This window comes from Vombatus ursinus, unplaced genomic scaffold (assembly GCF_900497805.2).
Source record: "Vombatus ursinus unplaced genomic scaffold, bare-nosed wombat genome assembly UNPS02014158.1, whole genome shotgun sequence".
Taxonomy (NCBI): Eukaryota; Metazoa; Chordata; class Mammalia; order Diprotodontia; family Vombatidae; genus Vombatus; species Vombatus ursinus.
This window is the reverse complement of record NW_020953936.1, coordinates 2,945,835-3,002,670: the sequence shown is the minus strand read 5'-3', so window position 1 is coordinate 3,002,670 and position 56,836 is coordinate 2,945,835. Positions and strand designations below refer to the sequence as shown.

Genomic DNA, 56,836 nt, shown 5'->3' with positions numbered 1-56,836 from the left:
CCAAATCCAGAGACTGGTGATTCTTGTCTTACAGTTTTTATATTGGAACGTGTTTGGTCCTCATTCTTGAATGTTTTTATATTGGAACATGTTTAGTCCTCATTCCTGAATGTTTTTATATTGGGACGTGTTTAGTCCTCATTCTTGAATGTGTGGAATTTTAGGTTGGATGCAAGAGAAAACGAGTCAGATCTGGACCTTTCCCAAAACCTCATCTATTCATTACTAAGAACCATGAAAAATCGGAGCAAACAACTTCTGGTCAAGATAGAGACTATGTGGTTAGTGCACATACTGAAGGTGAAGATCATGTACAGAGTCCACCCGTGATTCTGTAGCTGCTTTTACAACGTGAGCTTAGGTGTCTTTCAGCTCACGCTGGTTTAGAGGCAAGACATGAGGTTTGAGTGCTAAAGGTAAACACTGACAGCTAGAAAAGACAACTAAAAAACCATGGTGTAAACCTATGGCCATTTACTGCAGTAGCTAACTAACGGCCCTCCACATATTCTGGGATCATCACTGTACAATAACTGACATTCATAATGATTCTGAATATAAGAAAGTGTGAATTTGGGAAATTTTCAAAAGTGATTTTAAAAAGGCATAAACTTTACCTGGAAAATTCATTTGTGTGTAATAATTCATTCCTGGAAAGATATACCAGATGATGGGTTAGTGTATATTATTTTACACATCATTTATTGTTCACAAATATTTGGTTGTCATCAACTATTAGGACGTTTCTGTACTTCCTTTATTATCTTCTCTAGAGGACAAAACCGAGTGGGGAAAAAAAGATCTGTTTTCCAGAATAAAGTCTACCAATGAACAACTAGTTTAATAGCCTTTTTTTACTTATCCTCCTAATAGTGTAACAATGTTATCCAGTAATATTTATACCTTTCCCAGGGATGTGGCGAGAACAAATGAAAGAAGTCCTTTAGCACCTTAGGTTAAAAGTTAAATATATTTAAACACGCACTAAAAGTGAATTTGCCACCCACTCCTCTACCCCTGAATGCAGTTATGTATACAAATGTTTATGCTCAGGACTCCCAACAAAGAGCAAAAGTTCTGTTCTCTTAATAGACCGTACAATATGTCATGACTTTAAGTAAGCTGAGGGAGGCTAGAAACTCTTTAAAAATGGAATACTGCTCAATATACCTTCAAGTTTTACAACCTATTATGAATAAAAATGACTAGATTTGACATGAAATTGAATTTTTATTACTATAAGATGTAACTAATATGAAAAAAATTAACTTGAAATAGAAATTATAGAAATAAAAAACGTTCATTGCTTCAGGTAAAGTACAACACTCCTTATGCTGTTTTCTTTTTCTACTTAATACATGCTGGTTACTGTGCAGTCTTTACAGAACATTATTAACAAAAATTTAGGATCTACAGAGTCTAAGCAGTTCTTAAAATTTTAATTTTTCATTTGGGGTTTATCTCCACTCTATTTTTCATTATATAACATCTACTTATTCCTTGAGTTATTTCTGTTAGGAAATTGTGTTCCAATTAAAGATTTAATTTGCTACATATGAAATTCACACTCAAGGAAATAGAAGAGTCTTTAGTAGATACCTGACACCCCACCCGTGCAGAAAGTTATGCCAACACTTTCCATAACAAATTTCCAAGGATACTAAATTTGACAGTCACTAACAGCCACTATCCATCCGCCCTAAGACAAAAACCGTCAGTTCTTAAAAAGAAGTAATTACCTTTACCAAGGAGTCAATGAATGAACTGTAAAAAGCCAAGGAACATGACTTAACAGCTTTCTCTTAGATGAATTTGTCTCCAAGAGAACACATTTTGTGATATGGTATTTAAAGTTTCCATGTAATAAATTGCATTTTGTGGCTTCGTTTATTTTGGCTGGTAGCACTGTTTGAGGGCCTTGGCCCAGAAAATTATTTCTCTCTAAATATATTACATAAAAAGGTTCTCTGCATGCACAAGAGTGGTTTTTATTATGTCTTGTGGCAACATTTTTCTACAGAAAAGCATCTCCCAATTGTATAATACAAATCAGTGAGAAAATGATTGAGTGGACAGAAATTTTGCTAACATATGAGGAATGTATCTACTGGCTAAAATGAGGCACATTTGTACATATGAATGATTGGTTATGAGGGCTTATTAAGAAATGTCACATATGTTGATTACTGAAATACTAAGATACAAAAAAAATACCCTTTTCTCCTTATGAATGAAATTCTTAGAATCCAATTGGCTCAACAGGTTTTGAAACTGGCTTCATTTGGTATAAGTATATCAATATTTTCATAATTACGAAGTTTACCGCCTAAGCTGGGATATGTCATCTCTGGTCCAAGAGCTAGGCCTGAGCTACTACTTAATTTATAATCTAACTCTTCACAAGTATTCTACAAATATAGATCTACGAAAGTAATATTTTAATACATGCAAGTACCAATGATAGTTACTTAGCAATAACAGTGGGTGGGAGGATGTCTGCATTGGCATGGCAACCTGTGAATAATTGTTATTTCTTGAGTATGGCCCTTGATTGTTGCTTGTAGGCCAATGATTTTCAGGCCCATGATAAGAAAAAAAAAAAGAAGGAAAAGGAAAGGGGGGAAAAAAGGATTTCCAGCCCTGGTTTAAATATGAAACGTATTCAGTATGTGCTCTTATGTTACATTTCATTCAATACAGTCACAATATCAATAATATTATAACTAGACAATTAGCTTAGAAATAGTGCTGGAGTTCTCAACTAACAAATATAACACTAATGAAACAAATTAAGAGTTCTCAAAGAACTCAGTATTCTTACACACAGTTTTTCCCAGTGGGAATAAGGGAAGAAAGCAGAGTAAGAGAGGGCATCTTTACTCACTGATTTGCCCCAGGTAGTATAACAATTTGTACTACACTATATAGATTGCAGCAAAGAAGATGACAGAAGTGTCTAAATGATGCTTCTCCCATCACTCAATAATGCATTCTGCTAAGCCAGCAGAACCTTCTTTTGCACCACAAGAAAAAGAAAAGTCCCTTTCTTCACTTCTCAGAACTGTCAATAAAAACAAGTATACACAGTAAGAAAACTAGCAATTTAACTTCACACAAAGGAAACAAATTACAGAGACATGACAACATTTTTCTACTATTTTACAATAAACAAAATCCCTCATGTTGCGAAAACTAGTATAGCAATTTTAATAAACTTCAAAGGTCATTATGATAAAATCTAATCTAATATGTATGAGAACATTTTCATTATCTAGTCCTTGTAGTGAAATAATGGCAATTTAAAAGGGCCAAATGAATGGACAAGATATAATTTCACTTGTAACAACCAATATGCCAACATCAAGCTTCTCGGTTTTATTCAGTACTAGGACCAGTATCCTTCTACCCCAACCAAAAATCCTGCCCAATGTCTACAAAGAGTCACACCCAAAGAAAAACCCTGACGAGCTACTGTGCAACATAACCAGAGGAACAATGGCACAGGATCAGCAGGAGCAGAGGAATGCTGAAGAGGAAAGACAATGCATAGAGTCTGACTTAGAGATGCAGTATCAAACATCCAGTGCTAGACTGAGTACTCCTATGTCATTGTCAGGATGTTCATGGACCCCTAGGAACGAGGATCTTGAACCACGCTTACAGGATCTATAAAGAAAGTACTTCACCTAAACTGAAGTAATTTAAAAGTCAAACACCAGAAGAGTTCCTTTTTTGATGTCAGTTGTGCCTAAAACTTTGGCTGATACAAAGAAACACGTCCACTAAGGCACCCTGAGGCAATCTGACAATGTGTGGGAGAGAACTTGGTTGTCAGAACCACATCATTGTGAGAATAGAGAGAACGAATCTCCTGCAAGGGACTAGCTTCTTGGGGTAAGCAGTCGACAAGTTCATTGCACTGGGTGTCAAATCCCAACAAGCGGATCCCATAGCCATGTGGGGAAGAAATCATTCGACCATCAGGGCTGAAACAAAGTTCTTTGATGTACCCCCTGCCTACATTAGCTTCCTCAATATAGTGAGTCAATCTCAGAGAACAACGAGGCGAGACGGGTCGTACCGGAGCCCCTTCTTGAAATTCATAGACACAGGTCCACTAAAGAAAAGGAGAAAGGAAATGAAAATTAGTCATTCTCAAATGTTTCCTATGTGACAAACTCACTTAACAAATCCAACATCACAATGTAGTGGAAAGAGCATGGGATTTGTAATCGGAGAATCTGGCTTCAAGTCCCAGTGGGACAAGATGATCTCTATGTCTCTTTCTACTCTTAAAACCTACGATCCTATAAAATAAATGAAAAAATTTTAACCAATGGAATTCATGAAATCACTGCAGAAAACTGACATGCATAATGGTAGTTTCCCACAGTGTATTTCAGATCCCCCACCTTGCCTTCATCTAAAGAGCAGTAGCTGATGTGACTGCACTCTCTGCTCTGAAGTTTTTTTCTAGCTTCTACTGATACATTTCATTTTGTGCAGCACTTTAAAGCCCTGAAAATGGTGGCTGCCCAAGTCTCTGAAATTTCAGAAAGTACCAAGAAAAGGACAGTACACTCAAGTCCTATTTCCCTATGACTTCTGAGGGAATTGGAATAACAAGTGGTAGTGGGAAGAGAGTGAACCACACTGATTCCATCTTGTGACTCAATTCTGGAACTAGCTCAGTTCCAGAGGTTCCCCAAGTGGATGAATTCTGCCCCATTGGAGGGTGCTGGAACAATCCGGGGGGCAGTAGTAGCCTCAGGTACCGCAGCAATGAATTAAAATAAGGGAGCATAGAGGCAGCTAGGTGGAGCACTGAATAGAACTCTGGCCTTGGAATCAGGAGGACCTGAGTTCAAATCCAGCCTCAGACATTTGACACTTACTAGCTGTGTGATCCTGGGCAAGTCACTTAACCCCAATTGCCTCACCCAAAAAAAAAAGGGAGCAGTTGAAGCATAAAGACCTATGTTAGGCTGATCAGAAATCCAGTCAAACCTGAAGACTGATGCATGGAGTTTTCTCACAATTATACATCCCAAGCAACTCATATGTCTTCTCTGAAAACTGGTCCTGTACTGGTCAGTCAGTTACTGTTTCCATGTTCCTTTGACTGAACAGAGACACTTGTGGGGAGTGGGACACCAATTTTTCTGATTTCAAGGAATTTTACCTGTTTGTTCTATCCCTCCCAACTTGGAAAATCCCTAATCTTTCCTCCAGTTAGAAATGAAAATACCTAATTTTGTATCCTGGTTAATTGTTTTCCTTTAATTAATTGGTCTTGTTTGATTGTTTTAATCTGTCTATCCCTGTATTTGGGATCCAGCCCAAAGCTGAGGAGATCTGGTCCTAATTTGTTCAGCAATTGGCATGCATTGCTTAATAAACTGATTTGCTCGGAAGCTTGAACCTTTGTTTCCTCAGTCATTTCATCTTCTACTTGGCACACTTAAAAATTTCCATAAACTAGAACTTAAAAAAATTAACGGAAATCAATGGAAAGATATAATATGCTTTGCTAAAGTTCACATTATAGCCAACTATATTGGAACATTTCTATCCATAAAGTCAAGGAAGCTACCAGATGACTTTTTACCTTAACTGAAAACTTTTCACAGTCTGAAATGGTCAAATGTTGGCACATCAAGGACAAAGATTCGTATTTTTAAAACTTTCTGACTGTAGCCCTTACCCAAATAGAATGTAAAGTGAATGGTGTTAGAATTTGGGGAGCCCAGAACAGTCAGAAGGGAAGAAAGGGAAACCAGTAGGATTACTGATGAAAAATTCCTTAAGAAAAGGGATTTTAGTGGCAGCTAGGTGGTACAGTAGATAGAGCACCGGCCCTGAAGTCAGGAGGGCCTGAGTTCAAATCCGGCCTCAGACCCAACATTTGACACGTACTAGCTGTGTGACCTTGGACAAGTCACTTAACCCCAATTGCCTTTAAAAAAAAAAAAGGGATTTTATTTTATGTTACACTATAGACTCCCCATATCATCTAACAATAGCTTACATATTCAATAGATCTCTGTTGAGCTAAAGCATTGTACCCAGCCTTATACATAATCTTTGACTTGTGTGAGGGTTACCACCCAATATTAGTTAAAAGGATAGACCTACTGAAAAGGAAGCACAGTACAGGAAAAACCTTTGGTTTCTTACCTCCTGGTCATCTGTATTACTAGAACACCGCAGAAGGGTGGCCCAACCTTTAGGATGTAGCTGCAAAGATGTAATGCAGTTACCACGGTCCCTCTCACCAGGAACTTCTGGTGTTAAAACTTCAAGACTATTACGAGGTGACACACCTAAGGCAACAAAAAAGTTTAAGAATGGTAAATACAAGAGTATACAGTAAATACAACTGATATTAGAACCAGTACTTTAGTAAAATTCAAAACAGATGTGTTTGCAGCTATTCAACTGCTCTTATAAAAGTTTATAGGTTCTGTTCTCAGTAGTCACAACTTAAAAGATATGACAGCTAAATATGAAAAGTTAATGAGCAATAATTCCTTCTACTTGCTGATCATTTTTCTTTCTTTTTTAAAATTAATTTTTCGTTTTCAGCATTCACTTCCATAAGCTTTTGAGTTTTAAATTTTCTCCCCCTCCCTCTCCACCTTTCTCCCCAAGATAACATGCAATCTGATATAGGTTCTACATATACATTCCTATTAAATATATTTTCACATTAGTCATGTTATAAAGAATTAGAACCAATAGTAGGAACCACAAGAAATAAGAAACAAAACAAAACAGAAGAGAAAAAAAGGGCAAACAGTATGTATATAGTTCTTTCTCTGGATGTGGATAGCATTTTCCATCATGAGACTTTTTGAGATGTCTTAGATCCTTGCATTGCTGAGAAGGGCTAAGTCTATCAAAGTTAGCCATCGCGTAACATGGCTGTTATTGTGTACAACATTGTCCTGGTTCTGCTCACTTCACTCAGCATCAGTCCATACAAGTCTTTCCAGGTTTTTCTGAGGTCCACCTGCTCATCATTTCTTATAGCACAAGTCTTCCATTACATTCATATATCACAACTTGTTCAGCGATTCCCCAATTGATGGGCATCCCCTCAATTTCCAATTCTTGGCCACTACAGAAAGAGCTGCTATAAATATTTTTGTACATGTGGGTCCTTTCCCCATTTTTATGATCTCTTTGGGATACAGCCCTAGAAGTGCTATTACTAGGTTAAAGGGTATGTACATTTATATAGCCCTTTGGGCATAGTTCCAAATCCAAAATGGTTGGATCAGTTCACAACTCTACCAACAATGCATTAATATTCCAATTTTCTCACATCTTCTCCAACATTTATCATTTAGCTGTTTTGTCATGTTGGCCAGCTGACAGGTGTGATATGGTATCTCAGAGTTTTTTTGATTTGCATTTCTCTAATCAATAGTGATTTAGAGTATTTTTTCATATGACTAAAAGCCATCTGAAAACTTCCTATTCATATCCTTTGACCATTTATCAATTGGGGAATGACTTGTATTCTTATCAATTTGACTCAGTTCTTTTATTTTATTACATTTTAAAAATGAGGCCCGGATGCATTGGCTTTGTCTGTGCAAAAACTTTTCAATTTAATGTAATCAAAATTATCTGTTTTGCATTTCATAATGTTCTCTATCTCTTGTTTGGTCATAAATTCTTCTGTTCTCCATAAATCTGACAGGTAAACTATTCCTTGTTCTCCCAGTTTGCTTATAGTATCAGCCTTTATATCCAAATTTTGTACCCATTTTGACTTTATTTTGGTAGAGGGTATAAGGTATTGTTCTATGCCTAGTTTCTGCCACACTCTTTTCCAGTTTTCCCAGCAGTTTTTGTCAAATAATGAGTTCTTATGCCAGAACCTGGGGTCTTTGAATTTATCAAACAGTAGATTAACTATAGTCATTGACTACTGTGTCTTGTGTACCTAACCTATTCCACTGATCCACCACTCTATTTCTTAGTCACTACCAAGTAATTTTGATGATTGCTGCTTTATAATACAATTTAAGATCTGGTATGGCTAGGCCACCTTCCCTAGCATTTCTCTTCATTAGTTCCCTTGATATTCTGGACCTTTTATTTTTCCAGATGAATCTTGTTATTATTTTTTCTAGCTCTATAAAATAATTTTTTGGTAGTTTGATTGGTATAGCACTGAATAAGTAAACTAATTTAGGTAGAACTGTCATTTTTATTATATTAGTTCAGCTTACCCATGAGCAACTGATGTTTTCCAGTTATTTAGATCTGACTTTATTTGTGTGAAAAGTGTTTTATAAATGTGTTCATATAGTTTCTGGTTTTGTTTTGGCAGGTGGACTCCTAAATATTTTATGTCTTTAAATGGAATTTCTCTTTCTATCTCTTGCTGTTGGGCTTTGTTGGTAATATATAGAAATGCTGATGATTTATGTGGTTTTATTTTATATCCTGAAACTTCGCTAAAAGTTGTTTATTATTATTATAATTTTTTTTTTTAGGCAATTGGGGTTAAGTGACTTGCCCAGGGTCACACAGCTAGTAAGTGTCAAGTGTTTGGTCTGAGGCAAGATTTGCATTCAGGTCCTCCTGACTTCAGGGCAGGTGCTCTATCTACTAAGTTGTTTATTATTCCAAGTAGTTTTTGCTGACCATTTTCTAGAGATTTATATATATGTATGTCACTCATCCAGCTGGAAATCCATCTGAGACTACAATTAGCATTCCTTTACAATGTGCTCTTTAATATTCTCGATTTTTTTCCACAAAAATTTCATTATTATTTTTTATTCCTTAAAGAACCTCCTTGAAATTCTGATTGGTATTGAATGAAATAAATTAATTAATTTAGCAGTATTGCCACTTTTACTACATTAATCCAATACATCTATCAACATACACTGTCATTCTAGTTGTTTTGGTCCTACTTTACTTTGGTCATTAAAGTTCTATAGTTCTTTTCTCAAATAGATCCTGTGTATTCTTAGGTAAGTTAATCCTTATTACTAGTAAATAAGAGTATAAAAATAATTCTTCATATTTATTGATCTAATTTACTGTCTTCAATAAGTTTCTGGTTGAAGTGATTGGAACTTCTAGATATATAAATATGAATGATGATATTCTGTGTTCATTTCCAATGTCAATCACTCTTATCTTTTTCCTGTTTTATGGCAATTGTGAGACTCATTCCAATACTACATTAAATAAAAGTGCTGAAAGCATCCTTGTTTTGCACCTGTTTTGGGTGGGAATTATTCTAATGTTTCTTCATGACCTATTTTATTGGCTGTGGCTTAAGGCAAATATTTTGATTGTGTTGAATAAAAATTGATTTACATCCATTCCTTTTGTTGTTTTTAATCTTGAATGAATTGCATTTTGTCAAATTAAAATGCTAATAGGATAATGGAGAAAGATGTATACTTTCACTGCCAGTGGCACTGTGAACTTGTAAAAATCTTTCTGGAGAGGAATGTGGCAATAGGAAATAAAGGCTACAAAAATTATCATACCTTTGGACCCAATAATTCCATTCTCAGGAATACAGCCTGTTAAGTGTTGATGAAAATTGTAAAACTTGTCTGTTGAAAAATTTTTCATAGTATTATTATGTGTAAATGTAATTTGAAATCAACCTAAGTATCCCACAACAGAGAATGGTTAAATAAATTGTATCATATTAGTGTAATGAAATGCTGTAAAACAATTAGCTGAAGAAATAAGATGAATGCAAACAAATCTGGAAAAACTTTTTTGAGAACAATATAGCTTTTTAAAAAAACAGAACCAGAAGACCACAAATATGTTTTTAGTAAAGGAAAAGAATAGACAAAGAATTCTAATGAGAACTTAGAGGGAGGAAAATAACTATAGTTCTTTTATTGAAATTTAACAGTTTTTCCTAATATAATATTTCATTTTTAAGTAAATGCACATAAAGGGCTTATTAATGATAAATGCCAAATTAATAAGTGACATTTACATAGCAGTTTAAAGTCTGCAAAGCACTATATATGTATATATATGTATATGTATATGTATATGTATATGTATATGTATATGTATATGTATATGTATGTATGTATTCTCTGAACCTCACAACAACCATAAGAGGTCCAAAGTGTTAGGGATGTTCAGAAGAAGATACTACTGTAGGCTGGGAAGTTTTATATGAGTGGTAGAACTTAAAGCTAAACAGGACCTAAACTACAGGGAAGTGATTTCAGATGGGAGAAATGGCATAGCAAAGGTACTATGTGATCAAGCAGTTGGAAAGAAAGGATAGGATTCTATTTCATTTTACTCTTATAATCTCTTAAGACAACTTAGAAGACAACTAAATATGAGCTAGATTTTACAGATAAGGAAACAGTCATGAAGAGGTCAGATGATATGTCCAGTTAGTTAACCATCTAGTTACAAACTAACCAGTTAAGAATTAGTAGCAAAACCAGGACTAAATTGAGTCTCTTGGCTTCTAGGTCAACATTCTTTTCCAGACTAGATGACACAATCTCCTCCTCATCAAACAACAATAAAAACTCCAACACATGACTATGCCTAAAGAATTCAACAATATTAATGTAAACATTTTCTTAAAATTTACTGAGGAAGCTAATAATTTTTATGGATTAAAACTAAAGAGAAAACTCCCAGCTTATTTAATGGAATCAGTTTTTCCAAGGCATTAAAATGATACTGTTTTACTTACCTTCTCGTTGAGAGGAGCGTGACACGTTTTTCTCAGATAATGAACTAGAATCACTATGATGACAAGGTGAACCAGAAGGTCTAGGAGCAGATGAACTTGGAGAAGTAGCCACATCTTGAAAATGCAAAAAAACACCAACACGAATGTAACAAACCGATGTTGCCTGTTAAATTTTTTATACTTCTAAACCATTCTTTAAAAATGTCATCCAAAGTACATTGTAATAAATGTATGTCACATTGCAACTAAGATTAAATACAGCAAACATACCCCCAAATATTGGCCTCCTTCCATACATCTCCTTCTTTTAACTTAAAGGTTTATGTGAAATAAAAATAAAAACCACAAAATTTTAGTACGGTATCATTTGTTTTGAATTTAAGTTAAATCTGTGAGTTTAATAATGTCAACTTAAACTTATTTTATGCAATTCATACATATTATTTCATTTTAACCTCACAACAGCCTGTGAGTTAGGTACTTACGGTATCATTACCTCCATTTTACAAATGAGGAAACAGAAACTTGAAGAGGTTAAGTGGCGTGCTCATAGTAATGATGGCAGTAAGTACAGGAGGGAGAATCTGAACTCAGGTCTTCCTGATTCCAAGTCCAGAACATTTTCCACCATAGCTATACTCAATGTCTCAATGAAAATATTTGTTGTATTATACATACTGTTTTCTAATGCTAGAAAAGGAATAGATTCATTACTTGAATTTCCTTGTTGGGAACAATTCAATGAAATCTGACTTCAAAATCATATTAAAAAATTTTTTAATTATTAATCATCTTAAAACCAAGAACACTGTAGCATTTTAAAGGATTATAGATAGGATCCTATAAAGGATTATAGATAGGATCATGGATTTAGAGCTGGAAAGGACTTTAGGGTCCTTTAGAGTTAGGACTTTAGTTCAGTCTGCTCAATTTATTACTGAGGAAATGGAAGCTAAGAGAGAAGAAAGGACTTCTCCAAGGTCAACAAGGTAGTAAGTGAAAAAAGGTGGAACATGAACCCAGGTCTTCTTCGCTGCAAGGCCAACAATCCAGCCACTATATCATGTTGCCTTTCAACCTAAATATTAAACTGAAACTGCTCTGTCCAAAATCACCAGTGACCTTAAGTGAAAAATCCAAAGGTCTTTTCTCAATCCTCATCCTCTTTAAACCTCTCTGCAGCATCTGACACTGTTGAATACTCTCTTCTCTGCTCTTTTGTGACACAGCTCTGTCTTGGTTCTGTTCTTACCTGACTGCTCCTTTTCAGTTTCTTTTGCTAAATAATCATCATATCCTGTCTGCTAACTGAGGACACTCTAAGGTTCTACCCTGAGTTCTTCAGTAGAAGTTCCTCAGCAGGAGCTCCTTGCATCAAGAAAATCACAGTTCTGATCCAAGTAAGCATGTGTGCATTACATTATACATATATGTGTGTGCATGTATGTGTATATATACATACATGTGTGTATGTGCATATGTGTATCTATGTGTGCACATGTGTGTATACATCTATAATATACATATAAAACAGACCTAAATGTGTACCTGCTAACTCTTTGAGGATAGGAGCTGGTCAACTTTTTGCCTTTGTATTCATAGCACCTATGAGAGTACCTGGCACATAGCAGGTGCTTAATAAATGCTTGTAAATTAGCTGATGCTACAGAAAGGATTTATGTTTCAGGATGCCCTCTGAGGTCTCTTCCATCTCTAGGAATTCTATAAAATATCCTCCCCACCCCACCCCAAATACAGAGCCTACTGTGAGGCACCATGACAGTGAATAGTGAATAGACAGCTGGCCTCCCAGTCAAGAAAACCTGGCCTCTGAACTATGATGGCTGACATCCTAAGCAAGTCGCCTCTTTTCCAGCAACTCTAAGACAATAATATTGCAGAGCAGTTGGAGATCTGCCCTGGTAGGAGTTTCCTCACTAGGGACCAGCTTCCAGCGTTCACATAAAATCGATCAAATAACAATTCCTGGCAACAAAAAAAAAACAAAGGAAAACCCCAATCCTCTCAATCTCTCTTATTATTTTATTATTATCAACCTACATTAAATAATCCTTGCCAGTCTTTTTCCAGACCTGTCACTTAATATCAGACCCATTCTTACAATCCTTAACTCCAAGTAGCCAACGTGTCTTTTCCAGACCCCAAAAGTGTGGCATCCCTGAAGTATTTAGCAATTAAAAAAAAAAAAACTTAACAGAAGCTAGCCCCACTAGGTCCTGCCACCAAGTGTCATGTTAAGATGCTTGTATCAATCAGTAATTGTAAAAAAGTTCTTAAGGCCCACTCATATAGATGTCTAATCATATGATCCATTCTGGATGCCCCTAGATAAATTGTCTTTTTAATTATAAATCAAAACACAAGACAGGTCTTTCAAATCACTGCCTCCCTTTAACCAACAGTTGATTATAAATAATTCTGGAATTTACACACGAGATAGAGTGTGTGTGTAGACTATTAACAAGCCTTACACCTACATATTATTTTTTTTTTTTCCAGAAAAGAGTTGGAAGATGCTGGATATGGCAAACACCAAATTTTACTCTCCCTCCTGCCAAAAAAAGGAAAAATGATTAACCTTGCAAAAAAACCCCTATTTACTAATGTAAAAGTAATTTCAGAATCATATGTTGGTATGCAGTCAAAACATCAACTAGTTTAAGCACAGGTCAAAAATCTACATCAAATTAGAGAAAAGGATAAATATGAGAAGACATCATACATAATTCCAATAGCTTTAATCTGGCCAATTCAAATAAGTCATGTATGGCAAAAACTGGAAAACTAATGAAAAGGCTGAGATATTGACTTTGGTTATCTGCCATTTCTGCCAAAGTTTACCAATATGAAGCATCTGCCACCAAGGACACCCAAAAAGCCCACAAACCACCATAGCCAACAAACATGGTAACACAGTTTAGAAAAAACCTCATTTATAAAGAACAATGGAAGAGAATGATGAAAGATTATGAACACTATGACCTCACAGCATAGCAAAAGGGATTAGAGGAGTAAATAAATCTGCAAGAAGCTTGGGATAAGAATCAGTAAGGCTCGATTATCAAATATCATCTATAGATGAAAATGGCAAGATGAAAAATACACATAAAATGGCACAGATGTCAGTTTCTCTAATGGTCTACTCTCATCAACAGTGACAGTGAAATATATTCATTAAGAAAATGAAATTAAAAAGCGTCTAGAAGAAGCTTAGTACAATAAGAAAATCCAAGATCTACAAGATCTTGAAAGCAGTGAGGGATCATTTTGTAACATATCCCAAGGAGCAAAAAGATACTGGGAAAATGGGAGAAAATCAGTTAATTTCTTCAAAAGGTAAATTAGGAGAACATCAATAACTATTTTCTCACCAATAAAAATATTTTATTAAAATGCGAGTTTAAAAAAAAATAATAAAACAAAAACAAAAAAAACCCCAAGTTTACTATCAAGTTTTCCCAATTAGGAAGTTTCCTAAATTCTATAATTCTCCAAAAAGACTGGCCTAATGAGTTACATAGGGGAAAATGGCTTCAGATTTTGACATACAGCTGGAATTAGTCCACTGAAGCAATACCTTAGTATACAAGTGGAGCACTCTGGCTATCCTCTTGTAACCATTCACTCTTGCCATAGGATCAAATCCATTTCTCTTCCTGCCATACACTTCCTTGATGATTTACTTAGTCTTATTCTCCAGAGTTAACCTCATTGGTTATGTGCTGCAGGCTGCTCATGAGTCACTCCAATGTCCTCTGTGTGATACTTCTCTTCAGTTCTTTGGCAATTTCACATCTCAACAGGCATTTAGGATAGAGGCTATGGTTTCACTGGTATAGGTAACTCCCATATGAGTAAACCCCTCTCTTAATATAGGTCAACAACTTCTATGTACCTTAAAAGTCTTAGAGAGGTGTGGTTAACATTGAAAAGATGGACCTTTGCTTTCAAGGGAAGCTTTGCAATTTCCTGAAAGCAATCCATCCTGTTCTCCTTTTCAACTCTGGGACCAGATCATTATGTGTCTGTCTCAGATATCAGACAAGCTCTATAGGGTGTCCTTCCAATTCGCTGTTGAAATTTCAGCAGTTGACATTCTTCATTCATTTGTGTAGCTCCACATCCAGACCTCTCACACTGACAGTGGGTATCCCTCCCAAGGCTTTCTCCTGGGTCCTCTTCTCTTCTTCTACTATGCTGTTGCACTTGGTGATCTCATCAGCTTTTATGGATTCAATTATTATCTGATGATTCTCAGACCTACTTATCCTGCCCAAACCTCCACTCATATCTCTAACTGCCTCTTAGAACTAACTAGATGTACTATAGGTTTCTTAAACTCAGCATGTCCAAAATTGAACTCATATCTTCCCCCTCAAGCTCTCCCCTCCCCCTACCTTTCCTATTACTGGAGAGGGTACCACTACTCTCCCAGTCGCTCAGGCTTACAATCTAGGTGTCGTCCTTGCTTCTTCACCATCTCACCCCACATATTCAATCTGTTGACAAGTCTTGTCAATTCTACTTTCACAACATCTCTTGTATACGTCCCCTTCCCTCCTCTGATAGGCCACCAATTCAGCCTAGGCTCTCATCACCTCACACCCAGGCAACTAAAATAGCCTGCTGGATGGTCTTCCTGCCTCAAGTTTCTCCATTTTTTTTTTAAACCACCAGCTGTTCTGCTTTGTTTCAACTCCTCAAACATCAGGCCTCCCCCAGAAAAAACTCATTACCCGAAATCTCATCATCTTAGAAACTGATTCACCTTTGATACTTGAACATATCCTCAGCACCCTCAGTTGCCTTTCCCTTCTGACTGGAGAACAAAGCAATAAACTTCTCCTAAATCCTCCTTTTTTAGATAGCTCAGACTTTTCCTTCCCTTAACTTCATTTATCATTAGTTGCTCTGCAACTACATGAACATCATCTTCTTATCCCCTCCTCCCATTCTGACCATAACCTACCTCCTTCAGCAACATTTTGTATATTGTCTTCCCCGATTAGTTAGCAAGCTCCATGAGAGCAGGGACTGTCTCTTTGTTATTTGTATCCCCAGTGCTTAGCTCACTACCAGGCACATAGTCGGTGCTTATAAATGTTTGTTGACTGATCCATGGGATAAACAGGCCAAAACTCCTTTAGGGATTATAGTTCTCTTTTAGGAAACTCTAAAACAAAGGTTCCCAAATTACTACTGCCCCCCTTAAAAAAATTACTCAGCATCCCCCTGAAAATCTTTCTTTTGCCCTTTAACATTTTTTGAAATTTGCATTATTTTTTAAAAATGTAATTTTTTTTAAATGATGCATCTTAAATTTAATAATTTATTGTAAATTTGTGGGGTTTTTCCTGCATTGAAATTTTGATGATGCAATATTACATCATGTAACCATATAGTACTGTATTGTAAACAAGTCATTACTTTCCTGCTGATGCATGCTGGACTTCCCAACAATGTGTGACATGCTCACCTGCCAACACTCGCTTGTTAAGACCTGTCAGCGGACTTGACCACTGGTCAGTTATAATTTGCATTTTGTGTGTTTATTTGTAAAATAATGTAATCACTACGACTTTGACTGTTACACAACAGAAGAAACATGTACGAATGGTTTTTCAAAATTTTCTTCTCTTCTTTCCTTATGCTTCCACTGTCCCCTCATTTGTATTCAATGACCTCCAATTGTGACCCAAGGCTACTACTATCCCCCAAGATCATTCCAGAGTCCCCTCCAGGGGGTGGTGGGGTGGTATAACCCACTTTGGGAACCTCTGCAAAAATGTACTGGGACTTGATAAAATCAGCACAATGTCATCCACAAACAGAAGCATCTAGAGCAAAGGGAACCAACTCACTCCCTGACTGCTGCATACAAAATAGATTAAAATGTAATTGGGAAATGTTTAACAAAATAAAAATATAACACAGATAATATTAATTAGTGGTTTTCTAAGTCAGTATGTGGCATGAGTTTCTATTTGAGTTTAATAATTTGATCTAGAGGACCTAACCATCCACAGGAAATCCATTTTCACTCTGGGCTCTGCAATGGATCTTCTCCATCAAGGTGGGATATCCTTTGGCCAGTTTAAGTTTTTTTTTTTTAAGCCTAGCCTGATGTTTATTATCAGAAGATCAATGAACAGAGTAATTTCTGTTGTTATACCCTCCAAGGAATCTTGAATGATCTTGTTATATGGATAGGAGACAACTTGCAATAAAAGAGCTTGTAAGGAGACATTTAATTCTACTGAATCAAATGCTTTTTCATAATCAACAAACACAATGGGATCTTATAATTCTCCCTATTTTCAGTTAATTGTGAGTGGTAAAGCTATGGTCCATTGTTGATTATATCTTAGGAAAGCTTGTTTATTCTCTACCAATATCATCATCATCCTTATTTATGTTCCCTGTTACTTTTTTTCAGTATTAACATGATCCAAGATTTTTTCCCACTTCTGTATTATCCTTTTCTCTTTCAGATTACTTATATATTAGTTTTCCTATTGCCCTTACAATTGTATCACCTCCAACAGAGATGTCCTCTACATAGTCTTGGTTCAATCCAGTTATTTCTCTCCTTCCTGCAAATAAGTCAAGTGAGGTACTGACTAAGGTACTTTCTGGGCTCTTTTGATCTCATTCTGACAGGTAAGTGACAGTAGTTAAACTTCTAAATATAAACATCATTACTTATATCTAGGAAATATATTGCATATGGACACTGGGTCAGTCCCAGAAACAAACAGGAAGAAAGGAGTTAAGTGGACTGAATTTGGAAAATTTTAGTGCTTTTAATGACCCCAACCTCCTCAAAATACTGTCTTTTTAAACCAAATGTTCTCCTGATGAAGCCAAATGGTTGTAAATGTTGAAACACTACAATTCTCTTAATGCTAACAGTTGGTGTAACCCAAAGGGCAATGGAGACACATGGAGGACATAAGTAGACTATAACATTCCTTATGATGAGTTATGCTTAAGAAGTGGAGTCAGAGATATTACTGAGGAAATGAATGATTGGAAATGGGAGGTGGTGACAGTCAGGTATGGAGAACAAGGTTAATAAATAGATAGAACAGCCTAAGAGCTGCACCAGTACTCCTGAAATGTTCAAAGACCCGGGGGAAGGCAGCTTGCTGGGTAAATCCTTTGTGGAAGATCTGTAGGAGAATATGGACAAAAATCACAAGGGAAGAACAGGGAGAGATGGGTTATGATCTACAGTAAAGAATAGAATACCCACACTGACAAGATTATGAAAGTCAAAGTATAATAAACTCAAATTATCTGACATCACTGACAAAAGGAATGTTCCATTTAATAAACCAATTAATTGGATTAATGGTGTTGCCATATAAAGCCTATATACATTAAAAATCTTAAAGAATTAGAATAAGATTGTCTCAACTTTCAAAGATTTTGTGCTCTAAAAATTAATTTGTTTCAGTTTATAGGAATTTAGCACATATTTTCCCAAAGAAACCATATTATAAATAACAGGTTCCCACAAAACCCTACTGAACACATTAAATAACTCAACTATTCTCCACTCAAATCCTATGAAATGCCTTTTCATGGCATGGGAATACCCCTGGGTTCCTGAAAGCTACACAGGCTCTAGCAAGTGCTCCCTGCCATGAGAAGGCTTCAGTATATCATCTGAGGACCAGTTAAAGTTTGAATTTATGAGAAAATCTGCCACTATGTGATGAATTATTTTGGCCACTGTAACTTATGAAAGTATAGAGAGACTGTGATCTGCTTAAGTATGGGAAGTATCCACAATGAATAAATTCATGGATTTTTTGAATTATAGCTGAACTACAGAGTCCTAACTTGTCTGGAGTCCCCCTGCAGTCATGAATAAGTCTGGTACTAAGAGAAGGAAAGGACTCCACAGAAGTTTAAGTATTAGCGTATTAGCACATACACGCCCATTAAAATGTAAGCTCCTTGAGAGCAGAAAGTATATATTTGCCTTCCTTTGTATCCCCACAGCTTAGCATGGTGCCTGACACATAAATGTTTGCTGACTGACTACTAGCTAGTCATCAATAGCTATGTGTCATTTATTATCAAGTGTTTCTAAGTTAAAGACTACATATGGAATAAAATACACATAAAACTATAATGAATACATATTAGATCTTCCTTTGAAAATTCCAAAAGGTACTTTAAGAGCTTTTATTTTCATTATGAACCTTAATAATTATAGTGATGAATCTTTGAAGTGTTCATTATTAATGGAACTATTAAGTTAAGAGAATATAGTAAAAGAACATTTGTGTATCTAATATTCTCTCCTGCAACTAACTGTTTGTAATGAACCATAGACTAATAAACACCCAAACACATGAAGGACACTATATCAATGATACAGAAATAACGTTTTGAAAGTTCTTACTTCAATGATATTCATTCAGGACCTTCTGAACTGAGCTGCCTCCTAGAATCTCTTTAATTCCCTCCTCTTTTTCTCAATCTTAGAACACTCTTTTGAATTTTAAAAAACTTTTTACTAAAGAAGCAAGCCTTACCTGAACTTGATGTAGTTCTTCTTGCCCTCAAAATTGGATAGCTTCCAACCTCTAAAGATTTTGTTAAGTCAAGATCATGTAAAATCAGAAGATAACCAGAAGAGGTTGAAATCAGCATTTTGGAACAGTCTGGAGTTAACCTCATTCGCATAAGAAAACGTGTATGAAAGAATTTCTTGTGTGGGCATCCATCTTCTGTGCACCTACAGATCAGAAGTAGTTGTCATTAATAGTTATTTACCCAGATAATTAATTCCTAAGCATTGCTTTTAAAACACTGTTAACTATTGGCAAAAAACAAAACAACACAACACAACTAACCTCACTACACGCACACACGCACACACGCGCACACACACACACGCGCACACACACACACACACACACACATACACACACACACACACACACACACCTTTCAGATCCATGACTACTACCATGCAGTAGCAGACAGTTTCACAAATTGCAGTGTCCAGAAGTGATTTTTTGCCTGGTGGCCAATTTCTTGGTTAAATGTTTCTCTGTATTAGATAAGACAAAAAATTTGTTGGTAACTTGTACCCAAAGCCTTCTAGCTTACACTCTACTGTGTAGACCTTGAAAACTCAAGTCACCTACCTCCTTATTAGAATGAGGTACTGGGATAAGACTTTAGTGGAAGATACTCTCTCTCTCTGTACATATATATATATATACACACACACACACACACACACACACACACACATATACACACATACATATAGATATAGATATACATATCACAGTTTTCTAAGTACTTACATATGATAAAGTACCCAAACTAAAGGGAAAATAACTATACTTCTTTGCAAATTGAGAAAAATTGTCTGGGATCTTACTGTATAACTGTAATTAAGGTTTATCATTATGAATATTAATTATTACTGTAGTATTTAAAGGTATAGACTATAATGAATCTGTACTATGCTTAAAATGCTCAAAATTGCCCCCTTTTTATTCTTTTTAAAAATAAATATAATAACAGTTTGATTACTTGTTCTCTGTCTCTTATTAAAGTAGAAGGGGAAAAAAGCAGTTTTATGAACTTTCTATTTCTTTGGATACTAGATTAAACAAGTTTACTGAACACTTTTTATTCCCTATCCCATCAATGAAGAAAAACAACTTTCAAATAGCACAAGCAGTACAGAGAGAAGAAACCAAGAGACCTCAGAAACTGCTTCAGCTAACAAAAGCTTAATCTCTTTGCCAAGTGGTGAGATGATGGGAAAAAAGCAACAACTTTTTAGAGTAAGGTTCTTAAGTATGGATTTGGGAGACCTCTGAACTTAGGGGAAAATTACATCTTTATTTCGCTATAATTGGTTTCCTTTGTAATCCTATATATTTTATTTTGGGGCAATGAGATGACACAGTAGAGTGCCAGGCCTGAAATCAGGAGACTCTTCCTAATTTCAAATGTGGCCTCAGATACTTACTAGCTGTTAACCTGCTTGCCTCAGTTTCCTCATCTATAAATGAAATGGAGAAGGAAATGGCAAACTACTCCAGTGTCTTTGTCAAGAAAACCTCAAACGGGGTCACAAAGAGCTGGACACAACTAAAAAATGATGGACCTGAAACATTTTATTTTATATATTTAAAAACATTATTCCGAGAAGGGGTCCATAGGCTTCATCAGACTGACAAAGAGGCCAATGGCGCACAAAAGTTAAGAAAATCTACATTACAAAGTGAAGTAAATAGAACCAGAAGAACACTGTACACAGTAACAGCAATAGTGTAATGATAGTCAACTGTGAAACTCTCACTACTATATAATCCATGCAAAGATCCAAGACAATTCCAAAGGGCTCACAAAGAACAATGCTATTTTTGGGGAGGCAATATGGCTAATATGTAAATATATTTTCTATGACTTCACATATATAATTGATATCATATTGCCTTTTCAATGGGTGGGGGAGAACCCAAAGGGAAGGAAAAAACTGGAAACTCAAAATTTTAAAAACTAATATTAAGACAAATGAATTATTTAAAAAAAAAAAAAAAAAGAATGCCTGCAATAGAGAACAAACTTATTTGTAAAACACTAGTGGAAGAAAGTGGAAGATATGTTATCATCTTAAAAAAACAGTAAAATATAGTAGAAGGGTAAATGACTAAAGCCTTTTAAAAAGATTAGCATGAGCCAAACCATTCTAAGCACATTTAGAGTTGAAATTAGATAGAAGAAACACTAGAGAGGGATTAGAAGAGATCAGTCAGTGTGTTTATATTCATCCATTCTTACCATCAATGACAGTGGAACATCTACATAGCACCCAATGTGTTGTGTGAGGAAATGGAAATGGCATTTAACAACATGAAGCTGAGGAATTGCTAGGCCTACTTAAATACATAACATACTGAAAAAATCTATAAACACAGATTTACACAATGTTAAAGGTACTTGGGGATCTATTTTCAACATATCCAAGAGGGGAAAATTCCAGAAAAATTAAAAATATCACAGATACTATTGTCCCCTTCTCCCCCCTAAAACAAAAACAAAACCCACAAACTACTGAGAAGAGAGCAGCAACTACTGACACACAGGCTGACTTTCTCATCTCTGCAAAATCACTATAAGATTGGTCTATTCAATGGATAATTTTGATTACACACCACTGAAAAGTTTTTGCACAAAAGCAACAGTTACAATCAGAATGGGAAGACTTAAATAGGAAAAATGTGTGCAGCAAAGTTCTCTGAAAAAAGTCTGATATGCAAGATAGAAATATCTATTTTAAAACTGCCATTCCCCAACAGAAAAGAACTCCAAGGATATGAACAGAAGGAAAGAAAGGCAAGCTACCAACAATATGAAAAAATGCCCAAATCACTAATAATAAGAAAAATACACGTTCAAACAACTCTAAAGTTTCATCTCATACACATAAGATTGGTGTGGAAACATAAAAATATCTTCATAGTAATACACTGTTGGAGGAGCTATGGAGTGGTTGAGTTATTCTAGAAAACAATTTGGAACTATTCCCAAAAAGTCACTAAGCTATGCCTAACCTTTGAGTTAACTACTCCTAGGCTCATACCCCAACAGACCAAAGACTGAGGGAAAGGATCACCTTTTGTTATAACAAACAACTGGAAAATTGGGGAATGGTTGAACAAAAAATGGCACGTGAAGTTAATGGAATATTATTGCACCCTAAGAAATTCAGAAAGAGAGAGCTTCAAAGAAACTTGGGAAGATATGTATGAACTGATGCAGAATGCAGTGAGCAGAACCAGATGAGTATTTATATAATGACCACAAGAAAACCGAGGAAAACAACTGTGAAAGTCTTTGAGAATTCTTAATCAATGCAATGAAAAATCACAACTCCAGTAGACTGATGATACTATCTAACTCTTGGTAGAGATATAGTAGAACATAGGTGTAAAATGAGACATGAATGGGACATACATTTTTTTAGATTCGTCCAGTCCAACACAAATTGTTTTGCTTGATTAAGCTCATTTGTTATGGGGAGGAAACAGACTAGTGAAGCAATAAAATAATGTTTAAAAAAAAAAAAGAAACAAAAATGTAGTGAAACATTTTGAAAATATACATAAGAAAACAGAAGAGGACAAAGACAAAGCAGAGCAATGTTGCTTATATCCCATAACATTTAATATGTATTTTTAAAAAAAGCTCTATGTAACCAATTCAGTTTCATATAATCCACTTTTTCTATCCTTTATATATGTAAATATTGATGTTTTTTGGTTATTTTCTAGTCCATAATAATTTTTTTAATCAAGTGAAACACAAAACAGGAAGATACTCATCGAAAATATTAGCAGTGTCGTGTAAGGTAGTGGCATCAAAAGCAAATGGAAATGGGGGCCACTGCATCATACCTAAGGATCTCTGCAGGTCACATATTGACTTAGAAAACCACCGAAACATTATCTATGTTCTATTGTATTTTTATTTATTTTGTTAAATATTTTCCAATTACATTTTAATCTGGTTCAAGGGTGCACTAAAAAGTGTTGCAGAGCCCTATATTTAATATCTCTGATGTTGGATATTCAGCACAAAATCCAAAGGAAAAAATTCCCTTTTTGGTAAGGTTCTCCTGATGCTTCTGTTTGTAAATTTTGATTTGTAATTTATTCTGTAATTTTGATTTTATCAAGCCCTAAATCATATAGGTTCTCCTCAATAAGATTCACTGCAACTCAAAAGAAACTGGTCTAACAATCAACACAGGAAAAGCCAAAAAGATGAAGAAGGCATTTTGGATTCTTTATGTAGTAGAATAGACAGCCTGAGTTTTATTAGTCTGTGTGTGTGTGTGTGCGTAAAGTACTGTAGATAGAAAGTAAATGTGGCTCAGAACAGAACAGAAGTATGCAGCATTTTCAATGATCCCAAGTTTCTCCCTATTGCTGAAGTCCATCTTTTTAAACACCAATATTTTCCAGATAATACTCTACGGCTAATTAAAACATGGAACACAATGACCTCATAAAAGTCAAAAATGCAAGTGACCCAAAAGGTAATGAATGACAAAAATCATAGTGGGTTGTACATATTCTATAACAATGATAACTTGAACATAAAATTGGAATAAAATCAAGACCATGTATTGACTAGAAAAGAGGATGGGAATTAAGCACAAGAAGTAGATGGACAGCTTGAATGCTGCAGTGGTACTGACAAAATATTGCTTGGGCAAGGTTTTGTGCCTCTTATGCCAACCTGTTAATTCTCTTCCAATTCTTTCTTCCATAACTTTCATTTCTTTTCTAATTTTTTCTCTAGCTCTCATTTCATTTAAAAATATTCTATAACTTTTTTGTCATCTTGTGTTTCATCTATTCTAGGAATTACAGTTGAATTCATGCCAAATCTGTGTTTTTCATGAGGCTTTGCTTGTAGATGTTTTGTAAAGTAATTCTCTTCTTTTGGGTTTGTCTTGAGCATCACTGTCACCACAATAGCTCTTTCTGGTGCAATTCTTTCTTCAGGTTTGGCCCAGCTGGAGTTCTAGGAGACTGCTGCTCTATAGTCAGCCACCATAATAAGCCAGCATGGAAAGTGCTACTGGTTCACAGTGATAGAACTGCAGGTTCTCCTTTGGTCTGGAATTCTTGCCCTAGTTATTCCACTGTAGGCTTCAGACTGGGCTGGAGGCTGGAAATGAGATTTCTTCTTGGCTCCTGGGTTCAGAGCCACACAGTCGCTATCTGTTTCTAAACTTGCTCCTTTCTCTATTTAACAGAGAATTGCTCCCATTCTGGAATGCCATGCCTAGGCACAGGTCCCTTCTTCCATCCACCCTGGATCTGTGATACATAACTGGGTAGTGAGTGACTGAGCTGTCAGCTGGTACTTCTATCCTAAATCTGAGACCTTTTGCCTTGGTGGACAGCCTCTCTCTTCCACCCACAATGAAGTACTTCATAGTGATGTTCTTCTGGCCAGACCCCATCTTCAAATATCTGCAGACCTCTCTGTTTCCTTATGCCAACATGGGCTCAAAAAATGTTTCACTGTGATTTTTTTTCCTTTGAATTTTCCAATTAGGATTCAGTCTAGTGCATTTTCTAGATCTATTTGAAGAAGAGGGAAATGGGAATGGGAAGCATTTGCTGTACTCTACCTTACTACTCAACAATTTTCTATTCATGAAATATCGAAAGAACTAGGCTGTTTCATTGGGTGAACCCTATAGGGAAGATTTATGGAACTATATACATTGTCCTATATACAGTACAGTGAGTAATGAGAGTCCAGATCTATCAGTAGCCTAAACAATACGAATGTTCTCAAAATGTAATGTCAGTTTAATTTTAATTTTCCACTAACTTGAGAAATTCTAATTCCTTGCCCAATTTTTTAAAATGGTTATTTCTCAAAGACTTGCTTTAATTCACAAATGTTAAACATGAAAAATAAAAGTGAAAAACATGAGTCAGATTTCCATTTAAAATAACATGACAATAGTCATCCTTTCCAAAAACTTTAAATGCATTTATAACTTTCTTTGGTTAACAGATAAAAATGTATGCATTCCTCTTAATACTTGATGCACCCATAGAACAAAGGTAATGATGATAGTATTACCTTACATTTATATAACACTTTACAACACACTGACATTTGATCCTTTAAGGAACATAGGATTCTTCATTATTATGACCATTTTACAAATGAAGAAACTAATTCCAAGAAAATTGAGTATTTTAATCCTAGTCACATGTCTGATAAACTCAAATCTTCAGTCTCCTCTTTCCACTACAGTAGGCTGCCTTGAGATAAGAAATAAACAACAGTGGGCTACTGTACCAACTCCCTTATTAGTCATAATTACTCATGAAACTATCTACTAAGGATAGCAATCTGCAACCTATACCAGTGGATAGGGTATCTACACCCAGGAAACCAGAGTACTAAAATAACAATTTCCTAGTCTGCTAACACTGATTTATACATAACATAGACTTGCAGCACACATCTAGCCTAACATTTCATATTACCATTCTCAAGCAGGAGTTCTTAACTTTTTGTGTATGTTATAAAACCCTTTGGCAGCCTTTTAAAGCCTATGAGCCCTTCTCAGAATAATCTTTTTAAACACATAAAATAAAATACATTGAATTACAACAGAAACCAACTATATTTAAATACAACAATAAAATATATATATGAAAAGTCTGCAGACCTCATGTTAAGGACCTCTACTTTAAAGGGTGAGTTTGGTGCTGCTAAAAGTCTACAATATCAGAAGTATCAAAACATTCCCAAATGTTTAACAATCCTGAGTGGAGCCCAAACAGATTAAAATGTAATTGGGAAATATTTAACAAAATAAATAAAAATAAAATAGAACACAGATAATGTTCATGTGTGCTTTTCCAAGTCAATATATGGTCTGTGGGGATCCTTATATACAGTTTAGCGGCTCTCCATTTCATTTCAGTTTGATATCACTGGTCTGCATCATTATACTAGGGGCAGTCAGTTTCTCTCTCTCTCTCTCTCTTTTTCTCTGTCTCTGTCTCTCTTAAATCACAGATTATATCTAGCCTGGACAGTGGAATATTGATAAAATATCACTACTTGTACCACTTGTTCTCTGAAAGAGTTTTTTAGATCTGGCCTTGCCATCTCAGGTATTATAGGGATTAAGGACTACACCTGTGATTTCATTGGTATAAAATCCCCCCTGATGAGGAAACATCCTCTACCAATGCAGTCTGGCACTTCATTTGCAAGTGGGAGTCTTAGAGAGTTGCCCACAACAAAAAGAATAAGTAACTTGCCAGTATGTATCAGAGGCAGGATTTGAACCAAGGTCTTTCTAGTTTAAAGTCAGCTCTCTATCCACTATGCCATGCTGCTTCTCTTTATAGTAATGGCACACTGTAAATATAAAGTTTTTTAAATGACAATTTTTTTCACTTAGACAACTAACATTTTAGCACGAGGAAATTAAAGTAAACATTATAAACATTAAGTTAGACAGGAAAAAGGAGAAAACATTATTCATAAAAGACTGTTTTAGGTAAAAAGCATTATCTATATTAGTACTAGAAAAGTAATCTATTATTGTAATACACTTCAGTTCTGAGAAGGGAATTATGAAAATATTCCTCTTTAAACCTGACAGGCTCATTTTGGAGGCACTTATTAACTAATCTATTAAGTTTTGGTATGTTTTTCAAATTCTTCACATATAAGAAGTGACTAGGAGACAGCAAATTATAGTCTCATGATCTGGATTTTTTACCTTGTTATTCAGGCACCTTCTGCTCTAAAGATTTATAAACCAATAGGTGAATTTGTTCACAGCTTACTCTGTTCCCCTCCTCACAAACCTGTTAGTGTCCCAAATGATGACATTTCCATCGAATCCTGACGTAACTAAGAGTCTTGTATTAGTGTCATATTCAATGTTCTTCACCCAGCTAGTGTGACCATGTAAAGTGCACACTTTTGAGTTTAATTTTCTCAGGTCCCAAAGGGCTATTGTAGTGTCATCAGAGCACGTTGCAAACAGTCTATTATCCAGAAACCTACCAAAAAAAAAGAAGAATCAGTTCATTCCCTCTCACTAAACAAAATATAGTTAGAAGTAGTATCTCCAACAACCACATATCAGAATAGTTTAAAAAAAAATCAGGTCACAAAATGGTTTTTTGAAGATATTCAGTGGCACTGGGAGTGTCAGGTTGAAATACAGTCAGGACAAAGGAAGACATTCTCAGTTTTTGTTTGGGATGGGAAATGGAATAGGCAAGACATAATAGAAACCTTAAGGTGTAACTCATAATCCAAAGCAAATTTGGCACATGTGCTATGTATAAAAGAAACTTTAGTGCCAATGAAAAACATATCAGCAAAGGAATTGCTATGGACATAGCTGTTTAAGGTAAATGACTGTTATTAATGAAAATTTACCAAAATGGAGTTTTCAGTCTGTTCATAAATATAGAGCTAGAAAGAACCTTATAGGCCCATGTATTTCAGCCTCTTCATTCTAGAGATGAGGAAACTGAGGCTTTGACAGGTTAAAATAAATGACTTGTCCAAAGTCACATACTGAGCAAATACCAGAGGCAAAACATTTACAATGATTAATAAGCCTTCCCCTTTATAGAAGTAAATTGATTTATAAAAGCATTATTAGTACCAAAAGTTGTCAAGTGGAAGATTCAAAGTATCTGGCCAAACAGTAATAAGAAAATTTCTGATCAACTAAATAATAATAATTCACATTTATATGGTATTTTAAGGTTTATAAGAGCCTGATTCCCAACCCCCAGACTACAATACTGATTCCCAATCCAAAGGCTCTCCACTACCGCACAATGACTCTCAATTTTTACTGTCTTAAATTTTGATTAAATGGATTTTAAAGTTAGATTAATTTTTAAATTTTACAAATATAGTAAAAACTTCATTAAACGGGAATATATCCCAGATATATGCATATCCCCCCCGACACACACACTATTTTGTAACACCTTCTTATCATTGAAGTATTTCTTTCAAAGTAATAAAATTACTTTTTAAACAATGTGTTCTGATGTGTTCACTAACCAATGCATTTTTCCTTCCTAAAAATATATTCCCAACAGAACAATGGGAAATAAGCAACCAAAAAAGGTCACTCAATCGGGGCAGCTAGGTGGTGCAGTGAATAGAGCTCGGGCCTTGGAGTCAGGAGGACCTGGGTTCAAATCCAGCCTCAGACACTTGAAATTTACTAGCTGTGTGACCCTGGGCAAGTCGCTTAACCCCAACTGCCTCACCAAAAAGAAAAAGAAAAAAAGAATAAAAAGAACAAAAAATGTCATTCAAATATTAGGATTCCCTAAAATGAGTTGCAACTTTGAGTTAAAAATGTCATCTACCATTCCCACATCTACTTAATCACCAAAGACATTTTGAGAAAAAGATTATGGGGGGGGGAACCTCTACAAATAAGGAATATTAGGACTGAACAATGAATCAGTGGTATGGACTCAAACTATGCAAACAAAGGCTCCTCTATTATCCTCCTCCCAACAATAAAACATGCTGTCTACCAGGGAATATTCCTCCTCTTGCTTGAGTAATCAATATGAGGAAAAAGCACATTGTCAGATATACAAGCTCTAAGTACAAAATACATATTGCATATCCGCAACAATTCATTTTTGGGAAAATAGTAATCTCTGAATAAGAAAGAACTTTTCATGGATATACCAATTGTAATCCCCAATTCTATAGCTAACTATGATTAGATTCTTCTTGGTAATGTAAAATAAGGATAATATAAGCCTACAGTTAAAAAAATGTTTATTTATTAATCATAGCCTCTTCCCCCCCAACCCATCCATTTTACTAAAGCTGACAGGCAGAGAAAAATTGACAAAGCATATTTCTCCAGTTATCTTTCATTCTACTGCAATTTATTTGACAACTACACATAATTAATTGTATGGTAGCCACACTCACTGACCTCTAAGATAACTTCTCCTTACCAGAAAAAGTGCTAATGAGCTGCAAAATGTAGAAAAGAGGCAGAATTCAAGGAGTCCAAACAATCAGTTCTCCCAAAAAAGTTAGCTATCTACAAAATGGAGAGCTCAATGCAAACTTACCCTCCCCCCCAAAAAAGGAGTCTTAAGGCAACTGGAAAGCCTATAACCTACCATTAGTAAATTAATTCCAAAAGAATATACTAGACTAAAATCAGAAGGCTCACTAGGAAAAAAAATTAGTCCTGAACACTCCTTAATCACCCATACATACCTTGAGAAACCCCAGTTCAGTTCTATTGCATCAAAAATCCACCTACATATCCACAAAGACACCTAGGAGTACAAACAATATAAGATCCTACAATATTGTAAAACTTCAGCAATATCTTAAACTGTCTTGAACATTCTATTAATTGGTAACTGCAACAGCTAAGGATAAAATGGCCTGCCTTTTTCCCCAATTCTCCCAACTTGTGTTCTGTGCAAAGCAGAATCCTTTAAAAAATATCTGAGATAACCTATATCAGACTGCATGCTATCTTGGGGATAGGGGAGAGAGAAAAAAATTTGGAACTCAAAATTTTGTAAAAGTGAATGCTGAAAACTATCCTTGCAAATAATTGGAAAAAAAATACTATTAAGCAGAAAAAAAAATCTGATATATTAGTTTCGATACTCATGGCAAAAATATTGCATAGTAGAGTATAAGTTTAATTTTAAAGAAAAATACCCCCCCAAAAAAACAAACCCCAAACAAAACTACATTTCAAACATTTAAAATTCTAAAGATGAATGACTATTTTTTCTATATTCCATAATGATTAGCTGTACTAGCCTTAACAAAAGTATAATTTACTTCAAAACACAAAACATTAGTCCCTAACATGCTGAACTCTGTGAGAATTTATATGAACTCTTCAAGAAAGCATTAAGCCAAAAAATATGCAGCACTACAAGAGTACTAGAATCAACAATTTAACAGCAAATTACCATGTAAAAACCACCTGGATTATAAGAGTAAACTGTTATTATAGGGAATGCAATTTAAATGTCATTTTTTTCTACCACCACTAGAAGAAAAAAAAACAATTCTGCACAATGATCAGTTTTTGTCTCATATATTCCCACAAGATAACTTTTTTTGTAACCCCCAAAATCTATAAAGTAACACCTCACTTAACCAGATGTCTCTTATCAAGCAACTTCAACTTTCTCTAACAGTGGGCCAAACCTCTCTGACTCTTAAAGCCTCTGAGATGTAACTCATATATTTTAATCATGGCAGAACCTTTGCTTTCTTGGAGCAGATTTACTAAACACACACATAAATTTTATAAATGTGGTAGAACAGAAAGACTATGAGTCAGAAGTTCTAGTTCTGACTGCCAGTGATTAGCTTTGTGACTCTGGGCAAGAACTTCAACTCAGTGGGACTCAATTTTCATATCTGCAAAATGAAGAGATTTGTACAATATGACTGGCAAGGTCCATTTCCATGATTAAAATCAAAGATCCTGAGGAACCTTGGTTATCTGTTTTCGAAGTCCATGGAAAAGACATAATAAATGGAGTTACAGCAAGCACACTGACACCAACAGAACCAATAGAAGAGAGACAGAAAACTATTAAAGCAAATAAAAGGAATCAAAAAGCACATCATGATAGAGGTATTTCATATAGAGGCAAAAAAAACTATACATACATGAAAATGCCAGAAGGCACCACTATATTGTAGCACAGTATAACTGCAAATCATAAGGAGCCTCCTGAGTCATAAAGTTTAAATCACATTGTGTTTACGTAGGTAAGGAAGCATAAAATACATTCTGGCAAGATAGAGACAGATATGTATAGGATAGGTACCCAGACACACAAATATAGATATATATGCATACACACACATATATATTATACACATATACATGATAGGTATATATACATGTGTATGTATATTTAACAGAAGTTTTCGTTCCCAAGGGAATAAGTTTATCTGAAATATTCAAAGGTATATGGAACATCTCACTCATCAATGACAACCAAAAATGAGACATTTTATGTTTTCAAAAGTTTGCAAAACATAATATTTTAAGGCCACACTGAGTTTTCATTATTTTCTACTAAATAACCTACTAACCTGATATTATTTACACAGTCTTCATGAGCTTCAGAAAGTGTTTTGATATGCTTCGAAGATATGGGGTCAAAAAGAAGAACTTCAGTCTGTTCACAAGCAACTGTTAACACTGACCTAAAAGAAAGTAAACATTATTTCCTTTTTTTAAAGATTCCTAGCATTTCTTCTAGTCAATAAAGTCTTACTCTTTTCAGTGAAACCATGCTTACACATATCCATTTTACATTCAATTCCTAAATTCAAAATTTACCAAGACCCAAATATCAATATTCACATGGCTTACAAAAATGTTTATTAACAGTTATTTTAAAGTCTTCCAACACAAATGATTACAAAGTGAAAAATGTCAAAAAATAAATAAATCATACCGCAAAATATGCAGTATTTTCAGAGATATGTTTTATTTCACATAAACACGTTAAAATATTATGAAAAACGCACTTTTGAAAATATATTTCTATCAATTTAGATAGGCTCTAGATCTTAAATACTATCCACAAAGTCTACTTAAATCAGATCAAATGGTCCATGATCCTTTATATACCTGCTGCCCATCAGTATATGTAAGTGCTTCAAAGAATAATAACTGTTATGTAAATTACACAAGTTTAAAGCAGTAATTACTTAATCTGACTTCTGACCTTACCACTAGACTGAAACAGCTCTCTCCAAAGGTACCAACAATCTCTTAACTGCCTAATTTGATGGTCTTTTCTCGGTCCCCATCCTTCAAGCTGCATTGGACATTGTTAACCACCTATTCTTGTTGAACAGTCTCTCCTCTCTGGCCTCTCCTGAAAGTACTCTCTTGATTCTCCTCCACCATGTCTAACTGCTTCTTCTTAGTCTCCTTTTCTGGTTCATCTCCAGATCATAAACCAAAATGATGGGTATTCCCTAAGCCTTTTCTCCCGATACTCCCTTTGGCGAGCTCTCATGGGTTTATGTATCATCCCCAGACTAATGACTCCCAAATTGAGACTACCCAGACTCAGTCTTGCCCCTCAGCTTCAATCTCAAATGACAGATTTCCTACTGGATATTTCAAACTGGATATCCTGGAGGCATCTCAAACTCAACATAACCAAACCCAGTACCTTTCCTCTCAAACCTATCCCTCTTCCAAATTTTCCTATTTCTATAGAAGGCACAACCATTTTTCCTAGTCCTTAACTTTGGCATTATACTCAACTCACTATTCTCCCTCACATATATTCTCTCATATAACCAATCAGTTGCCAAATCTCAACAGTTTCTGCCTCCACAACATCTCTCATACCCACCCCTTCTATCTACAGCTACCTCCTGAGTTCAGGCCCTCAATGCCACTGCCGTACACCATTGCAATATCCTAACTGGTCTCCTGACTCAAGTCTCTCTCCAACTTCAGTCCAACCTCCACATTATAGCCAAAGTGATTTTCCTTAAGGGTCAATCTGACCACATCCATGTCCTACTTAATATATTACAATGACTTTCTATTGTCTCTAGAGCCTCTGTTTAGCTTTTAAAGCTATTCACAACACCTGGCTCCAACCTATCTTCACAGCCTCACTGTCCATTACTCCTCTCACACAGTCTGGGATCCAGCTAATCTGGCTTTCTCTTTGGTCCTCAAACAGAACATTCTACCTCCTGTCTCTGTGCCTTGCAATGGCCAACACTCCAAGTCCAGAATGCACTCCCCCGCCTCACCTCTTATCTCACAGAATCTTTCTCTCTTCCTTCAAGATAGCTCAGGAACCATCTTCTGTGTAAATAAAGTTTTTCCCAATTTCCTCAAGTGCTATTTTCCTCCCTCTCAAACTAACTTGTAATTTAATTTGCTTTCTGTTTTTATTTATTTTCTTTATATTTATTCTGTATATATTTACATATATCTTTACATATATGTTTCTCCATTAGAATATAAGCTAGTTTTGAGTAAGAATTGCATCATTTATTGTATGTGTACTCCCCAGGGTCTAGCACAGTGCCAGGTACACAGCAGGTGTTTAATAAATGCTGGTTGACTCCTTGATTGATATGTACTGAACTCTGAAATGTCTCCTGCCACTTCAAAATTATTTTTACAGCAGTTTTTAGGAGGCTTTACTTCCTTGTCTAAAAAATATTGAACTTGCGATCTAGGTATGCTACCACCAGGAAACAGTAGTACCTCAGCTACACAGTACTTAAATGCAATTAACATTCATTGCCCTTATTTGGTAGACAATGAGGACATAGACAACATGAAACAAATATTTAAGTATCCTAGACAGCTAGCAACAACTGCAAGTAAAAGAAGCAAAATGGAATAATTCTCTGCATTAATGACAATGATTAGTAGGAGTCAAGAAATTTAGGCAAATCCCAACCAAGGAATAGTAACACACTATAAAAGACATGGGAATAGCGAAGGTCTTCCTTATTTGAATATAAGTGGCACTGAGAAAAGACTGTTTAAAGCAAATCTACTTAATCAGAGTCCAAACAAAAAAAGCAAATAGCAGATAAAAAAATGTTTACTGGGACTTTGTCCTGAAAAATAACATAAAAAATAATGAAAATAATTTTATCTTCTATTTAACAAAATTTTATATATAATACTTAATAAATATAATAATACAGAATATAGAAAAAAGAGTAAATCAAATATTGTTTTTGCTGTAATTTATCCATTGAAATTGCATAACAGCACAGTAAGAAATCTTTTAAGTACAGTACTTCACTTTTGATGTTCACAACATAACAATTAGCATGATTGTGCTAATTCTTAAAACAATGAATATCAAGTATTGATATTTATGTTATAATTTATTCACAAAATTATATAGCAGTACAGTAAGTCTTTGACTTCTACAGTACAATCATAGCGAAAGTCACTGCAAAAATACTCAAGGGCTTTATCAATTTTCCCAAAGGCCCTTTAATATTCAAATCATGCTTTCTTGAAGTGGAGGGGAGCTGTCAGTGACACAATGACCAAAGGGATTCTTATGGACCAAAACGAGGTAGAAAGAAACATCAGTGTTAGTAACAGCCACTGTTCGATGAATGACTTTGATAGACTTAGCCCTTTTCAGTAATGCAAGGATCTAAGACATCTCCAAAAGTCTCATGATGGAAAATGCTATCCACATCTAGAGAAACAATTATGGAGTTTGAATGCAGATCGAAGCACATTATTTGCTCTTTTTTTCCTTCTGTTTTGTTTCCTCTTCTTGTGGTTCCTTCTATTTGTTCTAATTCTTCCTTATAACATGACTAATGTGAAAAGATGTTAAATAGGAATGTATATGTATAGCCTATATCAGACTGCATGCTGTCTTAGGGAGGAAGGTGAAGAAAAATTTAAAACTCAAAAGCTTATGGAAATGACTGTTGATAAATCAAAATAAATTAATAATTAAAAAAAGAAACATTAGCGTTAGAGAGACAGAGAATGGGTACTTATTTTACAAATAGTTGTCTATTGATTATTTCTGTGTTATAGCAACTTTTGTTTTGCTGACTAGCTTTCCTAGCAACCACAAGGTTATAATTGGATAGGGTCAGTCTCTAAATCCAGACCACCTGGGTTCCACCTCCAACACATACTGGCTGGGTCACTTGGGAAAATCACAGCCTCTCAGTGCCTCCAGCTAACAGTCTAAGACCAAATTACAGAACTGTTGCTGATTTACATCAGCAGAAGAATTTTCCTCATCAGAAATCACAAATTTAAACAAAAATAAAATGCTAACCCATAACTGCAGGGACTCAGATAATGAATACTGAGGTATGTAGGATGCTTATAATTGTTTTCCACATCCTCCAATCCACCAGCCTCAGAAAAGGTATACCAAATATGACCACAGCTGAAGCCACAAGTCAAGAAGACAGAAACACCTCACAAGGTAAAAGCATCGTGAAATAAACATAGGAGCACCGAAATATTTAAATCTTTCTATTTGAGTCTGTACACCTAGTCAATGTCAAGGGCCCATGCAAACAGCCTCATAGGTTGTGTTTTAGGCCTCATTATGAAGGCAATGACTCAACCTAACACCCCACAAGAAGAAAGAAGACAGTTTCAGCCCAGGTACTCAAAGGAAAAGGGGAGGAGGGAACTTTCAGAAATATGCTAATAACAAAGTAATATATGCAAAATGAGTTGCAGGGACAAAATGCTGACTTAAAAGAGGATTTTAAAAACTGATACAGAACCCCACCCCAAATGGAGGAAAACATATTTAACAATCATAACCTTCACAACTATAACTAAGGAGAGAATGGTTTAAAAATTTTATTTATATCTTTTCTTTTCACATCATCTTCATTTCCAAATACAACCCTCTTCCCTCCCACACCGGAAAGCTACCCTGCTACAAAAAATTTTTAAAATAGGGGAAAAAAGTGGTTCAATAAAGCCAATCAACAGATCAACTAATTCTAAGAATATATGCAAGACACTATGTCCCTTTTCCCCAACCTCTGCAAAGAAGGTAGGGGAGGTACATTTTCTCATCTCTTCTAAAGAAGCAGCCTTGGTCATTATAATTACATAGCATTCCTTTTTTTATTTGTTCTTTATTTTATCTTATTTTATTTTTATTTGTTCTTCCCATTTATACCGTGGTAGTCATGATCAAATCAGGTCAAGAAGCATTTACTAAGTACCTATAGCAAGCCAGGCATTGAGCTAAACTATGGAGATAAAAAGAAAGGTAAAAGTCAGTCCCTGCCCTCAAGGGGCTCTGAGTATAACGGAGAAGAAAACATGTAAACAATTATGTACAAATAAACAAGGTAAATACAAGATAAACTGAAAGCAATCTCAAAGGGGAAGCATTAAGATTAAGGAGAACTGAGAAAGGTTTCTTGCAGAAGATGGAACTTTAGCTAGGGGAAGGCAGGTGGTTGAAAGAAGGGAGAAACTTCTGGGTAGAGGGGGATGGCCAAGGATTGTTTTCCTGACTCTGCTTATTTCACTTTGCATCAGGATCAGCTCATATATCTCTTCTCATGCTTCCCTGTATTCTTCATAGTCATCATTTCTCAGAGTGAAGTAATATTCTATTGCATTTACATACCACAAGTTGCCCAGCCATCCCCTAATCAATAGGTACCTACTTCTGTTTCCAGTTTTTTGCTACTACAAAAAGTGCTGCTGTTAAAATATTTTGGTACATATTGGGGCTTACTTTCTATCTTTGACTTTTACTGAATTATATATCTAGTTAGTAGTGGGATTTCTAGGTTAAAAAGCAATGGACATTTTAGTCACTTTCTTAGAATAATCCCAAATTGCTTTCCAGTCCAACATATAGCCTCACCTAGTACATCATTGTGCCTATCTTTCCACAGCATCTGCAACATTTACTTTTCCCATTTTTTTTTAATCTGCCAATATGCTGGGTGTGAGGAGATGCCTCAGAGTTGTTCTGATTTTTATTTTTCTTATTAGTGACTGGGAGCAATCTTTCAAATGGTTGTTAACAACTTGCAGCTTTTCTTTCTGAGAACTGTTTATTCACATCCTTTAACCTTTTATTAACTGCAGAATGGTTCTTGGTCTCATCTTCTGGTACTGAAAGAAGTGGCAAATGTGATTGCTGAGGCACTGTCAGGGATAACTGAAAAATGACTGAAAACAGAAGAAATACCACAAGACTGGAGATGGGCAAATGGTGTACTGATTTTCACAAAGGGGAAAAGAATAGTATCTGCGAACTAGAAGCCAGTGGGCTTGATTGGGAAAATTCTAGAATAGATCATGAAAGTGGTTGGTGAACATCTATCTAGGTAACAAAAACAGTGCCTTCACCACGAACAGATTGTGTCTCACTAATGTCATTTCCTTTTTTTGGAAGGGTTACTAAACCGGTAGTTTAAAATGGTAGATTAGGGAAATATTAGAGATGTGTCACTTACCTAGAATTTAGCAAAGCTTTTAATAAAGTATCTTGTACTATTTTTTAGAAGAGGGGCAGCCTAGGTGGTGCAGTGGACAGAGCTCTGGCCTTAGAGTCAGGAGTACCTGGGTTCAAATCCAGCCTCAGACACTTGACACTTACTAGCTGTGTGACCCTAGGCAAGTCACTTAACCCCCACTGCCTAACCAAAACAAACAAACTATTCTTTAGAAGAAAATAGAGAAATGTAGTCTAGAGTAATACAATCAGATGGATTCAGAACTGGTTGGATGATGGATTAAGAAAGTAACTGTTAATGGTTCAATTTCAATATGACAATAAGTTTCCAATGCAATCAATACTCAAGGATTTGCACTTGGGTCTTGTCCAGTTTAACATCTTTATCAATGACTGAGAAAAAAGGCATAGACGACACAAATGATGAGAGGGATAGCTAACACAGTGACTGATAGAATAAAAAAAATTTTTGATGGTTAGATTAGGAGGGATTTTATCCTGGGGTCTAATAACTTGTTTTGTTTTAACATTTTTATAACTGTATTTCCATATAACTTTTTTTCTTAGAAATCCTGTGTATTTTATTTTATGCACTAAAAAAACATTCTGCAAAGAGGTCCATATACTTCACTAGACAGCTAAAGGACTCCAAGACAGTAAAAAAAGGGTTAAGAACTCCTGGGTTCTGAAATTCAATAGTGATAAATGTAAAACTGTACATTTGTAATCAACTTTACAAGTACAGGATGAGATATGATTGGACAACAAAGATAAATGAAATCAAACCCAGGAACTATATAAACTGCAAAACACTTTTCACACAAATATAGATCTAAACAACTGGAGAAATATTAATTGTTCATGAATAGGCCAAGCCAATATAATAAAAATGACAATTCTACTTAAGTTAATTTACTTAGTGCCATACCAATCAAACTACCAAAGAATTATTTTATTTTACAAAACTAGAAAAAACAATAACAGAATTCATTTAGAAGAGCAAATGGAGTATCAATGGAACCAATAGGGGAAAAAATGTGAAGGAAAGCAGCCAAGCAGTACCAGATTTCAAACAGTAATTATTTAAACAAGCTGGTACTACTTAAGAAATAGAGTAGTGAATCAGTGGAATAAATTATAATCTAGTGTTTGATAAACCCAAAGATCCAAGTTTTAGGGGCAAGAACTCACCATCTAAGGGCAGCTAGGTGGCACAGTGGATAGAGCACCCGCCCTGAAGTCAGGAGGACCTGAGTTCAAATCCAGTCTCAGATCAAACACTTGCCACTTACTAGCTGTGTGACCCTGGGCAAGTCACTTAGTCCCAAATTGCCTAAAAATAAAAAAGTAAATTTAACAAAAACAAAAAAAAAACAAAAAACTCACCATCTGACAAAAATTGCTGGGAAAACTAGAAAACAGCTTGGCAGATATTAGGTACAGACCAACAGCTCACACCATACACCAAGGTCAAAATGGATAAATGGATAAATGATTTAGACATAAAGGGTGAAATAAGTAAATTAGGGGAGTATGGAAAAAATTATCTGCCAGATCTATGGATAATGGAAGAGTTTATGACCAAAAAAGAGATAAAGATAATCACAGGAAGTAAAATGGATAATTTTGATTATGAAATTAAAACATTTTTGCAAAAATAAAATTAATACAGATAAAATTAGAAAGAAAGCAAAAAACTGGGGGGAAACGTACATCAAGTTTCTCTGACAAAGGCCTCATTTCTCAAATATATAGAGAACTGAGTCAAATTTATAAAAATACGAGCCATTTCCCAATAGACAAATGGTCAAAGGAAGGGAACATGAAAGTTTTCAGAAGAAGAAATCAATTAGCTATCAATAACCATGCGAAAAAATGCTCTAAATCATAGAAAAGCAAATTAAAAACAACTCTGAGATATCACCTCACATCTATCAGATTGGCTTATGTGACAGAAAAGGAAAATGACAAATGCTAGAGAGGATACGAAAAAATAGGGACACCAATGCACTGTTGGTAAAGTTGTAAACTGATCATTATGGAGAACAATTTGGAACTATGCCCAAAGGGCTATAAAACTGTGCATATACACTGACCCAGCAATATCACTACTAGGTCTGTATCCCACAGAGATTAAAAAAAGGGGAAAGGAGGGAAAAGACCTATTTGTACAAAAATATTTATAGCAACTCTTATGGTGGCAAAGAATTGGATACTGTAGGGATGTCTATCAATTGAGGAACAGCTGAATAAGTTGTGGTATATGATTGTGATGGAATAGTTCTGTGCTATAAGAAATGATAAACAGGATGGTTTCGGAAAAACCCAAGAAGTCTTAAATGAACTAAGGTAAAGTGAAGTGAGCAGAGCCAGGAGAACATTGTACACAGCAACTGCAATATTGTAACGATATTCAACTGTGAAAGACTTGGCTACTCTGATCAAGACAATTCCAAAGGAGCCATGATGAGAAATGCTATCCATCTCCAGAGAGAGAACTGATGAACTCTTGAGTGCAGATTGAAACACACTTTTTTCACTTCTTTTATTTTCTTTTTCATGTATATATATGTTTTCTTTTGCAAGATGGCTAATATGGAAATATGCTTTGCTTGACTTCACATGTATAAGTGTTATATTACTTGCCTTCTCAAGGGATAGAGGGCGGAGCAGAAGGTAGGAAGAGAATCTGGAACTCAAAATTTTAAAAAAATGAATGCTAAGTCTATTTAAATGTAATTAAGAAATAATAAAGAAAATAAATATTAAAAAAAAATAAGAAGAATGTCCAGAGGAGGACAACCAGGATGGTGAAGGGCTTTAACTCCATGTCATTTGACAATCCATTGAAGAAAATTTAAATATTTACCCGGCAGAAAAGACTCGAGGGAGCAAGACAACCATATTCTGGAGGGCTATTTGAAGAGGCATTCAATTTGCTCTGTTTGGCCCAGGAACACAGAACCAGGAACAAAGAAAAAGGCAAATTCAGATTTGAGGTTGAGAAAAACTTGCTGTCTAAAAGTGGAATGGGATACCTCAAGAGGCAATAGGTTCCTGTTCCTTGGAGATTTTCAAGTAGAGTCTGAATGACACTTGTTGGGCATGTTATTATAATAAGGGTCCTCTGTGGGATACAGTTTGCACTAGATGGCTATTAAGATGCCTTCCAACTCTCAAAATCTGATTCTGTGATTGTATATTTTGGGTTAATTCAGAATATATCTTAGATGTCAGACCTTTACCGGAAATATTTGAAGCAAAGATTGTTCCCCCCAAATAAATGGTTTTCTTTTTTACACAAGTTGCATTAATTTTATATAGGCAAAAGATTTTTAATTTCTTTAATAAGTTATTTTATCTGTTGTGATAAAAGATAAAAATATCATTAGTTAGTAATTCTTCTACTAACTATACCAGTGAAAAATACTTTATCTGATTCCAATTTTTTAATACAGTATGAACTTAAAAATTCAGTTCACATATCCATTTTGAGCCTTGTGCCATACTTGATGAAAGTTTTTGGCCTAAACCTAATTTCTGCCAAAACTGCTTTCCAGTTTTCCTAGACATTCTTGTGAACAGAGAGTTTTTTCCTCAAGTAATTTATGTCCTTAGGTTTATCAAATTACTGAGACTGTTTCTGCCTCTTGAATAACTAATCTATTCCACTGATCTATTTTTCTATTTTTTAAGCTAGCACCACATACTTTTGATGATTCCTGCTGTACAGTATAATTTGAGGTCTGCGTCATTCTCTCCTTCATTTCTACTTTTTTTTTTCACTAGTTCTCTTAAGATTCTAGAACTTTTGCTCCTCTGATTGAATTTTATTATTTAGTCTAGCTCTACAAAGTATCCCCATGATAATTTAAGTGGTATTGCACTAAATCTGTAAATTAATATAAGCATAATAAAGTAATGTAAGTATTATTACATTTACTTGGCCCAATCATGAGCACCAAATTATTTAATAACATGTTTATATCTCTGAGTACAGAAACAAAGGCTAGAGTAGATCACAAAAACAAAATAAACAATTTCCATTACATGAAATTAAAAAGCTTTGACAAAAATAAAATCAGTGCATCTAAGACAGGAAAATGTCAGCTTGAAAAAATTTTTGCAGCAAATATCTTTGATAACTATCACATAAATATATAAAACCATGAATCATTTCCCAATTGATAACTGGTCAAAAGATATGAAGAAACAGTTCTTAAGAGAACTACAAACCATTAATAATCATATCAAAGACTTATCTACATCACTAATAATAAGAGAAATGCAAAATAAGACAACTTTGAGGTTTCACATCACACCTAGCAAACTGGCAAAGATAACAAGTGAATATAACCAGTGTTGCAGGCACTGTGAAAAGAGAGGAATAATGATGGCCCGTTACTAGAGTTGTGACTATACATCCAATCATTCTGAAAAGCAATTTGGCACAAAGTGGGAGTAATCTCTAAATGAACATAATGTAAAAGTAAAACCATTTTGTCACATGAAAGTGATAAAAAAGGGAAGCAATTTGACATTGTGTTTAAAAAGTGACAAATGTCCTTTTTTTTTAATCCAAAGATCCCACTACTAGAAATATATCCCCCCCAAAGAGGTGGAAGACAAATCACATACATACCCAAATATTCACAGAATTTTTTGTAGCAGCAAAGATCTAAAAACAAAGTAGGTCCTCATGCAATAAGGACAGTTTAAATTGTGGTACATGAATAAGTAATGCAATATTATGTGCTTTAAAACACAAAGAATATGAAGAATTCATGGAAGCAAGGGAAAACCTGTATCAACTGATACAGAGGGAGTAAGCAAAATCACGAAAGCAACGAATACAACATAAATGGAAAGAATGATAAAACTGAACACTGTGTACCTATAATGACCAACTAACCTTGACACCTGAGAATAACTGAGAAAATCCATCTCCTTTTAGTTAAGAGGGAGGAGACCTTGGGCATGGAATGTACTTATGTCATAACAGCAGTGAGCCTTTCCATGCATAAGCCAATTACAAATGTATGCATTTTGATAACAAAGCACTCAGAAAAACAACTCATAAACACAGCTACACCCATGAAACATATCAGAGGAGGAATCAAGGTGGATGAGTAGCAGCAAAAAGCACAGCAATTTCCCTCCAAACTCTTCCAAACAGACCGAGATAATACATCAAGACCTCTAAGAAAAAAATCATAGTTAATCATTTTTTCCAGTCCAGATTAGTTATGAAGAAGACAGAGAGGTCTGTGGAAAGTGGGGACAAGGCCTAGCCACAAGCAAGGCATTGCAGCACAGAGACAGGCTGTGCACCACTGGGGAAATAGGAGGTCCCAGATCTGGTACAGAGGAATTCATACATGTTGCAGAAACAGGTGTCAACTGCTATATTTATTACTCACTACCCACTCTCAGGTCCAAGAGTAGATTAAGGAAAGGAACTGCATCTAGGTGTCATTGCAGTTGCGAGCCCTAGACTTTTTACAATACTAGAAGCAAGTTTCAAAATAAGTAAAACTATGTGGCTCTAACACCAGTAACAGAGAGAGATCTCAGTTACAGCCTCCAGCCCCAGTATGAAACCTACAGCAGAATACACATGACAGGACTGCCACACAAAGGGGAGCCTGCAGTTCTACCATTCTAAACTAGTAGGCCTTTCCAGCTGGCTCATAATGGATGACTTTAGCAACAGTCTACAGAAACTCTCAAAGGGCAAACCCAAAGACTTGCTGCTCAGATCCAAATCCAGGTCAGAAACTTGCAGAGTCGAGATCGGGAAGCTGACTTTACCCTACACGAGATTATGAGAACAATGAAAGCTTCCAGGTCTCCAGTATGAATTGTTTCTGAGATCCTGAAATACACAGCATTCAGTACCCCAAGAAAGCTGTAGGAAAACCAGCCCAGATATTCCTATCAGCGCACAAATCCTGGCTCTAACATAAAGTCCAATGTCAGGAAGTAGGCTAGAAGAATGAGCAAACAAAAAAAAAAGAATCCCACCAAAAAGAGTTGTGTTGACAGTGTCACTCAAGACGCAAACCCAGAAGAGAAAGACTTTAAAATATCTATAAGTAAAGCCTCAAAGAAAAACACAGTTTGAGTAGAATTCAACTAGAATTCCTGGAAGAGACAAGGCAAAAGCTTAAAAATGTTTTTTATAAATGAAATGAGAGCACTTGAGGAAAAAACTGGAAAACAGTTAAGAGCTATGAAATTAGAAAGGAAATCAACAGCTTGGTACAAGAGGTACAAAACCTTGCCCAAGCAACAACTTCTCTGAAAATTAGACTGGACCAAAGAGAAGCTAATAACTTGATGAGACAATAAAAACAAAGTCAGAAGACTGAAAAAAAAAAAATAGCAGATATCTCATAGCAAAAACCTAGACCTAGAAAATAGTTTGAAGAGAAAAAAAAATTCAAATCAATAGATTACCTGAAAGCCATGAACAAAAAAGGAGTCTTGACTTCTTCACATTTCAAGAAATCGTATAAGAAAACTGCCCAGATTTCTTAGAACCAGAGGTCAAAGTATAAATAGAAGTGTTGCCCCTTGAAAGAAACTCCAAAATGAAAAAACTTCTGAGAACATTATAGCCAAAATCTAGTGTTTCCATGTTAAAAAAAAATAAAAAATACTGCAATGAGCCAGAAAGAAAGAATTCAAGTACCAAGGAACCATAGTTAGAATCACACATGATTTAGCACCTTCTACTTTGAAGAAGGGGCAGCTGGCACAGTGGATATAGTGCCAGGTCTAGAGGTAGCAAGACTCATCTTCCTGAGTTCAAATCTGGCCTGGCCTCAGACACTTACTAGCTGTGTGACCATAGGCAAGTCCCTTGACCCTGTCTGCCTCAGTTTCTTCATCTGTAAAATGAGCTGGAGAAGGAAATGCAAACAACTCCAATCTTTGCCATGGAAAGCCCAAATTCGATCACAAAGAACTGGACATTACTGAAAATAACTCAATAACAAACTACAAAGAATCAGAGCTGAGAATGTGATATTCAAGAGGCAAAGGATGTAGGTTTATAGCCAAAAACAATAATTCAGCAAAACATAATATAATCCTAATGGGGAGAAAATGGACCTTTAATGACAAAGAGGACTTCCAGGTGTTCCTGATGAAAGAACCAAAGCTGTGTAGAAACTTCGAAGTTCAAACACAGGAGTGAAGAGAAACAAAAAAGTAAACACTAAGCAAAAATTAGCTGTTTACATTCAAATATGAGAAGATGATAAATGAGTCCTCTCTGAACCATATAATCATCAGATGTCACAGAGGAAGTCCAATGAATTACACAAGGTAATTTCACAAAAGTGGTTCTCTTGTGGTCCAAGAATGGAAAGGGAGGGGGGAAGGGAATATTCTAGGAGAGGAAAGGGTTAGGGAAAACTATCTTACATAATTTGAGTACAGAAGTTGAAGTCTATAAAAACAAGGAGAAAGGCGCTGGGGGAGCAGGTGACATGAGCTTCACTGTCATCTGAACAAGTCAAAGGAGGGAATACAAGCACATATACATGTTAGCTATAGAAAAATCAACAGTTCATCAAAAAAGGAAGAAAATTTATATTCTCAGAACATCCAACAGGTTAAAAATTTATTGAAATATTTTTAGATATTTTCCTTCTTATCTTCCTTCCTTTCACATATGGAATGAGGGAATTTGTTTTGTATGACTATACATATTTGTAAAACACTTTTGTAAAACATTTGCCTTCTCAATGGCTGAAGGAGGGGAAAGGGAGAGAAAGAATCTGGACCATAAAATGAAACAAAATACAAACAGAACTGACTTTACAGAGCAATAGTAAAGGCTGACAACAACTATAGGCCATTAGATTGCTGAAATGTAACCAAAAGTGGTTTCATAAACCAAGTAAAATCAAAAGGGGCTCTAGGTGCAACATACACACAAACTCGAGAGTTGACAAAGAAACGATGAATAAATGGCTGAGTGATGTAGATTTCATTATGGAATTGGAAGGGTTTAAGATGGCAGTTCCTGCCATGTGGAATTACAAAAAATGTTATCCCATTAAAAAAGAAAAAAAAAAAAGGCTCTCCAGAAGAGGAGTTTTAACCTAAGACTCAGGGATTGTAAGGAACAAAAAGAAAACCCAGGAAAAGTTAAGTATTACTGATTGGGCTCAGGATCTGTTAATTATTGAATTCCTATCAATGACCTAGTCACAGGGAGGTTAAAAGAAGAGCAAGTGGAAGGGACATTAAAGACTGCTGATTTAAATAAGGAAAAGAAATCTGGTCACAAAGTAGAATCATACAGGGGCAGGCAGCTAGGTGGTCTTGGAGTCAGGAGGACCTGAGTTCAAATCCAGTCTCTGACACATGACACTTAACTAGCTGTGTGACCCATGGCAAGTCACTTAACCACGATTGCCTCACCAAAAATCAAAAACAAAAAGGAGATTCACTCAGGTAACAATTCAGTCAAGGACGATAATATAAATTTCATTTAGTCCCAACTCCCAGATTTTACAGTTGAGGAAACCTAGACAGGTTAAAATAACTTGCTGAAAGTTGAGTGGGGATTTAAGCCAGCAACACATTAAAGCTATTACAGCTTAGAAGACAGTGTGATAAAAAGTCCTAATCCATTACTAGTTTAGAGTATCCACCTTTAAACAAGACCAGTTATATCAGCCAATAGAGACCCACTCTCACATTTGGCTACACTTGTTGCTCTCGAATTACTATTCAGAGCACTAGGTCGAGTTTCCTCTTCTACAGGCCATTTTCTTTTCCTGTACAGGAACCAGGAGGCATTCAGAACTGTCTTAGATAGCTCCCATATGTCAATCAAGGCTTGTAACCAGTGATCCCCAATGATGGACTAGAGACTACCCCTTCCACCCACCCCACCCCCACCCCCCAGTACATACTGCCTCCAGCACAATCTTTAAATTTTCAGTTATCATCTGGAAAAACAAAAGGTCAAGGAAATTAAGGAAAACTTTTTTTTAAATTGGAAAGGAAGGGGAGCTAGCAGTACTGCACATCAAAGCACACAACAAAAAACAGTAATAACTAATAATTTGGCACTGATTAAAAAAATAGAAAAATTGATCTGCAATAGAACAGATTAAGTACACACAATATAAGGAGCAAACAAGCACAGTAGTATAGGGCTTGATAAAACCAAAGACGAAAAAATTACTATGGTATGGTCTCACCATGTGACAAAAACTGCTAGAAAAGATAGAGGGACCAAAAGATAAAAGGTCACATCATAAATTTGAAGAGCAGGGAAGGAGATACCTTTCTCAAACTACAAATAAGGAAAGAGACCTTGACCCAACAAGGAATTGTGAGACTCACATGTGAGTCAATGGACAACTCTGGTTATGTAAATTTTACACAAACAAAATTGATGTACTTAAAATTAGGAAGTAAAATAGTCTTCTCTGATAATGGCCTAATATCAAAGAAATATAGGGAACCGATTTAAATATATAAGAGTCATTCCCCAATAAATGGTCAAAGGAACAGGCATTTCTCAAGGGAAGAAAGTCAAGCTATCAACAACCATATGAAAAAATGCTCAAAAATAATGAACAAGACAGATACAAATTAAAACTACCCTCAGGTTTAGCCTTTTGGCCATCAGATTAGCAAAGATGACCAAAAAAAGGAAAATGCAATTGTTGGAGGGGATAAAGGAGAATTGGTCCACTAATGTACTGCTGGTGGAGCTATGAATTAATCAAATCAACTTGGAAAGCAATTTGGAACTATACCCAAAAAACTACTAATCTGTGCATATCCTATGGCCAAGCAAAATGATTGTAGACCTATGCCCCCAAAAAGATTAAAGATAGTGAGACGAGACTCATTTAACCTAACATGTATTTATAACAACACTTTTTGTTAGAGAAAAGACCTAGCAATTAAGGTGGTGCTCATCAACTGAGGAATGGCTCAATCAATTATGGTACATGGATGTAATAGAATATTATTACACCATGAGAAATAACAAAAGGACTGGATTCGGAAAAACTTGAGAAAACTTGTATAAACCATGATATGGAATGAAGTGACCAGAAGTGACCAGACCAGGACCAGAAGTGACCACACGAATGAAAACACTTCCCAAAATTCAATCTAAAGAAATATATACAATGTAAAGAAAAATAACTGAAAGACTTCAGAATGCTGATCAATGTAGTGATCAGCCACAATTCCAGAGGACCAATGACAAAGCATACTACTTACCTCCAGAGAACAAAATGACAAGAGGTGCAGAACAAAACATTCATTTTAAGACACACATGATGAGTATATTAGTTTTATTTGACTATGTTTATTTGTTTCAAGAGAGGGGTTTTTTTTGTTTTGTTTTGTTTTTCAAATTGGGAGGAAAAGGAAAGCTAAAGGTGAGCTACTAAGAGTAATGGGGAAAAAAAAAGAAAGCAAAGAGAGACATTGAAACATTTTTTTTTAATGCAAACAGTAGAGAAGAGAGAATTTCTGGGGAGCTATCCCCTAAAAAACCAGTAGAAACAAATACCCTGACTCACAGCAACCAACATTCCCCATTATGTTCCTCACAGCTGCATTAAATGTTAATGTAAAATAATTAGAAATGGTTAATTACTTTCTCAGGATCAACTCAACTCTCTATCCTTCAAAAACTCAAACTCTCAACACATTCTGCCATGAATACTCAAGACATAGCTTCCAATAATTATCAGCACCAAGGGGCATCTTGATGCTCTGTTATGGTCCAAAAGGCAACTATTACAGATGGCTGTTCACCTGCTGTTTCTTCCTGCACAGTTGTCTCTTTCTTCCTAGAGTTTTTGAATCCAACATATGCAATCAGAGCAACTGTTTTTTTGTTTTTGTTTTTTGTGTTAGAGGTAATCAGGGTCACACCATTGGTTAAGTGTCTGAGGCCAAATCTGAACTCAGGTCCTCCTGACTTCAGGGCTGGTACTCCATCCACTATGCCACCTACCTGCCCCTAGAGTAATTGTTTTAAAACAATTAAGATAAAATTAGACGGATCTGGATAAGAAAGAGCTTTCAGAAGTTCAAACCCTGGGGATCCCCAGAAAAAAAACATGGCTAGACATATGCCAGGATGTAGGTTCTACTGCTGCCATTAATTCACTGTGTGACCTTGGGCAAGTTACTACCTGTCTCAGAACTTTAGTTTTCCTCATCTGTAAAATAAAAGGACTGGATAAAGTGACTTCTATAGTCCATTCCAGTTCTAACATTTTTTGACTTTACCTGTCTATGCCTGAGATCTCCAAACTAATTTTTTACTATGCAGCCTTGTCAGTTGAAAAAAAATTTGAGTACATACTTTCAATATTTGTATATTCATAAACTACACATACTACTGTATTAATTTATGTATAGTATAAACAGACAAAATAAAAATAAAAACAGATGAGATAAAGATGAAATAAACATTTTAAAATAATTATTTTGACTACATAAAACCCTTCACTCTCACTAAAATATTATTAATAATTTTTAGTGAAAATGATGGAATATTTAATTATTTTTTAAATTCTTGTTTTAACATTCTGTATGATATAGCAATTTTAAGGTCAATTTGTTTGGATACTTGGATTTAATGGCTATCACAGTTGAAAACAGAAAGATCTATAGTCTTGGATTGCCAAAACCCACAAAATGCCATTTTAAAAGGCAACAGGATAATGGCTAGGTCTAAGTTACCTGTTTTTTTTTTTTTTCCTCTCAATCCCAGTACACTCAGAAATTTCCTCCCTGATTTTGAAAAAAAGAACCTGCAACTCGAAAATATGCCCTAGTTCTTAGTGTTCCAAGTTTTCAATGGAGTATAATAAAGATGAACTGGCTGGCACATAGTAAGTGCTTAATAAATGCTAAGTGACTAAGTGGAAAGAAGAAATGAATGCTTCAAACATCTAGTCATCTGATGGAACTCTCTATAATGAAAACAAAGAAACCAGTAATTTCTTGATTTGTTTTACAGATTATCTTATCCTTCAAAAGGGAAATTTTATTTTGGATTTCATTCTCATTGATTGCTGAAGTGGAAATGATGGGAACCCTTCTTTCTTCCCTGTTTGGGACCACATTTGCCTCATGAAAAAAGTTTAGGAGGATACCTTAAACAATTTATGTAATTTAAAATAGTACTTAATTTTGCCTGTTTCATTGAATGGCATTCTGTAAGGCCACAGTATACAACCTAAAGATTAAAATTCTCTATACGGATTCCAATTTATCACTTTTAACTCACAAAACTTAAAGTCAGAGAAGTAGAATATACTTTTACAATGACTGAACTGGCTTTCACTATTGTACAATTCTATCAGTGAAAGGAATGAATAACGGTAATGTTTCAACATTTCTAATAGAGGAACATGAGTGACATAATAGAGCAGGTTATACAAAAGCAGAGAAAAAACTTACAAAACTCCTAGACCATTCTTAACTTTCTGAAGCATTTTTCATTCAATTATCTCATTTTAACTCCACAACATCATTCTATAGGAATCTTTTCCTGATCCCAACTGCTACTGCCCTCCCTCCCTAATAGCCTTGAATTTAACTACCTTGTATTTGTATTCTCTCCATATTTGTTCTGCATATACTTGCATATGTGCCTTCTGTCTCCTGAAAGTAGGGAAATGTTTCTTTCTTTCTATTTTTATCTCCAGTGCCCAGCATATTGCCTAGCATATACGGTCTTAAATGTCTGGTCATCCTAAATTTGAGGGTTCATCCTAAACCTTTAACAAGCCAAGCAGGGCAGAAGTTGGCCCAACATTTTTTCTTCTTTTCCTTCTGTGATCTTTTTCAACTCTTCCCTCCTTTCTTCCCATTCACCATTTTGCTCCTGATTATAATCACTTCCCTCTCCAACCTCTAAGACTGCATTCCCAATCCTGCCCCCACTGACTAATCTGAACAAGAGATGTCACTTTGTTCTCTGGGACAGGTACAATGGAATGTACTGTGGCCTCCATCAAGTTATTAATGCCATCATTTTTCTGACCCAGGGTAGTGTGATAGCACAAACAACAGGAGTTGTCATACTGTCACACAGTATGCTCATAATAGCAGACCCCTCAGTGCCTTCAGAAGGGGAAGTGAAAGGCAGCACTAGGAAAAACAACCCCTAGAGTCTAGAGTCAACCACCTAACTAAGCTTCTTGTCTTCCTGATCCAGAGTCAGTCTTCGAATAGGTGTGGCAATTTGACAAACATGTCTTGTGGTATGGTAGCAGTATTCACTGTTCTCATGCCTCTACTTCACAGTATCATTAGATGCAGAAGTGCAAAGTAAGATCCAATGCCCTCTTTCACAGTTTAACATCAGTTTTAGGGACTCTAATAGCATAGCACCAAAATTCTTGAAATTTAATACCAAGACAAGTACAGCTACAGCAATTTCTTTCCATCTGCTTCTACCCCAATGGTGTCAAACTCAAATAGAAATGAGGACCATTAAACTATATATAAAGATCCCTAAGGATATATGTACATTGAGAACTTGCATAAGGCTACATACTAATAGTTTCTAAATGTAATGTTACCCATGTTTTATAGTAATTTTATCTATTCTGTTAAATATTTTCCAATTACATTTTAATCTGCTTCCAGAGGTACTCATAAGTGTTACCCATGATGTTTGGCACTTCTCTACATTATCAAAATTAGTAAACTGGGTTCAACCTTTATGCAGATATCTTCAAGATATCTTTATGCAGATATCTTTATGCAGATAATTCTCAATTCTAGATATCCAACCCGAAATTTTCTCCTGAGTTCCAGTCCTATCTTACCAATTTCCTTTTGGACACATCAAATTCAACACAACCAAAACATAAAGAACTCATTATCTTTTCTCCCAAACTGTCTCCTCCTGCCAAATTTCCCATAAAGTACCACCACTCTTCCAGCCATCCAGGTTTCCTTCCTTGACTCCTCATTCACACTCAACCCCACATATCTAATCTGTTATCCCATCCTATTTTTTTTATCTTCACATCTCTCCTTAAGCTTCCCCTTCTCTCCACTTAACACAGTCAACACCCCACCCTTAGGTTTGACCTCATCTCCTCTTGACTGCAAAAGCCTTCTTTTAAAGCTTTGCACTGTGCCTACCTAGCACACAGTAGGTATTTAATAAATGTTTACTGACTTAGTCTTCCTGCTTCAAATCATGCCAAAGTAATATTCCTAAAGCACAGCCATGACCATATCTCATACACACATCCACTTATTTAACTCTTATTACCTCTAAGGTTAAATAGTACTTGTTTGATATTGCCAGCTGTAACTACTCGGCCCCTGACATCTTTCCTGTCTTCTTGCACTTGACTCCTTTCCACACACTCTAGACCCGCTCTGGCCTACTCATTGCTCCCTTCTTCTTGCCTTTGCGCTCTGTCCCCTGTGACTGAGATGCTCTCCTGCCTCACCCTGTCACACAATTTCCCTGGCTTCCTTCAAGATTCAAAAATATTGATAGCGGCTCTTTGCACGGCAGCCAAAAACGGTAAACTAACGGGGTGTCTTCCTTTTAGGGAACGGCTCAACAAAAGGTAACGTGAGCTGTGATCGAATATTACCCTCAGACCCCGCCTTTTTGCAGGCGGATTTTCCCAGTTCCCGGCTTGCCCGCCGCCCCCCTCACCACAGCCAGGCCATTCCCTCGGAGATTACCTTCCATCTATTCTGCATACAGGTGTCCCAAAAGTCTTGGTGCTGTTTTAAGCTCGTCTTTTTTTCTTTTTTTTTAACGACACCAAGACTTTCGGGACACTCTCCTCTGTCCATGGTTATCCACACCCGCATCTGCCCCGTTAGACCGCGAGCTCCCGGAGGGGATAGGCTGTCATTCTTTTTATTAACTGTCTCCCCAACCTTTTATTAACTGTCTCCCTTTAGCACCGGCCCGGCACATAGTGGGCGCTTAATAAACGTTGACAGGATTGAATCGGCACATAGTACGAGCTTAATAAAAATGGCGTGGATCCGCGGCTGGATATTCCCACGTCTCCCCCGTCAGAAGACGAGGTCTGCATCCATTTTTTGGTCACGTCCTCGAATCCCCGGCATTTCGCAAAACGCCCGGCCCGGTGAGAGTTTATTAAAGGCTGATCATCCTTTATTACAGGAGTAATCGCTGGGCCTCCGGAATATAATAAATAAAGGGGAGGGGCAGAGGGGCGCGGGATGGGCCGAGGCCTGTCCGCCTCCGCTCCCCCACTCCCGGGGGGGGGTCCCTCCTCTCCAGAGCCCATCCCCTCCCCCACCGCGGCCGCGACCTACCCGTCGGGGGAGTACTCGAGGTTGAAGACGGCGCCGTGGGTGCGGGTGCTGAGGTACACCGAGTCCGCGGGGTGGATGGAGCTGTACAAGCTGGTCATGGTGCGGAAGTTGTCCCGGGCGGGGTCCACGTACAGCCCCCGGCCCAAGCTGCGGCTCTTCAGCCAACGGAAGAGCGGGATGCCCACCGGGCGCCCGGTCGGCCCGGCCCCCCCGCGCTTGGGCTCCGGGGACCCGGACCCGGAGCCGGCGGCGGCGGCGGCGACGCGACTAGAGAAGAAGGTGAAGGCGGACGGGCAGGCTGCGACGGCGGCGGCCGTGGAGTGGGCGGTGGGCGAGTCGGGGGGGGGAGGGGACCAGAGCGGCGCGTGGCGACCGCGGGGACCGCGGGGACTCGGGGTTCGGCTCGCCCTTGGCCCCTCCCGCGAGCTCCCCCGCGCGCGCCGCCGAGGTCGCCGCCGTCGCTGGGCCGGCGGGCACGGTCAGCAGAGGCGTGCGAGGATCGCGGGGGTCGCGCGGCTCGCGGGGTTCGCGGGGCTCCCGGGGTTCGCGGGGAGGGCTGGAGGAGGACTCGGAGGGCTGTGGCGAGGAAGGAGAAGAGGCAGGCCAGGCCATCACTGCTCCGCTCCCCTCGTGCGACCGCCCCTCGCTTCGGCTCACGAAGCCCAGCTCGTCCCCGGATAGCTCCTCCGCCTCAACCCCGACGGGGCTGCTGGGCCCGAAGGGGAACATGACCGACGGGGACGCCGACGCGTCACCCCCGCCAGCCCCAGCCCCAGCTCCCGGGCCGCCCCTTCAGCCGCCGCCGCCGCCGCCGCCGACCACCGCCACCCTACCGCTGCAAGACACTTCCGCCCGTGCCGCCGCCTAAGCTCGCCGGCGGGGAAACTGACGCCGAAGAGACTGTGGAGCCGGCGGGGACCCGGAAAGCGTGAACACCATCGCGCCGCTGGTCGGCCCCCCGCTGCTCCTAGCGCCGGAGGAGGCCGGCGACCTGGGGGGAGGGGAGAGTCTAGGGGTGGAGTTGAGCCGGAGGTCGGAGGGACAGCGTCAGCCGGGCGTCCTCTCCAGCTCCGGGAGCGCCTTCTTCCCCGAGTGCGCGTGACCGTGCGTGCGCGCACACGGTGACCCCACCCCCGCCCCCAGTGCCCCTGATTTCTATCACGGCAGACTCTGGAGTCGAACAGGGATGCGGGGGCAAGAGTGGTTGCCTTGGGTTCGAATCCTGACTCTCCCCGCTCCCGGGGCTTCAGTTTCCTCCCCTGTTAGAATGGATTTCAGTACATCTCCTCTGAGATCCTTTTCCATTCCCTCTATTGCCCTCCCTTCCTCTCCCTCTCTTCCTTTCCCACGCCTCCCTAGCCATCTGCCATCTCTAAGTGGGATGGACCAGCGCTTAGCCCAGTGCCTGACACACCGTCGGTGCTTCATAAAGGCTTCTTGATCAGAAGCTTCTTAATAGAAGCTGGCTTGACTTGGACCAAGGTCCTTTCCAGTTCTCACATCCTATGACTTATGAACAGTATGCTGGACTCTGGCTATCTGCTGTGACAAAGAGGCTTAAGACATAGTGACTGCCCTTGGGAGCCCCACAAGCCTCTGCCCTTGCGGAGCCATGACAATGAGAGGTCAGGACAGTTTGTGATAAATGTCAGGGGGCATGAAGATCAGGGTTTCCCTTCCTGGATTTGGAGACGGGAAGTCTTGGGTTCAGATGTCGCTCCCAACTCTTGCTAGTTCTGTGACTCTGGACCGTTTATGCTGCTCAGAATTCTAATCTGTAAAATGGAGATGATGATAACTGTGTCCCCCTGCCCCCCACACACACTGTACTACAGGGTTGTTTTGAAGATCAAATGAGCTAATGTGTGGAAAGCTCTTTGAAAACTATTAAAAGGAATATGTGCCAAATATTCATAGTATTGTTATCATCATCATCATCATCATCATCATCATTACTATGGACTAGCTAAATTTTCTACAATGGACAGCTCCACCCTGTGCAGCCTCAACCCAGGCAAATGATAGGATCATAGATTTAAAGCCTGGAATTCTCTCTCTCTCCTCACCTCCATGGCTTCCCAGGCTTCTTTCAAGTCCCATCTATAATCCCACCGTCTACAAGAAGCTTTTCCTGATTCTTCTTAATGCTAGTGCTTCCCCTCTATTATTATCTCCAATTTACTGTATTTACTTTTTTGCATAGTTGTTTAGGTAGTTCTCCCTATTAGACTATGAGCAGCTTGAGAGCAGAGACTGTCTTTTGCCTGTTTCCCCAGCACTTAACCAAAATGATTGGCACATAGTAGGCACTTACTGACTGACTGATCTTAGAGATATCATCTATAGCTAGACTAATCCCCTCATGTTACAGAGCAACAGTCCCAAGAGGTTAATTGACTTGTCCAAGGTCACACAGATAGTAGTAAAGCTGGGATATGAACTCAGGTCTTCAGACTCCAAATCCATAACTCCACTATATAAAATTAGATAATATATGTAAAGTGCTTTGTAAACCAAAGGGTAGCTAAGGTGGTACATGGATAGATTGATGAGCCTAGCATCAGGAAATCTGAGTTAAAATCTGACATCAGACACTTAGTAACTGTGTGACTTTGGACAAGTCATTTAACTTCCATTTGCCTCTGCTTCCTCATCTGTGAAATGGGGAAAATAAAAGCACCTACTTCCCAGGATTGTTGTGAGAATCAAATGAGATAACTGTAAAGCACTTAGTACAGTGCCTGGCACATAATAAGTGCTATATAAATGCTAGCTATTATTATTATTATTATTATTATTATTATTATTATTAGTATCATTGTCTAAATGCATATAAATGTTAGCTCATAGAGCCAGTCATACCACAACTGCCTCCATGGAGCTCTCTGTGGTTCTCATTTCAGGAAGCAGCAGAGGGAGCTTGGATGGAAAGAGCAGGACTCAGGAAGAAAGTTTACAGGGTTAAAGAACTTCTCCCTCTTGAAACTGCTTAGTATTAACTTTTCTGGGTTCATGTTGTATGTGCCCAGCAGAATGTAAGCTCCTTGAAGAAAGGACTGTTTCGTTTTTATCTATCTTCAGTACCCATTCTAGTGCCTTTTATACCGAGTATGCATCCCAAAAATGTTTCTTGAATTAGAGTGTGGAGAAAGACATTTAGAAGTGAGGGCCAGCAGTTAGGATTTGAAGTCGAAGACCCAAGGTTCAAATCCTAGCTCTACGTGACCTAGACTTCAGTTTCCACACCTTTATGATGAGGTCATTGGACTGAGTGATCTCTATGGGCCCATCCATCTCTAAATGTATGATGCTATCAAATGCTGATATAGGTAATAAGTATTCTAAGATTTCAGGGAGACAATCCTGTAGACAGAAGGTCTTCAGAGAAGGATACAAGCAGGTGGTAGAAATTGACCTGGGCCTAGCTAGGATTTAGATAGACAGCAGGGAGGAGGCATTGGGAGTAAAAGAATGATATCAGAAACCATTCACAGGCAGGAAATTGAAAGTTTTGTTTGGAGGACAATAAGTAGGGAAGTATAGGTATAAGACACCATTTGAAGCCATGTGGACATACAGTGATTTCACCAAGCAAGAGTTTTTAAAGACATGTACAGAAGATAGAAACAAGAGTGGGTAGTAGAACATGAATACAAAAGTTTAGAACAATATTGTGAGAATAGTGTCAGCGCTGAAACTCAGGATGAACTGAGGCTAGCAAAGAAATCTAAAGACAACAGGAATGGGTTTGGGACTATATTGAAAAAAAGATAAAGAGAGAAGGTCAAAGAAGGGAGAAGACTGCTGCTGGAGAAGGGGAGGATGGGACAGTAACTGACAGCAGAAAGGCATAGCTTCTCAATTCTTTGTTTCTGTTCCACCTGATTCACAATTTTAGAGTGGAAAGGACAGAATAAAAGTGGCTGATATAGAACTGATATCCAAGTCAGATAAGGAGATTAGGAAAAGAACTTCAAACCACCTGAATGAACTGCATTTTGGGGTATTCAAAGGAGAAATGGGTATGACTGCTGAGCCACTATCAGTGATATTTCACAGAATCACAGCATTTTAAAATCGAAAAGGACCTTTGGGGGTACAGGTTATACTCAATGACTACTGAGGTCCCTTCTGACTGAAATTCTGTAATTGTCATAGCAGTCAAGGAGCT

The 56,836-nt window shown here is 37.0% G+C and overlaps 1 protein-coding gene across 1 annotated transcript; it reads right to left on the bottom strand.

Moving 5' to 3' along the window:
- Window positions 1-951: 951 nt before the first annotated feature.
- Window positions 952-53,432, bottom strand: DCAF10 (DDB1 and CUL4 associated factor 10). The gene is given in 8 exon segments (XM_027859058.1): window positions 952-4,117; window positions 6,178-6,323; window positions 10,724-10,837; window positions 19,294-19,496; window positions 27,154-27,351; window positions 31,439-31,552; window positions 52,666-53,009; window positions 53,011-53,432. Coding segments are annotated over 8 exon segments (1,872 nt in total). The 5' UTR covers window positions 53,395-53,432; the 3' UTR covers window positions 952-3,748.
- Between the last annotated feature and the right edge of the window lie 3,404 nt (window positions 53,433-56,836).